The sequence below is a fragment of the Peromyscus leucopus genome, unplaced genomic scaffold (assembly GCF_004664715.2).
Source record: "Peromyscus leucopus breed LL Stock unplaced genomic scaffold, UCI_PerLeu_2.1 scaffold_909, whole genome shotgun sequence".
NCBI classification, from domain to species: Eukaryota; Metazoa; Chordata; class Mammalia; order Rodentia; family Cricetidae; genus Peromyscus; species Peromyscus leucopus.
Window position 1 is genome coordinate 1 of NW_023505848.1, and position 70,701 is coordinate 70,701.

At 50.2% G+C, this 70,701-nt stretch overlaps 1 long non-coding RNA gene and 2 pseudogenes across 1 annotated transcript; all 3 read left to right on the plus strand.

Annotated features, from left to right (window-relative positions):
• Positions 1–1,427: 1,427 nt before the first annotated feature.
• Positions 1,428–18,935, plus strand: LOC114681522 (annotated as a pseudogene).
• A 10,577-nt stretch (positions 18,936–29,512) lies between these two features.
• Positions 29,513–34,099, plus strand: LOC114681523 (annotated as a pseudogene).
• A 2,342-nt stretch (positions 34,100–36,441) lies between these two features.
• LOC114681551 lies at positions 36,442–37,554 on the plus strand. Its single transcript, XR_003732910.1, has 3 exons — positions 36,442–36,458; positions 37,260–37,379; positions 37,475–37,554. It is a non-coding gene; the product is annotated as an uncharacterized LOC114681551 (long non-coding RNA).
• Positions 37,555–70,701: the final 33,147 nt, after the last annotated feature.

Genomic DNA, 70,701 nt, shown 5'->3' on the forward strand with positions numbered 1-70,701 from the left:
GGGCACATGGGGACAGTCTCTGTCCGATATGGGCATCTCACCAAACCCCAGCTTCCCTGAGACTGTCCCTCGCTGCAGAGGGAGAAACTGAGCCCAGAGGTTAAGTGACTTGCTCTTATGCATGGCCAGCCTGATGGAATAGAATCGTTGTTCACGTCTTTAGGACACTCAGACATGCCTAGAGTGTGTCTTTCCCCTGCCCGCTCCCTGTCGCCTCACAGCTCTGTAAACCTAGTGTGCAGGGTGTGTGTAATGAGGAAGGGCACAGATGTGGTAACCAGGGGTGCACCTCCCAGGCCTGGTTGGAGCCAAAGCCCTCGGGTGATCTTCAGATGAGGAATGGAGCCTGACTTTGCTTCACTGTCCAGATGAAGACTTGCAAACAGGACCCCAGCCACAGGGGACGGGGGTGCACAGCACAAGCCTTTGCACATGTTATATGTAGCAGGTGCCCTAGATGACACACTGGAGACAAGACACCCTGTCCCCCTAGACAGACAGGAAGCAGAAACACAGGCGAATCTCTGCCCAGGGCACAGAGGGGTAAAGGGTAGGCTGTGCCTCCAGGCTCAGCCCCTGCAATATCAGTCACCATGTCACCCAGGCCGGTGAGGTCATTACCCCTCTGAGACCTACAGTGTTTTCCTGGTGGCTGCTGTGACCAAATGCCACAAGCTTGCTGACTTAAAATCACATGCTGGTGAGATGACTGGGCAGGTAGAGGCACTTGCCGGCAAGCTTGACGACCTAACTTGAGTCTCGGAGACACACGTGGTGAGAGGAGACAGCCAGCTCCCACAATCTGTTCTCTGATGTACATGTGTGCGCTCCCTCCCACAAATAAATACTGAAATAAAATGTAACTTACAAACTTTTCTAACGTAACATAGGTTTATAGTCTCACAGTTCTGGGTGTGGAATCTAAAGTCAAGATGGCAACAAGGCCAGGCCCCCTCCAGAGGCTCAGGGGAGGAGCCTTCTTGCCTCTTCAGCTTTTGGTGGCTCCATGATGTCCCTAGGCTTACAATGTCAACACTCCATCCCGACTACTGAGTCTTCCCATGCCACCCTCTCTGTGGCCTCTGTTCTACTCCACTGCCTCCCAGGACACTTGTCATTGGATTTAGTGTTCACTCTGATCCTTAGTGTTCTCGTGTCAAGACTGTAACTTTTTTTTTTTAGATTGTAACTTTTAATTACATCAACAAAGGCCTTTTCCCAAATATGGTCACATTTCAAGGTCCTGGCTAGAATAAAGCACTGTTATACACATTTTACAAATATGGAAACTGAGGGTCAGAAAGATGGGGTTACTCCAGATTTCAGTGTCAGACAGGGACATCTAGGGACAGACTAGATCCAGGGATATTTAGTGACAGACTGTCTCAAAGCATGCCCTCTGAAGCTTGCCATTCCCCGCCTTCCAGGTGAACGGCGTGAACATGAAGATGCCTGTGGTGCTGGATGGGGGCAGTGTTCAGGCCCTCCAGCATGGAGTAGATGTGGTAATCAAAACCAGATTTGGCCTGCAAGTATCCTATGATCTCAACAACAATGTGCATGTCACCGTCCCCCGTAACTACTATAAATACCTGTGTGGCCTGTGTGGGACTACAATGATGACCCAAGAACGACTTGCAGAAGTCCGATGGCTCACAGGCAGTCAGTCCCAGTGAGCTGGGGAACTCCTGGGCAAAGGCTGTGCCAGGTTCTTCCTGCATGCCCAGCCTGCCTGCAAACCGGGACAGGACTGCCAAGCAAAGTGCAGCCCGGCTATGGAGAAGGAGTACCATGGGGAACAGTTCTGCGGGCTGCTCACCAGTCCCACGGGGCCACTGGCTGCCTGCCACAAGCTGCTGGACCCCCAGAATCTCTTCAAAGACTGTGTCTTTGATCTCTGCCTGAATGGCGGGAACCTGAGCATTCTCTGCAACCACATCCACAACTACGTGAGCATCTGCCAGGCAGCTGGGGGGCACGTCAAGCCATGGAGGAACAAAACTTTCTGTCGTGAGTGATGGAACACTGAGGGCTAGGGAAAGGGGAAGCTTGGGGAGCAGGAGGCGTAGAACCCCAACCTCTGCCCTGGAGTCCTAACCAGCACCCCTTTCTCACAGCGATGGAGTGCCCCCTCACAGCCACTACGCGGTCCTGGCAGACACCTGCTCCCTGGGCTGCTCGACCATCACCACACCTATTCAGTGCCCGGAAATATGCAGTGAGGGCTGCGAATGTGATTCTGACTTCCTGCAGAGCCTTACAACCTGTGTGCCCATGGAGAAATGCGGCTGCCACCACAATGGGGTCTACTATGAGGTAGAACCCAGCCGTCCTGACAGAACTGGGACTTCCTCCTGAGCCAACCCACACTGCTCATCAGCACTATAGCCTTCACACCATGCAGCCTCCTGACTAGCTCTCTGCCCCACATCACCCTGACTGGGTCACCTGGTCCTTATCCAGTCCTGAGTTTCCCTCCTTCTGGTCTACCCTCCTCATGGCAGTGGAAAAGATCTTTCTAAATGTCACCATGGGTAGTGATGTTTTAAACTCTCCCCTGGCTCCCAAAGTCAAGATTTAACCCTTTTGTACCATGTGTGGGCCAAGATGACTCGCCTATTGTCAGTCAGCTGGGTGGAGTCCTGCTCTGCTGAGATAAAAATCATGTAAGAAAGGAAAAGCTTTTCACGTGACGATCCTGGCACTTGGCATCCACAGGTGTTTGAGAGCGCAGGCAAGAGCAGGTGGTGGCCTCTAGTGTCACAGCTCTGCTTTAGACTTGGGTAACAAGACCCTTAGCTTTGAAAGTGTCACAGTGGAGGCCTAGGAGGTGGAAGGTTCCTTACCCCTGGGCAGCAGCCAGTGTTACATCCTAGGCCTGGGGCACGCAATGCTCTCTGGAACTCTTCCGGCAACCGGAGTCTGCTGTTTCTCTCCTGGCTCTATAGCCTGCCCTCTCTCCACCATGCCTTCATCCTTCCTAATTCTGCCACCCCCACCATCCTCAGCACAGCTGTTTTCTCCCATGCTCCAGCTGTTAAGCAGCTGGCTGCTCTGCCGCTTCCGTGGCTCAGCCCTCTGCTAGGTCAGCGGGCCTCTTCTTCGGCTGTTCAGCTTTGTGACTTTTATACCTGGGCTTGGTGACCACTCGGCTGCCACGGCCGCTCCCCTGTCTCTGTTGCCACTGCCCTCTGCCGTCTGTCCTGCTGCTTTCTTTGTGTGCCGGCTCAGCCCTCAACACTGAAAAGCAAGAAGAAAAAAGAAAAAGAAAAACCCACTCCAAAGAGGCCTTTTATCTACCACAGGGGACTGGACTGTCTCCCGGCTGACTCACTAGGCGAGCAGAACGGCATGCCTTCATTGCCTGCCCAGGGGGTTTTGCACCAATCACAACTGCCTCTTGAGCATCAGTCAATGACAGTCACTACCAGGCCACCGGGGGAAGCACTTCACCTCCAGCCTAGAAATGAGTATAGGATCATTGAGAGCTCACAGAGATCTGTGCTAGGAAAAAGTCTTGGCTAGACTGCACCTTCAGGGGCCAGGACAACGAGCTATGACCTTCTCCACAAATCCATGGAGTGCTCAAAACTACAGAGGCTGGCATGAGCTCAGTCTGGCTGGCTCGTCTGAGTGACAGTCCTTTTGCTCAAGGAGGCCACTGCAGCAGGAGAGTCCTCCAGCTGCCAAGCGGGGAACCAGATTACCTGATCCTCCAATACCTTTGCTCAGTTGCAAAACAATGAACACTAGAAAGAGCACTTACAACAAGAAAGCAAATAATTTATCCTAACAAAATGACTATGATAGTTTTTAAAATGTATGTTTATTTTATGCCTGAGTGTTCTGTTTGCTTGTATATGTGTGCACCATGTATGTTCCTGGTGGGTGTCAACAAAGATGCTAGAGGAGGGCATCGGATCCTTTGGGACAGGAGTTCCAGACAATTTGAGCCACCATGTAGGTGCTGGGAATCAAACCTAGATCCTCTGGAAGAGCAACCAGTGTTCTTAACCACTCTGCCATCTCTCTAGCCCCAGTTTATAACAACTGGCCAGTGCCCAATGAGAGATGTGTCCTCTCCTCTGTTCTGTGACCACAAAAAGGAAATTTTGTGTTATAGCAGCTGCTCAGTCTCTTGGCTTCGTCCTCCTCCCCACCACCACAGAGCTCTGCCTTAACGTGTGTGTGTGTGTGTGTGTGTGTGTGTGTGTGTGTGTGTGTGCTGAAACTCTGCCTTGTTTATAGAACTGAGAAGACTCTGAGGGCAGTACCTTCCCTGTGCTTTCTCATCTCGTGAACAATAGTAATGGACGCAAATGTGTGGGGCACTGACCACGGACCTGTCTGATGCGCACACATGAATTATACAGATAGAGATATTTCATTATGAAATCGAATGTGCGATGTCAAGAGAATAGAGCAATAGATCAGCGTGCTCACATATCACATATATGGTGAAATACATCACTGAATACCTGCATCACTCAGCTTTAACAACAACCGTCTTTACTCCAGTCTCGCCTCACTTTCGCCCTTTACGGAGAGGCCTGGGTTATTGAAAAGTGCTCTTGGCTTCCACCTGTACTTTACACATTATATTAACTCCATTGTATTGTCTTAGCTCTGCCCTCTAATTAATTACCTACAGTCTGCAAATGAAGAAAATGAGACATCAAGACATCGAGTCATGCTGTCTAGAATTTGGAAAGAGCGATCCGCACCACAGCTTTTGCTCTGGTTGCTTTGTTTTGTTTGTGGTTTGTTTGTTTATTTTTTTGATGGCCTTGGTGTGTGGCCCTAAGTGACTCACTATGTAGTCCAGACTGGCCTCAAACTTTCCGCAATCCTCTTGTCTCACCTCCCTAGTGGTAAGATAATGGCACACACCGCTGTGCCTGGCTTTCTTTCTTTCCATGGACTATTTAACTCTGCTTCCAAACGGTGCATATTTTTAGAATGCGTGAGTGAATAAATGAATGAGCTGGGCCTCAAAGCCATGCTGTGCCTCATTGACAATGAACCACGCTGCAAAGAGTTGCACTTTGTGCCCCAACCCTCTCTGTGCCTGGAACGCTGAGGACGCCAGAGTCAGCACCCCCTGGTTACTGATGGCATGCTCTCTGTCCCCACAGCCGGAGGAGTCAGTTCTCATTGAAAACTGCCAGCAGCAGTGTGTGTGCCACCCAGGAGAAGGCATGGTGTGCCAGGATCACAGCTGCAAGCCAGGACAGGTGTGCGAGCCCTCAGGAGCATCCTGACCTGCGTCACCAAAGGTGCTGGGCAAGGGGGCTGGGCTGGTGTGGGGGACACAGGTCAGGGGCTAGGAGCTAAAGGTGCCATAATTTCATGGTGAGAGGTGCTGAGGCCTGTGGACTGAGGTATCAGACTTGGACTGGGATTCCAGGAAGCCAAGGGAAGAGGTCATCCAGTCTGGGTGTCAGGGAACCTTCAGGCATTTGAGGCTGTGGGAACCTCAGGGCAAGATTTTGATGGTGGATGTCAAAGGCCCTGGGAGGACTGCAGGGCTGGTGAACTTTTTCTCTCAAATGCACAGTGATAATTATTTAAGTTTGCAAGCCACGTGGCCTGGAATACAAACTGCTCACTGCAACACAGCTTTATTTACAACCTCAAGCACCAGGAGGTCCTATGCCTGGTTGGCCACTGGTTCACTGGATTAGGCACGGGGCTTCCAACGCCAGCATCAAGAGTCAGGGGCACTGAGAAACAGGCACTGAGTTTCTAAGGCAGGTGCTCTCAGGGCAGAGGCAAAGAAAAATCAAGGAAGAACCTTGACTACAGGATCCCCTTCGAGCAGAAGATCATGATTTTTAGAAATACAGGTCTTGCCCTGGTGGTGGTGGTGGTGGTGGTGGTGGTGGTGGTGGTGGTGGTGGTTGTGGCGGCGGCGGCGGCGGCGGCGGCGGCGGCGGCGGCGGCGGCGCCACACACCTTTAATCCCAGTACTTGGGAGGCAGAGGCAGGTGGATCTCTGTGAGTTCGAGGCCAGCTGGTCTATAAAATGAGTTCCAGGACAGCCATGAATGTTACACAGAGAAACCCTGTCTCAAAAAACAAAAGAACAAAAGAAAAAAGAAAGAAAGAAAAAGAAAAGAAAAGAAAAAAGAAAGAGAAACACAGATCTCAGAAGAGACCCCCCCCCATTCAAAATTGAGGACACAATTTTAACCTCACACCACCCTCCTGGAAGGCAGCCCTCTCCCGCAATGAGTAAAAAGTGGTAACTCCAGAACTGAGGGTGGGGCTGAGACACTCAGAACTGATGAGCAGGATTTCAGAGTCACCGAGGAATGGGCTGCATTGATCAGGGTCACATCGCAAGGAAGCTTAATAGGCATATGATTTCCGTGTTTAGGGATGTGGCTCGGCGCTTGCCTAGCATGTGCAGCAAGTGAGCATAGCACTAGAGCCGGAGAAAGGTGCTACCAGCACTGGCTGCTATTGGGTAAGGAGACAGAAGGGACACAAGCAACAGGAGCTACATGGAGTGACCTTTCAGGGTTTCCTTCACCACATAGGAAGGCAGGCGTTGGGAAGTGCCACACCCTAAGCCTCACTGTCTCAGACCTCACTGAAGAAGACATCCCTGCAGCCACTGAGTGGCAGAGGATCCTGCAAGGCTGGGCTTGCAGACGTGAACGCCCATCCCCCACCCAAGTGCTGGCGAAACTCAGCTGGAAGCAGCCACCTAGTGTGTCCTGAGATCTGGTTGACTAGCTAGAGATCCTGTGTGTCTGGTGACTAGCTAGAGATCCTGTGTGTCTGGTGACTAGCTAGGATCCTGTGTGTCTGGTGACTAGCTAGAGATCCTGGTGTGTCTGGTGACTAGCTAGAGGTCCTGGTGTGTCTGGTGACTAGCTAGAGATCCTGGTGTGTCTGGTGACTAGCTAGAGATCCTGGTGTGTCTGTGACTAGCTAGAGATCCTGGTGTGTCTGGTGACTAGCTAGAGATCCTGGGTGTGTCTGGTGACTAGCTAGAGATCCTGGTGTGTCTGGTGACTAGCTAGAGATCCTGGTGTGTCTGGTGACTAGCTAGAGATCCTGGTGTGTCTGGTGACTAGCTAGAGATCCTGGTGTGTCTGGTGACTAGCTAGAGATCCTGGTGTGTCTGGTGACTAGCTAGAGATCCTGGTGTGTCTGGTGACTAGCTAGAGATCCCGTGTCCACCTGCCACAGGCCCCACAGCTCAGCAGCAGCAGCAGCAGCCCTGGAAGAGCAGAGCAGGTTGTCAGGACAGGGGCCTCTCCCAAGACTCCTAGCGCCCTCTGCTGACAAAGCTTCCAGGGCTGGATGCCTAGGCGCAGAGTGTGTATGTGTTCCACACTAGAGACAGTATATAGTGACACTAATATGGAGCTTGGGAATGGACGCCCTCCAAGGTAAGCCTCGGTGATGAGACTCCTAAGCAGAACACACCACCACCCACAAATGGAGCTAGCACCTCAGGCCATGAGATTTAGACCAAGGACTGAGGCAAAGTGTGAAATGTTGGGGCCCCAGACACAGAAATCTCACCAGCAAGTCCTGGGACTGAGGTCTTGAGCCTAAGAGCAGAGAGCCAGAGTCCAGAAGAAGGTGTTCGATCCCCTGGAACTGAAGCTACAGATGGCTGTGAACTTCCATGTGGATGCTATGAACCAAACCCCATGGCAACATTCAGAGCAATATCCCTGGTGCATTCTGAGTTAGATTCAGGCATGCTTGTGGTGCGCAGCCCTCAAGAACCTGTCTTCTGTTTCCGCAGACCCATGCGAAGGTGTGACCTGTCGGTCACAGGAAACATGCAGAGAGAAAGGTGGCAGGGGTGTGTGCATACCCAATTATAATTCCAAGTGCCGGGTGTGGGGAGACCCTCACTATCAGTCCTTCGATGGCTTGAATGCCAACTTCCACGGGACTGCAGCTACCTGCTGGCAGGAAGTGTCTGTCCTGGGGTCAGTGCTGAGGGGCTGACCCCGTTCACTGTCATCACCAAGCACGAGAGCCAGGGCAACCCTGCTGTGTCCAGTGTGAAGAAGGTCACTGTGACCGCCTACAACACCAGCATCGCCGTCCACAAGAAAGGGAACGGCAGAGTCCAGGTACGTTCAGTAGGGCGGTCGCTCAAGTACCCAAAAGAGGCCGGAGTTGGAATCCCAACCAACTCCAAAGTAGATTTAAACAGACTCGGCTGCCCAGTCTTGTTCCCAAGAGCTGGTGTTGACCATAATATCAGTCAGGAGGAAGCCCTTGGCAGGCGGAATGAGGAAACCAGGACAGGAAAGGCTCCAGTTCAACATAGGCTGCTCCCTGAACCCACTGAACTCCCTCTTCTCCCCAGGTGAATGGCGTTCTGCAGGCCTTGCTGTCTACCTGGCTGGTGGGCAGATTTCAGTGCTTCACGGAGGCTCCAAGGCTGTGCTGGTGACTGACTTCGGGCTTCAGGTCACCTACGACTGGAACTGGAGGGTGGAGGTCACGCTGCCCAGCAGCTACCATGGTGCAGTGTGTGGGCTCTGTGGAAACATGGACAAAAACCCCCAAAATGACCTAGTGTTCCCTAACGGCACAGTGGCACCCTCAATGCCACCTGGGGCGGCAGCTGGCAGATTCCAGGGTGGGACCCTCTCTGCTGGAATGAATGTCAGGGTTCCTGTCCAATGTGCCCAGAGGACCGAGTGGAGATGTATGAGGGTCCTGGCTACTGTGGACCTCTGGCTCCTGGCACAGTGGGCCCTTCGCCAGCTGCCATGCCCATGTGCTCCTGAAAGTTTCTTCAAGGGCTGTGTGCTGGATGTCTGTCTGGGTGGTGGCATCAAAGACATACTTTGCCAGGCACTGGCTGCATATGCTGCTGCCTGCCAGGCTGCTGGCATCAAAATCAAGGACTTGGAGGACTCAGGCAGCTGTGGTGAGTGGTGGGGACCAGGGTGGGCTGGCTCCACTCCCACCGTTTGGGGTCTTTCTGCTGGCTTCTGCTTGTCTCTGTCTGTGGGCTGTCTCTGTCTGTGACCCCAGCTCATCTCTCTCTCCATCTCACTCCATCTGCTCTACTTTGTCCCAGCTTCCCTCCCTGACGGTCCCCTTCTGTCTCTGTTGATGTCTTTCCCACTGCGTCCCCAGAGACCACTCCAACACCATTCTTCATTTCTCTCTCTCCCTTCATCTGCCCACAGAGATCGCCTGTCCTGACAACAGCCACTATGAGCTCTGTGGCCCACCCTGCCCAGCCAGCTGCCCACCCCCTACACGCCACAACAACCCCAGCTGCGTGTGACGGGCCCTGTGTGGAGGGGTGCCAGTGTGACCAGGGCTTTGTGTTGAGTGCAAAGCAGTGTGTTCCCCTGGACGGTGGCTGTGGCTGCTGGGCAACGGCACATACCATGAACCAGGCACTGAGTTTTGGACTGATGCCACCTGCTCTAAGAGGTGTCACTGTGGACACTGGAGGTGAATCCCTGATCTGCACATCTGCCAGCTGTGGGGCTGGGCGAGGAGTGTGCCTTGTTGCCTCTGGCCAGCTCGGCTGCCAACCTACAAGCACAGCTGAGTGCCAAGCCTGGGGTGATCCCCATTACATCACTCTAGATGGGCACCGGTTTGACTTCCAAGCACCTGCGAGTACCTGCTGAGTGCACCCCTGCCAAGCGCCACCCACTGGGACTGAATACTTCAGTGTCACCGTGATTAATGAGCACAGGGGCAGCCAGGCTGTCAGCTACACCCGCACTGTTACTCTGAACATCTATGGCCTCAGCCTGACCCTTAGCGCCCGCTGGCCCAGGCAGCTGCAGGTGAGTGGGCTGTGGTCCAGGAGCCTCTGCTGTACAGGAGAGAATGAGGGATGGGCCGTTCCCCAAGGCACCTTTCCAGCCTGTGGGAGCAGGGAGGCTGAAGCAGTGTCTTCCCCAGGCTCCGCCTTCCATTATCCCTCTGTAGGGTGGACTGTCAAAAGTACCTACTTGACGGCAGCATAGAGTTGCAAGTGTCACTAGTCTCTTTGCTATTGTTATAACCAGTGGTCACGTGCTTAAGATCCCTGATACTGAATGGTGCGGACGGGATTGGAACCTGTGTAGACCGGTCTCAACTCACTTCTCCGCCCACATCCACAGGTGAATGAAGAGATGATGATGCTGCCTTTCCAGCTGGATTCACGACTGTTCGCTTATCTGAGTGGCATAGGCTTTGGTGGTGAACACCACCGCTGGGGCTCTCCCTGGCTTTTGATGGCGACAACTTCGTGCGCTTGCGCGTGCCTGCAGCCTATGCAGGCGCCCTCTGTGGCCTGTGCGGGAAACTACAACAAAAATCCCAAGGATGACCTGACAGCAGTTGGGAAACCTGAGGGCTGGAAGGTGGGAGGAACCCTAAACTGTGACCAGTGCGTGGCTGGGCCTTGCCCACAGCCCTGCACACCTGAGCAACAGGAACCCTTCCGTGGCCCCGACGCCTGTGGCATAATCTCGTCCCCCGAAGGCCCGCTGGCACCCTGCCACAGCCTCGTGCCGCCCACACAGTACTTCGAGGCTTGCTTGCTGGATGCCTGCCAGGTTCAGGGCCATCCAGGAGGCCTCTGTCCTGCCATCGCCACCTATGTGGCGGCTTGTCAGGATTCTAGGGCCCAACTTGGAGAGTGGAGGAAGCCAGACTTCTGTCGTGAGTACTGACCCGTGCAGCTCCCCACAAACAGGGTCTCCCCCAACCCTTCCCAGGGGCTCTAAGACAAGGGTCCTGGTGCTTCAGTGGAGCTCAAGGCCCATCCCCACCACCTGCTGTCAGAGATGCACCCTGGCCCTGATACTGAAAAAACGCCAGTGGGCAGGGAAGGACCTAGCTACACACCCAGAGTGGCAAAGGCTGGGCGCAGACCCCTCTGGGAGCTTCATTTTGCTAGTGGACTTGGATAGGACCCAGTGAGAGTTACTCAGTAAGAAACCCTGTCAGAGGCCAGGTGAGTCACACCCCTGGACCATCTCCCACAGTTAGACACACAGAAGTGGTCAGCAGTAGGAGATGCTCCACTGCCTGGCACACGCTGGTCAGACATCAGACACCCTCAGCTGGAATCAGGACCTGTCCTTGGCAGATCCAAGCAGACTGAATCAGGAGGTGTGGGGCAGCTCCTTCAGGCACATCTGCTGGGTCAGGTCCACCCTGTGAGTGTCAGCCACTCACGCTCACACTGGCAGAGTTGCACCCTGAAACGGAAGATGTCCGAGGGACCAACGGGTCCTGTCCGCACGTCTTCACTCTCTTCAGTCAGGCTGACTGGTCTCCCACACACCGGGGCCCCTAGTCAGGCGCTCACCGACATTGCCTAGTGGGTTCTAGTGTGCTCTGGTCAGACGCATGCCGTCTATCCCCCAGACAGTCACTTGTAGTACTTGTCAGGATGACTCGCCCTTCTCAGGGAGACCTGGTCACGCCCCCACCTGAGTCCCAAGTCAGTGTCCCTGCCATGTGTTCTATATTGGTGAAATTATTAAGGCTACTCCACGTAGTTAAAAGGGAAGCTTGTTTAGTGGGTAACTTACAAATGAAGGATAGGTAGGTTGCAGGGTCTGGGAAAGACCTGTAGCGCAGTCCGGCAGTGTTCTCTAGAGAACTCTGCTCGGTCGACCTCCAGCGTCCAGGGTCCAGGAACCAAGAGAAGCGGTGCATCCGGATCTCGGGTCTTCAGGGTCCTCTCTTGGCCCCGCCTTGTAGGCGTGATCATTATCGAAGCCTTAATGGTGGTTGGGACTTCCAGATCAAGGCTGGAATGGCTACCCACTACAGCTCTACATCAAGTCCCATGCCAAGCCACCGGCTGTCTCAGCTCTTCTTACACACAAGCCCTTCCGGTCCCACCATTGCCTCTGCCTGACTCTCCTTCTTCTATCCCACAGCTCTCCAGTGTCCCGCCAACAGCCACTACCAGCTCTGTGGTGACTCCTGCCCTGTGAGTTGCCCGAGCCTCTCGCCCCCAGAGGGCTGTGAAACCACCTGCCGTGAGGGCTGTGTCTGTGATTCTGGCTTTGTGCTCAGTGGTGACGCCTGTGTGCCCGTGGGCCAGTGTGGCTTGCTCCACAATGGACGCTTACTACCTGCTAGGTGCCACATTCTACCAGTCCCTGAGTGTGAGCGGCTCTGTGGGTTGTGGGCCAGGTGGCCAGGTCAGCTGCCAGATAGAGTCCTGTGGCATCCATGAGGAGTGCCGGATATAGTGGACGCATCCATTGCCTGCCATCCCAAAAGTTTTAAATCAGTGCTGGTCCTTAATGGCATTCATTATGTCACCCTTGATGGACGGGTGTATGACCTTTATGGCTCTTGTTCCTACGTCTTGCACAAGTCTGTCACCCGAAAACCTGGACTGAAGGAGTTTTCCATTGTGCTTGAGAAGAACTTGGCAGGTGATCCCCAACGGTGGTTGGTGGTTACAGGTGGACCGGGCCAGGATGTGGTCCTGGCTAAAGGGCCACAGGTGAGTGGGACACAAAGCCTGCCCAGTGTTCTGATAGGGACACAGGCCCATATATGGGTCATCTAGAGTCATGCCCCTACTTTGCGAGGACCTTGGGGACACTGACCAACTTGAGCGTCTTGAGAGCACCACAGAACCTGGTATTGGGAAATGAAGTCCCAGCCTGAAACCCACTGGAAATATGGCTCTATCCCTTCCTGGGAGCCTAAATACACTCCAGCTAAAAGTACCTAGCTCTACCATGACGGATTAAGAGAGACGACTTTCCTACAGCAGGACAGGAAGGCTGTCTTTAAAGTGACATGCTCTCTCCCTCCAGGTGACTGTGGAGAGAGAAGCCGGTGACCCTGCCCGTGGTCAGAGGCTCCATGTATATAACTGTTGAAGGCCGAAACATGTTTCTTCAGACAAATGGGGACTGAAGCTTTCTCTTTGATGGTGATGCCCACATCCTCATGTCCATCCCTAGTCCCTTCCATGGACGGATCTGTGGCCTCTGTGGGAACTTCAATGGGAACCAAAGCGATGACTTTGTGTTGCCCAGTGGCACATTGGCCCTAACGTGGAGGCCTTTGGGAGCTGCATGGCGAGTTCCCGGCTCTCTCTGGGCTGTGGTGAAGGCTGTGGGCCCAAGGCTGCCCTGTGTGCTCTGGCAGAGAAGAGAGAAGCATATGAGAAAAACGAAGCTGTGGACAGATCAGTAATCCCCAAGGCCCCTTCAAAGACTGCCACCAGCTTCTGAGTCCCTTGGAATACTTCCGCCAATGTGTATTTAATATGTGTGCCCATAAGAGAAAACAAGTATACCTCTGTCGTAGCCTGGCAGCCTACACTGCAGCCTGCCAGGCAGTTAGTGCAACCGTGAAGCCCTGGAGGACAGACAGCTTCTGCCGTGAGTGTCTGTGGGCCCTCGTGGACCTCCTGGGCCTGGAGAAATCTCTGCCCATGACTGGGCCTCCTCTAACCCTGCTCCAGCATCCTCTGTGCCTTCCCCATTTACTTGCGGCTCTGGGTCTCAAGACTCCAGTCAAGAGTCCACCCTCCCAGACCCCATCCACCTCTTCCCAGAGCTGTTCCCAGCTCTTTCTGCAGTGACCTGGAAGGGGGCTGATGGATTGAGTGTCCTGAGTCTGTGGCTTACTGACCCCTCCTCAGATGGAGCAGCCTCACTTGTGTTCAGTGCAAGTCCATGGACAATAGATCCCTAATCCAAGATAATACACCTCTTTCCAAATTACAGGTAGGGACAGGTCCCCTCAGACACCCAGTGCCAAAACAATGGTCCCTGGTGCTCCACGGAAGAGCCGCTTCTTCAATCTCCTAGGCGGGATGGAGACCTGGTCGTCACCTACCCAACGGCACTGAAAACAGCCCGGGTTCGGCCGTCTCTAGCTCAGTCAGTAGGCTAGGCCCATGCACCCTGTGCTCTCTGGACGTGTACCCTGGTGGTCCTTAACGTCTCTGTAGCTGCTGCGTTTTCCAACTGAAATCAGACTTCCCTCCAAGCCTGATCCTTCTCTCCTGCCCCAGTGGCCCTGTGGTGACAAAAGCCATGCCAGCCCTCAGTGCTTAGTTGGAGCCTGGCGCCCCATCTTTGACAGCTCCGTGTCTTTCACTTATTCTTGTCTTTCTCTTGCCCCATTCTCAAATTTACTCTTGCGCCATCCCAATCCTTTGCTTGCACCTCCCTCTAACTTAGATACTCTGCCTGCTTCCCACCACCCCAGGCTCAACACTATCCGAGTTCCCCATTTCAGTCTGACCTGCCTGAGCCTCCCAATGCCATCGGAGGTTTCTGCCCCACATCCCCAACCCATCCTGACAACCTGCTTGCCCACTCCATCCTACCCTTGCCCTCTTCCTGACCTCCCCATTTCCATCCGTTTCTTACAGCTGATTCCCTGAATCCACTGCCCAGCCTTCCTCCATGCCTTCCCATCCTCCCCCCAGCATTCCGTTCTCCCAGGCCTGCTGTGTCTCACATTTTCTTGTCTTCACAGACCCCTCTGACTGTTCTCCTTGCAATGCAAACCTGCATGTGTAAACCTGGATGTGAGCTTTGTAAGACAGGGCTGGGGACCGCATCGTTCCCATCTTCAGCACCATCCTGGCCAGGGCTAGGAGTTCAGTAAGCCGGGTTAGTCAGTGTCCTGCAGCAGGTGTGACCTACCTTGCCTCCTCTCCCTCCAGCTCTCCAGTGTCCCGACCACAGCCACTACTCTGTGTGCATGAGCTCTCTGCCAGACTCCTGCGCTGCCCTCTCTGGCCTCACCCAGTGCACCCACTCGCTGCTTTGAAGGATGTGAGTGTGACAATCACTACCTGCTCTCCAGGTGTGTGCATTCCTGCCCACGACTGCGGCTGCACCTACAATGGCCAGTATATGCCGGTGAGCAGGGACTCCAAGCAGCAGTGGGCGGAGAGCTGGAGGGACATTCAGAGCTGCTGTGCTCTGGGTTTCTCTTCGGGATTGGGACACCGGGGCCACCACCTGTTCCCAGCTGCGTCTGCAGTGCTAAGTCACCCCAGACTCGGCAGGTGACTCTCGCAAGAGAGCTTAGTTGCCCACAGCTCTGGAGGCCAGGGGTCAAGGACCAGCTCACGGCACTAAAGTCGAAGCACTGGAAAGCTGACACTGTCTAAGAGGTCACAGAGGGAAATCTCTGCCTTGTGTCTCCCACCCTCTGGCGGCCTCGGTCATTCCTTGGCTTGGCCACACCACTCCAATCTCTGCCATCGCTTCTCTGAGTGACCTGACATCTCCCTGTTATAGTTCTTTTCATGAGTGTCCATCTTAGAGAACTTGATCTATAGTCAGCTTCCCAAGTGCCGATCTTCTATTTCTTACTTGAGAGTCAAGGACTGTAATAAGATTACTATCATCATTTCATCCTGAGTACTTTGTCCCTTCCCTTCTCATTCAGCTGTGCCAGGGAGAATGGGTTCTTTCTTTACAAAAACTTAGTTCATGTGGTACTGTCCTTACGGCTTTGTCTCACTGGTTTTGAGCCTGAATCTGCACAGCCCAAACTCCTGCCAAACCACCATAACAAACAAAAGAATTTCTGTTCTTGAGACAGGTCTTACTAAGTAGTCCTGACTGTCCTGGAACTCACTTATATAGACCAGGCTAGCCTCAAATTCACAGAGAATCCGCCTGCCTCTGCCTCCTGAGTGCTGGATAAAGGTGGTGCACCACAACGCCCAGCCCCAGTCATTTTTCCCCTACAATGACTAGTCTTCATGTTATATATTGCATTTGAAAGGAGTGTATCCATTACTAGTAGATCAATCAAAATCTCACCCAGCCCCCTTGTGGCTTGTCTTGCTCGTAAACACACATCACCCCTGCTTTTCTTTTGTTCCAGACACTATCATGTCCTAGATTCCCTTGCAGTTATAATGATCACATGTCATAGGCTAATAAGAGTTTTTCAAGAGCTCTAGGATCATTCACACTTTCCCAACTTAACCAGAGTCCCAACTTCTGAACTCCAGAGTTGGGAATGCAAGTCATCTCCAACCTCATCTCTTAATACCAATTAATCACAAAACTCTGAGGACACAGTCCTGAGACACGAGTTGCACGAAGGAAGAAAACAAAGCTTTATTCAAGCCAATGGCAAGCAGCCTGAAGCTGGGATGCGACTGATACGCGTACCTTCGTGACGTAGACTACATCTGCTCCAATTGGATTAGCCCAGGCTTGTGTTCTCACTACGTAACCAGCGGCGTAGGTCTGGACTAAAGGAGTGGTGTAAGGGCACGGACTGCCAAAGGCTCTTTGAGTTCAAGAACATGTAGCTTGGCTACACTAGTGTTGCTTGCTATGAATCTTAAATTGTGTCTTTTAATTAAGAAAAAAAAGAAAAAAAAACAGAGGCCAATACGGTGCAAAAGATTGACATGATAAGATTCACAGTACAACAGAACAGGCAGCACACTTGAGTTCTACCGTATTGTACGAAATCTTCTAGCAGCTAATACCGAAGTAATTCCTGGTTTTCCTCACGCCACTTATTAATACCCTTTCTCTCCCCTGCCATACTTCCTGGGATTAATGGATGTGACTGATGTTTCCCAAAGCAGAGAGCCATGCAGATCTCAAGTGCCTGGGCATTGACATAAGTGTGTGCCACCAATGGCCTGGCCTCTATGTCTAATCTAAGTGGCTGATACTTCCTCTGATCCTCAGGCAAGTTTATTTAGGGTGCACCTAATATATCACACGGCGACAGCCTGCCTCTGCTTTATGTTCACTGACAAATCAGTCTGAGGGTCATTGACACTAGTTCCACCATTGCGGTAGAGGACACACACACCATTTCTCAATTAGGAGCTGTCAATAGGTTCCCCACGCGAATACACATACATTCCACCCGTTGTCTGTGCACAGGTGAACACCTCCACTGATGACCGTCAGACTGGTGCCAAGCGCTGTTCCTAGCTCCACAAGAACCGGCCTGACATGCCGACGCAGGCTGGTTGCCCCATTGGTCCACGTCTGTGAGATCCGAGCAGGAGTCCGGGATTGTTGGCAGCCCAAAGGTCTCTGCTCCATCTCTGTGGGGGCCAACCTCACCACCTTCGATGGGGACTCGCAAGCCATCAGCTCCCCTGTGTCTACGACCTTTCTTCTCGATGCCCTGGACTCCAGAAGACTGTTGCCGTGACCCACCGAGGGTTGCCTGATGACACAGCCTCGCCATGGCAATGACAAGTCATAGGCAAGGTCCACGTCTTCTTCAAGAATGGAATGGTGACTGTGACCCAAAGCAAGGGTGTGTGGGTAAGCCTGGGCATAGAGGGCAAGGATGTCTTCCTGGGCTCTCCTTCTTCCTTCACAGTGGCCGACATCCTGGCCACCCAGTGCCTTCAGTCTGTTTCCTTCATCCAGGTCTCTGTACTTTAAGGTCAGCCGGTCCCTCTCCTTGCGCCTGAGTTTCTTACATTTGAGTAACAGCATATGCTTTGCCTGTTGGTACTTAATCAAGCCATCCACTGTTACCAGTGACAGGAAACCAAATGTCTCAGGGAAAACAAATGGACTGGCTCCATATCTGGAAACCCTGAGACGGTCCCAACAACCTCCAGCGACACTGTCAGGAGTTTACAACCTTGTCCCTGAAGTCAATGTCTATTTCTAATTTTGTCTTTGTTTTGATTTGATTTTTACCGACAGGGTTTTCTCTGTTAGCCTGTGCACCTTTCCTGGAACTACACTCTGTAGCCCCAGGCTGCCTTCAGACTCACAGAGATCTGCTGCCTTGCCTCCTGAGTGCTGGATTAAAGGCATGCGCCACCACCACCCAGTTCTATTTCTAAATTTTTTTAAGACCAGATACAGTTATCTGTGTATCCCTGGCTGTCCTGAAATTTACTATGTAAATTGAACAGAGATCCACCTGTGTTTACCTCGTGAGTGCTGGGATTAAAGAGGAGTTCCCTATGCCTGGTTTTCAACTTCATTCCTAGACAGTTTTGTTTCCATGAAGGATGTGCCTGCCACCTGCCCTCGCCTGACCACCTCTGCAGAACAGATCCAACACAAGCTCCAGGACTGCATCTCACTGAGCTAGCCTGGACCGCCTGCCTGTCCTAGTCTCGGGGTGGGATGCTATGATTTGCCAAGCTGGTATCACATGAAGTGTCGGGATTCCCCAAGTTAATTTCGAGGCTCCATGGTCCCCTCTAAGAACTCAGCCCCTGGTTGTACTGATAGCCGAGAAAGACGACAATGAGAGGATGTGAACAAACACTGCAACGGGGAAGAGTGGCTTAGTTCATTCTGAAAACTAGAACCTGAAAAGCAACTCCAGATTTGCTCAGTTGCTTACTTATCTATCTGATCCAAGGAGCTCTTCCCCCAGCTTAGAATATTGTGAGGATCCATTGATCCATCATTCTGTCCACTGACAACTTAAATACTAAACAAAGAGATTCTGAAAATATTAGTAAGTTAATTGGGGAGTCACACCTGCAATGGGCATGAGCATGCACAGTGAGCTGTGTGTGGACAACATCTCCATCTCCAGCTGTCTTCCCACCTGTCCATCTCTCCATGTGACCCTCCTCTCCAGGACCCATCCCTTCCAGCACCTGTCCCTGCCGCTTCGCTTTGTTATTGTGCATGAGGACTCAGCTATTGTCACCCAAGTCTCACGGTTCCATTTCCCCTCCCCTACACCAGGTGAATGGTCTCCGCGTGGATCCCCCAGCTAAAGTGTTAACCTCTGTGTCTGTGAGTAAGATGCCCGATGGCTCCCATGCTCGTCCATCAGAAGGCAGGGTCCAGTCCGGCTTGGAACTGATGGGCAGCTGGATGTGATGGTTGGAGATGACCATGCAGCCCTGCTGTGTGGGGCCTGTGGAAACTTTGATGGGGACCAGAAAAATGATGTGCATAAGTATCAGGGAGACACTGATGGACAAGTGGAAAGCACAGGACTTCTCCTCGTGGTGAGGATGGAGAATGGAATCCACACTGGGGAAGAGGTGGTGGGTGAGTGCTCGGTCTGCAGCGTGACAGTACTAAATGTCTGTCTCTTGCAGTTCCAACTGATCAGTCATCACTGGCAAACGGACACTTCAAGACCTGCCTCTTCCAGAAGTTCCAGTGACTGAAGGATGTCCTGTGTGTCCCCTCCCTGTCCCTCCCCTTTTCTGAGCCACTAAGCCAAATCTGGAAGCATTGAGTAAATAATCTAGACCCAAGTTGCATGTCAGTGTGGTTCTGCCTCCTGCTGTCTCCAACTTCCTCCCACCGTGGGAGACATGGATGATGATGAGTCTAGGACGAGGACGGGTAGCTGCAGTGTGGGTGCCCGGGCAGACGAGAAGCAGAATGGCCAGAGTGGGGAAAGCATTGAGAGAGTCACAGAGACAGATGATTAGAGGAGTGGATGGATGAGATGATGGATGACTGGATGGGGGAGACCTGGAAGGTGGAGAGAAAGACAGATCTTGCTTTACCATTGCCAAGTCTGAGAGTTGCCTGGTTCCTCTCTGACTCGGTTCATCACCGTTAAATAGAACAAAGGCTAGTATAAAGTTAAAAGTGAGGATTTACTATAGGAATCCCCCAGCAAGAAAAATTTGAACAGAGATGATACTAGGAAAACGAACCAATTATTTCTGTTGCTGTGTGTCTTAGTTAGGGTTCCTATCGCTGTGAAGAGACACCATGACCATGGCAACTCTTATAAAGGAAACATTTAATTGTGGTGGCTGGCTTACAGTTCAGAGGTTCAGTCCATCATGCGGAGAGCATGGCGGCATGCAGGCAGACATGGTGCTGGAGAAGTGTCCTACATCTCGCTGGCAACAGGAAGTCAACTGACAGCCAAACCATGTGGTATCCTAAGTAGAGACAGCTTCAAAGCCCACCTGCACAGTGACACACTTCCTTCAACAAGACCACCGCTCCTTATAGCGCCACGCCCTTTGGGGGCCATTTTCTTTCAAACCACCACCCTGTGGCAAGACACCATGACCAGAGGTGCCTTACAGGAAAAGATTGTATTTTGGCTTCTGGCTCCAGAGGGGAGTCTATCATGGTGGGAGAAGCACAGCAAGAGGAGGCCAGGGCAGGAAATGGCGAGATCATTTCTCAACTGCAAACACCAACAGAGAGAAAACAGGAAGCTGGGCACAGCTCTGAGTTCTCAAAACCCGCCCCTAGAGAGGGACATCCTCCAGCAAGTCTCCACCTCCAAACCTCTTCAAATAGCGCCACCTACTGGGAACCAGGTGCTCAAAGACCTCGGTTTATGGGAACCATCCCCACTCAAACCACCAGAGAACGAACACAGGAGGGTTCTGAAAGCCAGGCTTAAGGAGCACATTAATTTCCTATTACATCACATTAAGCGTCAGATGAGGATGACGCTCCTGGTTTGAGTCCTTACTGGGTTTCTGGTGGAATGATGGAAGGGAAAATCTGGCTGGGGTGGGTTCAAGAAATAGTGAATCAGTGAATAGAGAAATTTCTTTCACGAGTCAGGCCGAGTCTTCCACATTCAGCCTCTAGGGTGCTGGACAGCATAGATGGAGAGCTGTGGTCAGTGTTATAGTTGGAGGCTGTGAGTGAAGGCGTGTGACTGACAGTGGTGGGAGCTGAGGGCAGTGTGGTCACAGTGGGTAAGGCGTGAAGAGGAGGTCAAGTTCAGTGGTTCAGTGGGACCTCTGCATTGGGGAGCAGAGCAGACAGGTGGGAAATGGGGTACACGGAGTCTGACTGGGCTACAGTTTGGGGGCAAGCTGAAGCCACAAAGAAAGCAGCTGTAACTTGGAAATTGATAGTGCTGGTGTCGAGAATGGGAGCACAGTCCAGCAGCTTCCGAAATGACTGGCGTGGCCAGGAGGCAGAGAGAAGGGTGTAGCAAGAGCACCGAGGAGAGTGACGATCTACTCCTACATTCTGTTCCATTCGGTCCCTGTCAGACAGCATGACCAAAGCAACTAAGGAGGGCACGGACTTACTTCATTTCACAGGTTACAACCAGTTACTGAGGGAAGTCAGCAACTCCAGCAAGAACCTGACGGAGAGGCAGTGGAGGAACACTGCTTGCTGGCTCCTTTTCAGACTCATGCTCAGCTGGTTTTTTATACAGCCGAAGACCACCTGCCTAGGGAACGGCACCACCCACAGTGGCTCTTCTAGAACCCACCATCCCTTATCAGCTTGATACACAAACTTACCACTTTAAGCATAACCATTCAATTCTTGTCCCCCAAATTATTGTGTTAATATCAAGATTCAAAATGGTCCAACACTTAAGCCTTTAAATTTTTCAGCATTCTAAAAGTCCAAGGTCTTTTTAAATCAAAGTCCTGGTGCAGTGCTCAGACCTATATCAACACCTCCACATCAACACTTAGAGTATATCACAGAGGAGGAGGCAGAAAGGAGGTAAGAGCTAGAGGAGAGGGGAGAGGGGCTGTGGAGTACAGTGAGTCCCACACCATCAAGGGCTACAGTGACACTCTGTCAAAAAATTAAAGTAAAACATTCTAGTACAATACAATCACAGAGACAATACCGACTTGGTATTTATATGCTGAGGAATTAGAGCAGGAAAACATTAAAAGTATTGCAATTCCATAGTTACAGTTCTGTAAGAACATGAAAGCTACATGTATTCTTGGGGGTTTTATTGCAGGGATGAAACACCATGACCAAAAGTAACTTGGAGAGGAAAGAGTTTATTTCACTCACAGTTCCACACAACAGTTCATCATCTAAAGCAGTTAAGGCAGGATTCCTGAGGCAGGAGCTGATGCAGGGACCGTGGAGAAGGCCCCTTAATGCCTGGCTCAGCCTGATTTCTTATAGCACCCAGGACTACCAGTCAAGAGGTGGTATCACCCACAATGGGCGAGCCCTCCCCTCATCACTAATTAAGAAAATGCCCTACAGACTTGCCTTATGGAGGCAATTTTTCAACTGAAGTTCACTCCTCTCGGATGACTTTAGCTTGTGTCAAGTTACATAAAACCAGTCAGCACAGATACTAAAAAATACTACACTTTGTAACGCACAAATTGATGGGATTGGAAAATAACCTCCTGGGTGAGGTAGCCTGCACACAGAAAGACAGATGCTACATGCATTCTCTCGTTTGCAGACCTTAGATCTGAATTTTCAGGTTTCTGTGTTCAAACTGGAATGAAAGTCAGCAGAGGTCAGAAAGCAAGAATGGAAGCGTGATAAGGGAGGCCGCTAAGCGGAGTGGGAACACACATGTGATATTAAAGCGGGGGATATGACGTATGCAAAGTGTTGATATGGGGATGCAGCAGAGGATGTGGAAAAGATGGGTCTAACTGAACACTAGCTGAAAATATTATTTATAAAAAAATTAAAACTAAAAATGTTTGCATGGCGGTATTCTACATGAATAGATACCTCTGAATACTCTAGAAGCCAAAGTTACTAAATGAAAATCTCAGGGCTGTGCATAAAATGCCCGAGTCTTTTGTCAGGAGGGTCCAGAGGTCCCCAAACAAACAGGCTATGTCCGTTTCTCTTGGTTGTCCACCAGAACTAGATGGTAAAATCGTATCCCTGAAGGCACCACACACTTTGGTTGCAGGATACAGACACATCAAGCTGGAACTGAACTGGGAGCTTACTCCCTGCTGGCTAGCTAGCTTCATGGTACAGAATGTGCTTTGTAGCCCACTGGGGCAGAAAAGTCATCAACTGTTTTGCCCAACAATACCAACTGATGAGGCAGGCGATACCCACCGGGGCAATAGCAGCATGACTGGGGGCAACTGAGGACTTCTGATGGGATCTAAGGCTTGCCCCATAGGAAGGAGCTCGTGCCTGGTACCATAAACCTTGTTAAAAGCCCAAGGCTGAGAAGACAGCAGACTCTAAAAGAGGCATGCGGGGTGGGGTCTGCCGCGGGTTGGACTAAATGGACTTCTAACACTGCCTCTAAGTGTCTGTGTTTCTACGCGTACAATAGTGCTGCTCCCCGCCATTTGCCGCGGTGACAGTTCCCACAGAGACTCATAACTGGTCAAAGTGCCAGAAATAGTGGCTGATGGGTGTCCAGTCCTAAATATGACTTCTCTGCGGTCCTCACCAAGGCCAGGGAAGGCTGAAGAAGAGGGTTGGAAGGACTGTAAGAGCTGGACGATGGTGAAGAATGCTGTGACATGCTGTCTTCTGGACGCGCTGTGACACTGCAGTCATGAACACGTGGCAGCTGTGTCTACCTGCACAAGATCCGCACCAAAAAAGACAGGGAAGTGGGGTTGAGGGGCGCTAGTTGGGAAAAATAAGGGGTCATCAGGAATGGGAAAGAGATGAGGTTAAAGGGGTGAATATGAGCACAATACATTTTTTTTTTTTTTTTTTTTTTGGTTTTTCGAGACAGGGTTTCTCTGCGTAGTTTTTGCGCCTTTCCTGGAGCTCACTTGGTAGCCCAGGCTGGCCTCGAACTCACAGCGATCCGCCTGGCTCTGCCTCCCGAGTGCTGGGATTAAAGGCGTGCGCCACCACCGCCCGGCACACAATACATTTTATACATGTTGGAATCGCCAAAAGTGTTTAAAAATTCCTATGAATATGCCACACGAAAAGTCACTGAATTGTATAAATGGGCAAATTCATACTATGTGACCTATTTACCAGTAAAGATTTTAAATTAAATAATTAGAAATACTCGGAGCTCGGGAGACATCTCAGCAGGTAAGAGATCTTGCTAGCAAGCATGAGGACTTGGGTTCAAATCCCAGCACCTATGTAAATTAAAAAAGAGTGGTCATCTATCTGCATGCCTGGAACCTCTGGGCTGGGGTGGTGAGACCAAGAGGCTTTTTTCTGCTAACCAGCCTAGCTCCAGATTCAGTGAAGAGACCCTATGTCAAGAGGATAAATTAAGAACGACAGAGCAGGAGATCTAACACCCTCCCTGGTCTATGCATGAGCTTGGGCATCACCCGTGGGCATGGTGCACGAGAGAGAGAGAGAGAGAGAGAGAGAGAGAGAGAGAGAGAGAGAGAGAGAGAGAGAGAGAGCGAGCCCCCACATGTAAGCGTTAAAGCATTGTTAGTGTCTATGATAACCTTTTATAGTAAGAATCCCCTTTAACGCTTATTTTGTCTTTTTTAAAAAAACAGGATATTGGAGGCTAGGGTGATCTGTCACCCTGACAAATTCAGCCTTTCCCTGGCACTTGGATGCTTTGAATGAGTGACTACCATCCAAGCAGCCCCCTCTTGGCAGCCACCTGACCTGCTGTCACGGCAGCCTGGAAGCTCTTGAATGCTCCACAGACTGACCTCCCGGAAGCCGCACTGCTACAGCCACCATTTAATTCTGCAAGACAGCTCCTGCCCGGGCCGCGCTGTTCTAGCTCTGCCTGTTTACATGGACTTTTTTGCCATCAGAAGCCTCCGTAAACCTTAGCAGCCACTTCACCTAGGCCAGGGGGTAAACTCTTTCCCTGATAACCTAACACAAAGTCTGTGATTAGTGCAAAGGGCCTTTCGGTTGCCTGGAAGGCGGTTGGGACTCTTTTCCTGGAGACCAGGTCGCTGCTGTGCTGCCCCCTGGTGGTGCAACATTAAATGACTGATGTTGATTTTTATGGGTAGAGTGGGCAGAATCCATGATGCGAAGAGGAGGGGCAGACAGCAGAACCAGCAGTAGCAAGGCCATCGACAGCGGGGCAGTGGACTCAGAGGCAGCTGCAGCAACATTAGGGTAACCGAAGATTTCCAGAAACAAACAGGCCAGGGCTCGGAGCAGCAGAGTGAGGTGCCTGTTCTTGGGGCAAGTGAGTGAAGGAGGGCTTTTTGAGTGTAAAGGGAAAAAAGAGATAGAAAAGCGAGGTACAACCTGGAGACTGTAAGAGATCCCCAGTTCCGGGCCAGCCTGGGCCTCACTGTGAAACCCTGTCTCAAAATACAAACAACATCAACAACAGCAATCAGCAAACACAAGGCTGTGCTAGAGGGCTAGCAGCCTGCTCTTGCAGAAGACCCACCTTCGGGTCCCACACCCCCGTAGCAGCTCACAACCGCCTGTAGCTCCGGTTCCAAGGGATCCGACTCCCCCTGACGACCTCTGCGGGCACTGCGTGCGCGTGGTGCACAGACACACATGCAGGCAAAACACTTGTAAGGATAAAATAAAAATGAACAAATCTTTGGAAAAATAAAAAATGTGAGTATAATCTCTGATACTTGGAGTGCTTAGCACTAGTGATGGGAGAAGCCGCGGCAGATTTGCGATTGAATTCTACGCCCCAGAGCGAAGCAGCAAGACGGATACCACAGAGGTTCCTGAATTCCCGCCCAAGGCGTGCACTTCCGGGGGAGGAGGGCGCGGGTAAGGGGCGGGGTTACGCGCTTCCGTCACGCGCCGTGCGTCGCCGCGCGCATGCGCTCCTTCCCACGTGCGAAAGCCTGAGACTCGTGGAGCAGCGGACGCCGCAGATTGCCGGAGCCGCGCGACCAGAACGCAGTGATGAAGCCAGGTAGAGGCCCCGGCGTGGGCAGGAGCGGGGCTCCAGGCGCGGCGGGCGGGGACTGCAGCTGCTCGGGACTCGGGGAATGTGACCGGTGGCTCGGCTCCCAGAGGCAGGCCCAAAGGCTCGCCGCTCCGGACCGGCCGGCGCGGCCTCCGGACCCCGACCCAGAGCGGGGGCTCGGATCTCTCCGCGCGCGTGCCTTTGAGGGATCCGGCTGGGGTCGTAGATGGAACGGCTCCGGGACTGAGACCAGGAACCCTTCTCCCCACGCAAGCCTTCCCTGTTACCGCCACCAGCCACTGTCACCCGCCGTCACCGTTACCTTGATCCTCAACCAGCTTTCCCCGGGGTGGGGATGAGAGAGGACCTCCGGGTCGATGATGTGCGGCGCTCGCGTGCGCAGGTTCTCGCTTGTCGCGCTTCCGGGAGGGGCGGGGTCCTAGGCAGGGAGAAGTGGATGATTTGGGGACTAGGGAGTCCCAGCTCTGTGGTGGGAGAAACTTTACAAGCCCGGCCTTAGCAAGGCGGGTGAATAAAAGTGAGTGGGGTTGGTTTGGGTTTGAGTTTTGAGAGAGCGTCTCACCATATGACTCTGGCTGGCCTGGAACTCTCTGGAGACCAGGTGGCCTGGAACTCGGAGATCCACCAGCCTCTCCGCCTCCAGGGTGCTGGGACTAAAGACGTGCGCCGCCACGCCTGACCTGACAAAAATATAGTCATGTTATTTCCCGCCTTTTTCTGATGAGTTTACTGCATGGCGAGGGTTCTGGCTTTGACAGAAGCGTCTCATTTCTTTCTTGGATTCTTAATGCTAAGTGGCTTTTTTGGTAATATGTTACTCTGTGCTGTAGCCGCCCGTGCTTTTCAATCCCAGTACGAGGGAAACTGAGGCAGGGTAGATCACGAGTTTGACACCAGTCTGTGCTACAGTAATGATAACATGAGCTTTTCACCGTTGCCCAAGGATCAGTTTTCACTACTGCAAGTTTTTGTCTGGTGTGGACAGATGAGAGTCACTGCAGGGATAGTGACCCAGGGCTCCCTCCCAATCGTGTTGAATATCTGGGGCTCCCCTGTTCTGGAAATCTGATGAAGTGAAGTAGGGTAGGATTGCTAGTCTGTGCGTTCTGTTGGCATCCTGTGATCTGTGATTTCCCCCAAGGAATGCTTTTCCCTCCAACCTTTCTCTACCAAATGAGTGAGAAGTAGAAATTTCTAGCAGTTGATTCTTTGGTGACAGTTTGAGTCTTGGGGAAGTTGGTTTTTTGTTTGGTTTTGGTTTTTGGTTCTTTGAGACAGGGTTTCCCTGAGTAACCCTGGCTGTCCTGGAACTGGCTTTGTAGACCTGGCTGCCTCGAACTCAGAGATCTGCCTGCCCCGCTCTCCAAAGTGCTGGGATTAATTAAAGGCCTGTGCCACCACGACCAGCTAGGGGAGATTTTTAAGCAGAGGTGTGCTGTAGACTGGTGGGCATTTTTAAGTAAGATCCTCTGTTCTGTGTTTGTGTTTTGAAATGGGATCTTGTATAGCCTAAGGCTGGCCTCAGACTCACCCTCCCAAATGGTGGGATTGCGGACATGTGACACCTCACCCTGCTGGGGTCGGTAGTTTTGAGGTGGGAAGGCTTGGAGGGAAGCATATTTTATGTGGACATGGAGTCTTTCTGGGTAATGAGCCTTTTTGTTCATTTTCCTGAAATAGACTGAGATCCATGTTGAGATTCTGGGACTGAGAGTTGGCACTGCGGCCCACTGCTCCCCGTGAAGATACCCACAGCTTGCCAGGCCTCTGTTCTGTCAGGCCCTGGCCAGCAGCTTCTCCTAAGTACTCTTGTGTGTACAAAGTCACTGGATTTTACAACTCACTCCCATGTACCTTCCCTACCTTAGGGTCCTGAATGACAATGGCATGACCATCTTCCTGTATGAGCTACAAGAGGAGAACCAGGACTCCCCATCACCATCCTCTTCTGGATGAAAAGGATGGTTTTCTAGTGGTTTCTCTGAGGGAGGGACCTGGGGCCTTGAGTCAGCAGGGCTGCGAATATGGCCAGACACTTGCTGATGTTTTATTGAACTTCCTGTTGGTGATGGGATGTTGCACTGACCAGAACAATTACAAGTCAGTGTGCACTTGGAACTGGTGGGGGGCCAGGGAGAGCGCCAGTACTAAATGTATATGATGAGAGTCGGGAGTCTGCACCACCCACTCAGAAGCCCAAGTGCAGTGGGCCACAGGAGACCATGCCCCTTACGTTCTTGTGGGAAATTTAAAAACGGAAAGAAAGTCCTCAGAGGTTTGGGTTTTTGTTGTTGTTTCAAGACGGGTTTCTCTGTGTAGCCCTGGCTGTCCTGGATCTCACTCTGTAGACCAGGCTGGCCTGAACTCACAGAGATCCGCCTGCCTCTGCCTCTGCCTCTGCTCTGGAGTGCTGGGATTAAAGGCGTGCGCCACCACGCCTGGCTTGGCAATTCTTTGTAAAGAAAAGTATTCTGATTTTATTGTGGATTGTGAAGAAGGAGGTTGAAAGCAGCAGGATGGGATCTCTTATAAGGCTTGGGAATGTTTTCGAGTTTTGGAGATGAAACTGTTCAATACCATTAAAAATACTTTTAGGGTGGTATACTCCTTTAATCCCAGCACTTGAGAGACAGGGGCAGGTGGATCTCTTGAGTTTGAAGCCAGCCTGGTGTACATAGCTCCAGGTTAGTCAGGGATACATAGTGATGAAACCTCGTCTCAAAAACAAAAGAATTGATTGAAGCTGTCGATAGCATGTAGTCTCAAGGTACCTTGACAAAAAATTAAGCAGATTTATATCTGACAGTTTACATCAAGTGAGATCATTTTAAGCGAACACTAATCTTCAAACTATGTTTTCAGATCAACTCTTGTGCGCCCCCGGCCCCCCTCCCCCCCCACCCGCCATAGTACTCAAAACATTTTTTAAACCATCATAAAAAGCTAAATATCCGACCCAGCAAACAGCACCAGACGTCTGTTAGTGCTGCAAATTGTTGGCTGCTGAGTGACAGTGTTGCTTCACCCTGGGGTCTCTGTCTCCACCTCCTGGGATGCTGGAATCACAGGCCTGTGCTACTGTGCCTGCTTTACAGTGAGCTCTGACCCGCCATCTAGATCATTGCCCATCCTTAAATTTGGGGATTTTTTTTTTTACTTTTCCCCCCTGTGCTGCTGGGAGGGATGTTACAATCTTGAAAGAAGGGAGATGAGGGGATCTTGAAGATGCTGGAAGGGCAGCAGAGAAACCTCTTGCTCTAATCCCATGGATGTACAGGGCTCACTGATAGTAAGGATAAAATGAGTTCCGTGAATCTGCTGTCCCACCAAGAAAACCAGGATGTCTGTATTCCATCTCATCCCCACCCAGCTAGAGAGTCTGTGGCATGCTTTGCTTTTAGTGGTCCCTTGCCACATGCTTCATAAGAAGGCTATGGTGCCAGACCTAGAGGTGCAGACCTGTAACCCAGCACTTGGGAGGTGGCATCAGGGGCATCAGGAGCTACATAGTAGATTCAGGGTATTTCAAAAAAGCAGCGTGTGTCATTGGTGTAGTTTCCTAGGAGTACGTTTCTTCACTTTGGGGAGGCTCTGGTTTATTCATCCAAACTACACAACTGAAGGCCATTTTCATTGTTGATTGGTGTTACTCCTTCTGTGTGTCCCTTCTGCTGATGGGACATTGGGTGGCCTTGGTGAGCATTATTGACTGCGGTGGACATTTCTCCTTGGAGCACACAGCCGACTTCTCACTTTTGTGAAAATGCCAGGTAAGGTTAGTTTAAACTTAAGCTTCATTGCCCTGGTCCCTGCTTTTGTTTCGACTACAGGTTTCAGCCCCCGTGGGGCGGCTTTGGTGGCAGAGGAGGCTTCGGTGACAGAGGCGTAGAGGAGGAGGACGAGGCGGACGAGGAGGCTTTGGCGGGGGACGAGGAGGCTTTGGTGGAGGTCGAGGTCGAGGTGGAGGCGGAGGCTTCAGGGACGGAGGAGGGGTGGAGGAGGAGGAGTGGACGAGGTGAGTGAGGTTGACATGGGGAGGTGGAGCAGGCTCTCAGAGGGTACAGGGAGGGGAGAGGCGGGGACCTCCCTCTCCACCTGCAGCTTTCTCTTGCAGGTGGAGGCTTCCAGTCTGGGGGCGGCCGGGTCGAGGTGGTGGCCGGGGAGGCAAAAGAGGCAACCAGTCAGGGAAGAATGTCATGGTGGAACCACATCGGCATGAAGGTGAGTGTGGTGGGTGGGGGTGCAGGTGAATCTAGAAGTGGACCAGAGCCCCACTCTGAGTCCTCAGCCCCGCCCCGCTCTGCTCTGCTCTCCTCACCAGGCGTCTTTATCTGCCGCGGAAAGGAGATGCCCTTGTCACAAAGAATCTGGTCCCTGGAGAATCCGTATATGGGGAGAAGAGAGTCTCTATTTCAGTGAGTCATGGAGCCCTGTCCAAAGTACCAGCCCAGCTGATAGTGTCACCTGCACTTCAGTGTTGCTGCTGCGTCCTACACGTGACAGCCGGGGTGTTGATGCATAAGTCAGGCCGTGCACACTGTTCATGTGCCTTGGGACTCTCTGCCCGCTCTTAGAGTAGCCTTAGAGATGCTGCCAGTCTCAGCTCCGCCTCCCATTCCCTGGCCTTGCCCCATTGTTTCCCAGCTCCATAGCGCACCAGTTTCTTATCCTCTGTCACATCACCCTACTTCTCTAAAGCAGTCCTCACAGCCCCAGCTCTCCCGTGTCCTCTTCTCTGTGGTCAGCCATAGCCCTTCCTGGTCCGTTTTCTCCTTTTCACAGCTTCCTTGCTCTGTTCTGGTTTCACATCCTCTCTTCGCTTGGTCTGTATAGCCTGTCACCATCTCCTGAAACAGTTTGTGTGTTAGTTCAGTTTGTACTTAGCACTCCGGGCAGGATCCATGCCCTGGTCACTGTTGTCTCTCGCACCTGAGACAGGAGCTAGGACAGCAGGGGATGCCTAGTACCCGGGTTCACCTCTGTCTACTGTCTGTCCTCTCTCTTCCCAAGTCTTTGACAGCCTCCATGGGATGGCAGGGTGCCTTCTGTCCTGGCCCCTGCTACACCTGTATTCGTTTCTTACACAGTGATTGGAACACTGTTTCTTTTGAGGTTCCTAGCATGATGGGGAGTGGAATCCTGCACAAGAACCCAGCACTGACTTCTGTTCTCATCTCTTCTGTCAGGAGGGAGATGACAAAATTGAGTACCGAGCCTGGAACCCTTCCGTTCCAAGCTGGCAGCAGCAATCCTGGGGGCGTAGACCAGATCCACATCAAGCCAGGGGCCAAGGTGCTCTACCTGGGGGCAGCCTCAGGCACCACCGTCTCTCACGTCTCTGATATTGTCGGCCCGGTGAGTAGACGGGTGTGGAGATGGAGGGAACTGGCCTGGCCGTTTACCTGCACCATGTGTTGTATAGCCAGGTTCATCCTCCATTCCGTGAGAGGACAGCTTGAAGCAGAGCTCCTTAAAACTGCTCCGGATTCTGGATTTTAAGAGTTGGGGATGGGGGTGTGGCCAGTGTTAAAATGACCTGGAGCTGGGAGCACAGAGACTAAATGAACTGTTTTAGTTGCCCTCTTGAAACATATATGTCCCAGGGCTGGAAGGTGGCTTAGTCACTCAAGTGCTTGTCACACACAAGCATGATGACCTGATTTTGATCCTCGGAATTGACTTAAAAAGCCAGGTGTGGTGATGTGCCCTTGTAGTAACAGCACTAGGGGCAGCAACAAGCTGATCTCTAGGGCATGCAGATCCATTAGGGGGTGTTAATGGATAAGCTCCACACCAGTAAGAGACCTTTCTCAGAAGTAGGATGTGTGGGGTTCCTGAAGAAGAATACCTACCATTGTCCTCTGGCTCCACACACATACACACAGAAGATTCATGTCCCCCAAATACAGTTTTCTGTGCCCCTCCCCATATTGGCGGTTGAACTGAGGGCCTCTTGAATGCTAGGCACATAGGCTGCCACTGAGCTACATCCGCAGCCCTTGGATTCTACTGGGGGACTTGTTTCTGTGTGCAGTACTGGTTCCTGGTGCAGAGAGCACCTGCTTCTTGGGTGTCCCACTTCATAACCTCTTGCTGGTGGCTGAATTATAGACTGTTTAATTTGGTGGGTGAAAATCCTGTGCGTGGCCAGGTATGAAAGCACACATATTTGTAGTCCCAGCCTAAGCTATGTAGTTAGACCTCGTTTAAATACAAACAGCAACAAAACTCAAGACTTCTGTAGGTAGTCTTTAATAGTATGTGGTATCAGTGAGACACCTGAGCTTAACATTATGGAGAATAAGATTGTTTGGAAAATTAAATGTTTCCTAAGTGCTGGCCCATTGCAAATGCTGTTGGCTCTGTCCTTCTGGGCTCTTGGTCAGATAAATTAGGATCTTGTAGCTTTGTTGGTGGTGAATAACCATGGCGTGTGACTTCTCATATCCGGGCCCATTTATTCATCTGGACTGTGGACATAATGACAGTTACTCAGTTCGGTTGGATTGAGGGTCTGAGGGCCTGCTACAAGAGGCACACGAGCCCAGTTTTGGCAACCATGATGGAAAGCAAGTGTGTGCTCATCACTATCGGGTTTATTTTAGGATGGTCTGGTCTATGCAGTTGAGTTCTCCCACCGTTCTGGCCGTGACCTCATCAACTTGGCCAAGAAGAGGACCAACATTATTCCTGTGATTGAAGATGCTCATCACACAAATACCGCATGCTTATCGGTGAGGGCCTGGGGGCAGCCCAGGAAGGTAGGCTAAGCACTGCATGTTTCCCAGGAGAGGCCAAGGGAGCCTCATAGCAGATTGCGTTAGAGTGAGGAGCTGCGGGTGGAGATTGTGTCTGCTCATCTGACTCTCTTCCCTGAGGCCCATGCACTTGGGCTCCTCTCTACACGCTGCCCTTTTACACCGCCCTGGTTTGTGTTCTTTATGTTATCTGATGAGATTCCAGCCCTGAACACAGCAAGTATGACCCATGGGCTTTGTTTTTGTTTTTTTTTTTAAACTCCTCAAAGGTCTAGTATAAAAGTAGAAAGCCTCATGAACTCCCCCAGAGGTACTTGATACTTGGCATCTGCTTTTCCAAATTCTTAAAGGATATTTTCATTCCATCATTTTTGTTTATGTATTAATATTTTTAAATCATACTGCATAAAAACATCACTTTTCATTGTACTTTGTTGTTGTTGGTTTTTGGGTTTTTGTTTTTTTGAGGGGGTTATTGTTTTCTTTTTTCTTTGCATTTTCTCGGTTTACTTGGTGCCTCTCTGGTCCTTTCCTCATTTGACAGCCCTGCCCACGTCTTGCCTTTAACTGCTCGCCTTTACTTGTCTTTTTGATGACATGTCTGTCCCCCCAGACCGGGCATCTCGAGGCAGGGTCTGACTCGTCTCTGTGTCCCCCACGCCCAGCCCAGGGCTGGCCACAGAGTAGGTGGCAACCATGTTTACAAGAGGAGTGGATGAGTGATGTGACTGGGTTCTGGCCCCACCTCTGGGCGCTTTGGAGGGAGGGATGTGGTGGGAGTGAGACTGGAGGCAGGAGACTCCCAGGAACCTGGTGGTGATGGAGCACAGGCCCCCATTGGGAGGCTCTGGGAAGTTCTCTGGGGCTTCTGCTTGCTGCTGACTGCCCTGTCCCTTTTTCCCTAGCAATGGTGGATGTGATCTTTGCTGAGTGTGCGCAGCCAGACCAAACCCGGATTGTGGCCCTGAACGCCCACACCTTCCTGCGGAATGGAGGACACTTTGTGATTTCCATTAAGGTATGAGGCTTGGAATGTAAGGTGGGGTGACAACTGAGTGTGGTGGGGTTGCTGGATCTCGTGCCTGAACATGTGACTTAGTCTAGTTGACTCAGTTTCTTCATTTTCTTCATTCTTCTTTTAAGGGTTGAAGTAAAAATGGATACATGTAAAGTGTTTAGGACAGATTCTTACATAGAGTAAATATTAAATAAGTGCAAGGTGCAGTTTTCAAAACATTTTAATTTGAAATACAAAAAACTCCCAGGCATTTTCACCATGTTAAAAATTAGCTAGTCTGTTTGCTGCGTTTGTTCTATTGTTACCAGGACATGAAAGAAAATTCCTGAGGTAAAACACTGCCTTAGATAATTAGAACATCCTTTTTTTCAAGCCAAATTAAAACTTCTGTAATGGAGTTTTATAATTGCGAGACCTGGGACTCCAAACATCTGACGTACTTTTAGCTTACAACAACGCACAGACCTCCAGTCATTTCTCCTCTGTAGGCCAACTGCATTGATTCCACGGCTTCGGCAGAAGCTGTGTTTGCATCCGAAGTGAAGAAGATGCAGCAAGAGAACATGAAGCCCCAGGAGCAGCTGACGCTGGAGCCCTACGAACGGGACCACGCTGTGGTTGTGGGTGTGTACAGGTAAGTACCAGGAGAGACCTCTCCCTTGCTTGCAGCCTGAGCTCCCTAGACCTGGGGAGCAAAAATGTGACAACTCCACTCCCTCTGATTTTCTCACAGGCCACCTCCCAAGGCGAAGAACTGAAACTCAGAGCTGTCTGGATCGGAAGAAGTGTGTGTTGCTACTGTTGCACGTGTAGTTTTTTTCTATTAAAAGACTCAACTGTCGCTCCTGTCTGGTGCTGTTTGCTCAGTGGCCGAGAGACGCATGCGCCCTTGACCAACTTTATGTGCGCTTGGGGGGGTGCCTTGGAAAGTTTCATCCGGTCACATGGTGCATGCTCCATTGATGGCTGCTACGCATGTGCGCGGCTCCGCGCCCTTAAGGCGCAGGCGCACAGTACTACTCCCTGAAGTCACGTGAGCGGTGTGGGGGCGGAGCCGGGACAGGGGGGCCGGTTTGTTGTGGTCGCCATTTTGCTGGTTGCATTACTGGGTAATCGGGGCCCTGGCTCGCGCGGTCCACCGGACACCCTCAGCCAGTGGGCAGGTCTGAGCTCGGACTCCCCGAGCAGTTTGCGTCCCCTTACCCACGCCCTCAGGTAACGGTATGGCGACGGGCGGGCGGCACGCTTGGGTGGAGGGCGAGCCGGGATCCGCCCTGGCCGTCCCCGCGAGACTTAGCAAGGCAAAGGAGGGGGCTTCGGGCCAGTGCGGCGGAGCCCGGCTATTTACAGCTGGGTTTCTGGAAGGGGCTGAGCCCGGGGAGCCTTCTTGAGAGGGAGTCTGGGAGGGGGGCAGCCCGGCCCCACTCCCGCCTTTGTTTGGGCTCGGCTGCGCTGGCCGCTTCACTGTCGCCTAGCAACAGCTGCCCTGAGTGCTGGTTGGTTAAGCTCTCGGCAGCAACAACAAATGGCGCGGTTGTTGCCATGGGAGGTGCGGCCTGCCGGGCTCATCGGGCCCCGCCGCGCGGGACTCCACCGGCCGGGCGGGCCTGCCGGGTGGGGGGCGGGACGCCAGGGTCCCTGGGGCGGGTGGCCGCGCGGGGCGGGGCCGGCCCGCAGGGCGAGGTTAGCCCGCCCGCCCCTCCCCCGTCCACCTGCTGTCCCCTTCCCCCGCGTGCCCCGGTCTGACCCTCGTCCCCTCTCTCCCCGCCCCCTGGCGGCGGCGGTGGCGGCGGCTGCTGTTGTCACCCACCGGGCCGCCTGTCCCGCTTGCCCTCACCGCCGCGGGGCTGGCCAGGCCGGCCAGGCCGGGGACAGGCGGCCACCTTCTCACCCGCCGCCGCCGCCACCGCCACCACCATGCTGGCCGTTCGCCCACCGCACTGGGGCCCCATCGCTCCCCAGCCCCCCGTGGGCCCAGCGCCAGCCCTGACCCGGGTAGGGGTGGGAGCTGGAGAGCCGGTCCTAGTGTGGGAGGGAAGGGCCGGGGAAGACTTGTTTGTCAGTGAAGCCCCAGTAAAGGGGACCTGGAGTCGCGAGGCATAGGACAGGAGGGATCTGACATGGGGGAGGCTCTTAGGGGAAGATTTTATTCTAGAGAACACTTTGAGAGAGCAAAGTCTCGTGTTATTTAGGGATTTGGCTGTTGGGCCCTTCTAGGAATAGGCTCAACTGTGGAATGACCCGGTTTAGGTAGAGGGGACAGCAAGGATCCCAGTGTAAGGGAGAAAAAGACTGTGGCTCTTAAACTGTTGAGACATGACACATCCTCTTCTTTTTCCTTAGGAGCAGGGGTCTTAGAGTAATGGGAAATCTAGTGGGATAAATATAGAGTACTTAGAAAAAGGGCTGGGAGCAGTCTTGGTAGGGTGGCGAGTCAGTCCTCGGGAAAGTGTGCCTTGGTGGTTGAGACACCATAGCACTCACACAGAAAGGGCTTCTCAGATAACCTTGATTCTGGGAGGTCTACAAGGACTGCTAGGTGTGAGGGACCCTGGGGTTCTCTAGAGTGGAAAGAACTAGAGGGTGGACCAGATTTGAAATGGGGCCCTCAGAGACTGATGTTGAGGGAAGACCATGTGAGGGCGGGGCTTATCTGAAGGACTCGGGATGGGCACCAGCAGAAATTCAAAGAAAAGATGAATTCTACTGCCCAGACTCTACATGGTTTCTGTCTTCTCTTTTGCTCTCCCGATTGCTGGCCTTTTTCTGTCTTCCTGTCCTTGTCTTGTCCCCACTCCCCCACGCTTGTCTGGCTCTAACCATTCCCCTTTACGTTTTCTCATGTTGTCTCCTTTATTTGGCCGATCATTTGTTGAGGAACACTGCTATGCCAACCTACCTGCCACTTGTCTCTGCCCCCTCTGCATCGCTACCTGGTGCCCCCCTGCCCTGCCCTCTTCTTCATGCCCGCCTCTTTGTTTGGCCCTGACTGCATACCCTCTTGTTCCATGTTGTCTCCCTACTTCCTACCTGTTCTCAGGTCTCAGCGGCGGTGGCAGCCGAGTGCAGGATGCGAGAAGGCGCCCCCGGCCGGGCTCCCGCTCCAGGCCTCACACCCCTGCGGCCTCTGAGCCCACCATGGCCGTCCCACCAGGCCATGGTCCCTTCTCTGGCTTTCCAGGGCCCAGGAACACACACAGGTAGGCATTCAGCTGGTTTCTCATCGGCCTGGGGATAGAAAGAGACTGAGGATAAAAGGGTCTCCAGACAACAGCAGGATTGTTGGAAGATCTCTGAGGATGTTGGAGGCCTCGTGTGATACTGGAAGAGTTTCAGGTGGAGTTTGGGGGGTCCACACTTACTCCTGCTATTGAGGACTGAATTACTGAGCTTCTCCAAGGCCCTCCATCTCTCACAGAGTGCTATCAAGGGTTAAGCAAATTAGGTGTAATGTTTGTTAGGCTCAGAAACTGTCACTGGCACACAAAAGACCAAAAGTCTTAGTGTCCACAGCAAGCAGAGGTCTGGAGTGAAAAGCCTGGAAGGAAAGTGAGCTGAGGGTGGTGGGAAACCCAAGAAATCTAGCCCCAATCCAAGAGCTTTAGGAACTGGGCACACTCATTTGAGGGTGAGGACATGGAGATACAGGGAATTCATCAGTGGCCTGGTTCCCAAAAATGGTGGTCTCGTCGGGTGCAAAGACCCAGGTTTCTCATTCGTGTGTTCACTGGGGTTCAGAGGGGAAAAAAGAGAGCAAACGAGCTAACCAGACGCTTGGTGGAAGGTCAGAGGTAAACCATTCTCTTCATCTCGCGATGAACAGATATCTGGGGAACCCAAATGTGTGACAGGCCCTATAGGGTAGAATCTCTCCTTGGGGAGCATCTACTTTTGTGGAGAGCTAGGCAGATGTGGGCATTGTCAAATGGCCATCAGCTTTACCGTTCTCCCTGGAGGTGGAGATGAAAGGCCTGTGCCGCGTCTGCCCCTCTGCACCGCAGGTATTGCCTGATGTGCGGCTACTGCCTCGGAGACTGCCCCTGGCCTTCCGGGACGCGACCTCGGCCCCCCTGCGCAAGCTCTCAGTGGACCTCATCAAGACCTACAAGCACATCAATGAGGTGGGTGGGGATGGGATTCCCTGGCTGGGTGCTGAAAAGGCCCTGGCTGCTCGCCTGGGTCACTCAAGGGTCCGGTTTCCTGGCTGCCTGAGCAGGTATACTATGCGAAGAAGAAACGGCGGGCCCAACAGGCACCACCCCAGGACTCGAGCACCAAAAAGGAGAAGAAGGTCCTCTGAACCACGGTTATGACGACGACAACCACGACTACATTGTGCGCAGTGGCGAGCGCTGGCTAGAGCGCTATGAGATTGACTCTCTTATTGGCAAAGGCTCCTTTGGCCAGGTGTGGACTCCCCCACTCATCCAGTGCCTGGGTGCAGACAACCACTGACCTTACCACATTCCCTCCACCCAGTGGTTCACTTGCTGCAAGTCCTGTCCTGGGCCAGTCACTCAAGCCACTTAGTTCCCCTGTCTCAGTTTCTCTAAAAGTATAAATAACAAGACTTCCACACAGGGGACTGTTGGTACTTTGTATCCAGTAACAAGGGATGTGAGTGCTGGGGCTGTGAGTTGTTAGTTGGAAAGGTGTGGCTGGTGGGTCCCCACACCCCGGGGGGTAACACTCCATGTCTTGACAGGTGGTAAAAGCCTATGATCACCAACCCAGGAGCCTGGTGGCCATCAAGATCATCAAGAAAAAGAAGGCCTTCCTGAACCAGGCCCAAACTGCTGAGCTGCCTGAGCTGAGGCAACCAGCAGCAACGACACCGAGTGATGAAGTACTACATAGGGTGAGGCTGGGCCTGAGTGAGTGCAGGGTGCCATGGCAGAGCCAGAGCTAGTAAGGGTCTTCAGGCTGCTCAGCCCCGTGATCTCTTGCTGAGTCAAGGATTTTCCTTCTCTGCTCACTTGATTAAGTAGTGGTCGGCAGTTCATCCCAGAGCTCACTAAGGGCCAGGGTTGGGCAGACGACTCACACATACAATTGCCTCACCCCAGCCCCGTGAGGAATAGGACAGTTTGTGTAGCACATGCTGGAGATAGGAAAGTGAGGCACTCAGTGCTGTCATGTACATAAGGTAGCAGTTTGCACACACCAGGATTAGTAATTGGAGAAGCACTGCCCTGGAACTCTGACTCTGATGTGTCCCAGTCTTCAGTTCCTCTGGAAAGGAGACTGACAGGTTCTAAACCACTGGTGTCCTTGCACAAGATAGACACAGCTAAAAGGAGAGCAGGTTCGTTTGAACGGTTCGGTGTCGGGGCTGGCTGTTAGAACTTACTTGGGGTGTTGTTTTGGCCAGGCTGGGAGTCAAACCCAGTGCTTTCATATATGAGGCAAGCACTTCACCCCAGGACTGCATCCCGACCTCTATTAGTTATTTGTGAGATGGAGTTTCACTAAAGTCATCCAGATGAGCCTTGAGCTTAGAACTCTCCTGTATCTGCTCTGAAGACCTTGGTCTCCTTGCCTGCCCCTCCTGCCCCCAAGCCTAGCTCAGTGTTATAAAGTGAGATGAGGGGCCATGGAACTTCTGAAGCTCAGGAGGAAGTGACGGTGCAATTTATTTCTCTTTGCAGTCCTGGGCGCTTGAGAACTAGCGCCCTTGTACTTGCCAGAGACGAACACTGAAGCTACCCATTATGTCACGTGATCCTATTGGACGAATGCTTAACTGGCCTCAAAGTGGAGCACCCGCTAAGGTACACCACACAACCTATTGTGGTTCTATGTTCCCCTGATTCAGAGCTCTACCTACTGCTACACAAGCGGCCCTCAACTTCCGATCAATCGTGCTTCTGCTATGATGGCTTCCAATCTGACTGAGGGATGTCACGAGCAGCACGAACTGTACTATGCGTCAGTGCTGCAGGAGACTATCGCTTTTGGTAAGCAGTGGATAGGGGTATGGTGACGCCTCGGCGAAGTTGCATGCTTGTGGGAGCAGCACAGAGTCCCACGTGCAGGAGAACAGGCTGGCAGGACTGCTAGACTACGCAAGACGTGGTTACGAGTGCTGAGCATCCAGCTGTCTGCACTAAGACTCTTGTTCGTGATCTGCATGCCTGCGTCCCCACCAGCAGAGTGACTGAGAAAAGCGCAGCTCACTAGGATGCTCTATCGCGCACAATCTGCTGCCTAGCGTGTATGACGCTACTGTGCAGCTAAACCGGCAGATAACCTGTAAGGACTCTGCATCTGCGCGACACACAAACAACTTCACGACACGGATCATCTACTGCAACCACGACTCGGAATAGCTGGCGCCATAGGACATGCTCTCCGACAAACAGCAGCTGAGCTCTTAGATTCTGGCCACCTCACGAGGCGTACAGAAGACATCAATCTCACGCGCGACCTCATATGGCCTGTCACACATTTTGGGTTCCTCTAAGCCATAAACTATCTCTGTTCTCTGGCAATAGCTAAGCGCAGCGATCAAAGTGAGAGGACTATTGAAATCTGTGGCATGTCTGGTCCACGGCGCGCTGCGCCTCTGCACCACTGAGCAGGAGAACGTGTCTCTTGGAGTTGGGACCGGGTTAGAGCTCTGCTCGTTTTTTGGCCCTGTGCTCACTGATGCTTTGAGCACTACCATCTCGGACATACGGCACAGCGAGAGTGAACCCACGAATGAGAACATAACCCCTGGTCCTTCGCCACCCGACCGCAGGACTGGCGCTCACCTAGGAGGGAGTGTGGTGCAGAGATGAAGAGGCGCAGAGGAGATCGCTCAGAATAGCAGGCAATAAGTAAAGGGTGACCTCTCCAGGTCGCTACGAGCCGCTCTACTCAGAGTGGATGTACTCGCCACAGTTTGAGGCTCTAGAGCTGCATCTCTGGATTTGGGCGTCAGGAGTACTTTGCTGTGGATGTAGCGGCACACGTCACACGCTGACATCTACGAAGTCCTTGCAGCCTCTTCGTGAGCAGTGCCTTGAGCTCGGTAGAGCTGTGTGCCACTCCGGGAGATCTACACTGGTGCTGGGCTTCAGCTGAGGGGTGGTAACTGCCAGCCCCTGACTGCTTAATACGAGAATGGGTATCCTTGATAGTGCCTAGTGGAGACAGTAGCTAGCAGCTCTAAACAAGACCATAGAAAACTCGCCGCAAGCTTGAATGTAGTGGCCACTGATCAACGTGCACCTTTGGTTGTGCAGAAAACCTTTGCCTGAGAACCTAGGAGCTCCGTACCATGTTTTTAAAAGCACGGGGCTTGTCCTCAGCTGCGTGGCTCCAGTGAACCCAGCAGGTGGGAGACTGAAGAATGACCGACATGAGCTAAGCTGGCTTCTCCCGGCACGACACCCGAGCATTCTAAAGCAGTATATTTCCCAGCAGATGCCTCACTGCTCAGGTAGTCAGACTGCACGGTCTGCGAGGGAGCTAACATAGGCACACACCCATATGAACATGAGCCATTAGACATAGCTGGCCCCCAATGGAAGCCTGCCAAATCTCTGAGAAAAACGGCTATAACGTAGGATCATCACTGCAGCGCGCTCCTACTGCAAGTGATCGACTCCTCGAAGAATGCGTGGTGTGCTGGCAGAAGAGGACGGAGGAGGTGGAGCCTGCCTTGGCTTCTCGTCTGAGACCACCTCCTTGATCACGGCCGCATTGCCTCGCTAGTGTTCGAATCCTCATATGAGGCGAACCTGACTGTGAAGTGTTGAAGCGACATCTCACTGGCGCCTGCGCGCCCATATGCCGCCTAGCGAAGCAGGTCTACCGAAGGGCTCCTAAAGTATCTGTGGGAGCGCGCCTGCTCGCGTGGGGGCTGGAAACCGACACAGGAAAAAGGGAGACCAGGAAACATCGGGCCGCCTGCCTGGTTGCCGACTGCTCGCACTGGGCGTGGCCCCATCAACGTGGGGCTCTCCTCTCGCCTGCTGTCTCTTTCCAAAGCATGTCTGTGGCTCTCCGCCCACTTGTCTGTCCGTTGTCAGGCTCCTCGCTCCGCCGACGCCTCCACCCCGGGAGATGGCCACGCTATCTCGCTTCGTGAGCCATCCACCTCTGTTAGCTCCTCGCTCTCGCTCACTCCTCTTTGTGCCTGCGTGTGTCCCGGTGTTTTTCCGCCCTACGCTGTACCCACTTGAGACGGCAACACCAGCTGGCTTGCCCCCATACACGGACGAGACCCCACCAGGCGACAAGAGATTAGAAACGCAGGCACGCGGACAGTCAGGGCGGCAAAGACGAGAGTGCTAGAGGGCGCGTGCAGACATGGACGGCACGAGGGGGACCGGCGGGGGGCAAGCCCGAGGTGAGCCGAGCGAGAACCAACGAGCCGGGGCAGAGAGCACCCAGCCGACTATCTGTCCGCAGTCATTGCCAGGCACCATAGTGGCGCCGCAGGCTGGAGTTACTTCGAAGCGCCAACCTGGCCGATCAGCAGCCCGCCTCGGAAAACGTTAATCAAGACACGACACGGCTTCTATCTGTTGCCCAAAAACGTGAAGGCGGACGGAATCCGGTAGAGCCAGCAAGCAAGCGGTCGCAGGCGAGAATGTCACGGGTGCGACTCAGACAAGCGACACAGGGCCGAACGCAGAAGATGCCAAAGGCTCCAAGCCAAATCCGGAAGAGCAAGAGAACAGCATCATGGCCCGTCAGAGGGTCCCGCGTCGAGGAACCACTTGCTTCCTCTCCTCTTAACGTTTCTACCAGCTCATTGCCATTGCTGCCGAGCTTCTCGTGATGCCATGCTCGCGTGCAGATGTAGTGCTGCTCCATGGTCCCAGCCAATGGGAGGAATTCACATCACCAGTGGCGCCTCTGTCTCCCAGAGGCCCTTCTAAGCTCATCAGAGTTCTTGAGCCTCCCAAGACTGAGTGCAGGGTTGTCGCTGAGCAGCTATCTCCAGTGACTCAACGGAGCGTTTTCTCCAATCCAGCCGCTTGAGGATTCGTCACGCGTAATTAACTGACTCTTAGCTCCTCCACCCAACTGCGCTACCCTAAGAGTTTCAGCAACTCTGGATGCTGTAGCACAGTCTCAATCACAAACAGCTCGCTGGCTAAGCTCCTTATGTAGATCCCGTCCTCGAAGAAATCAAAGCAGCTCTCCGCCCTTCAATATAACGAGCCTCCGCCTCTTTTTTTTCGTCTCCATGTGCTTCCACAGTGGCCTCATAGTGCTCTCCATTGACCACAGGCTAAACCGAAACAGCAAACGACTATTTCTCCGCGAACTGATCGCCACCGCGGGGAGGCCACGGCCCCATAACACAAGCAGACTTGCGAGAATGTCACAACAGTCCCCTCAGTATTGTACACTTAGCATGAGGTGAGCTGCAGTCCTCGGGACTATTAAGAGTCTCAACACTATCAATTCTCTATCGATTTTATTGTTCTCGATTTTTTTATTACGGTTAATACTAACACTAACACCATGCCTCTAGACCGGCTAAGGAAAGCAGAAGGGAGTGATGTCCATGCTCTAAAAGACACACATAAGCACTACGCCGCCAATCTGCCTCGACATGCAGGCGTCTAGGGCCCACTCTGAGGGACCTCGCACCAACTCTCCTGATCGTTCGGACCGTCGTACCCCTAATACAGCGCGATCACACATTTCTCCACCAGCCCCGCACGCCGTAGTTCTTGGATTGAGAGGCCTCAGACGAGTGGCCGAACAGCCACTTCCTCAAATCATACCAATACGACGCCAAACCTTGCACTCTTGGCATCCTCCAGAGCTCGCCTTTCATCTCACCCGGCTGCATCGAGAATACACCGGACATCGAGGAATGACGTAGGTCGACACCCTCCACCCCCTGATGACCCTGCCACTCTGGCGGCCCCCGCCATGGGACCCTCCACCCGGGTTCAAAGCCTCCAGAAGCACAGCAGCCAGATCATGACCCTGCTCTCCCCTGGGCCCCTCCTGAATGCCATACCCCCCCTTTCGGGGCCTGCCTGGAATCTCCACACTCTCCCCATAAAACTCTCCCTCTGTGAACTGGACTTGCTTGCACCACGGTAGCTGCGCGTGTGGTGAGGCGTGCACTGATCTGGGCCTCAGGTCAGGGAATCAGAGGAGGAAGATCGGGGTGCGCCACCACGGCCTCCCCACTCAAGTACCTGAGCGACACCTTGCAACAGCGCAACCGGCTTCCAGCTCCCACCCTCCCCGGGTAAGGGCTCAGAGCCGCACTCGAGCGCCACGCGACCCCGCGAGCCCGGGGGTAACGATGGGGCCCCATTGACGGTGGGCGACTCGGCCCCACGCCATGGATGGTGGCTGCTCCGTGCTTGTTGCTCTGCTAGTTTGAGTTTGCGTGAGTGACAGAGAGACCAGTCGTGTCCTGGGTAGAGCCGACCAGTGTTCCCTGCACCCAGTGGGCGCCATAGCCGGGCGGGGCGGAGGTACGGGGTAGAATGCGTCCTATAGGCTCCGTCTTGCACATGTCCACGGTCGCGCGTAATAGAGCCTTTACAACAAATGGCCTCCAGAGCGCTTGGCAGGTCTGAGGCGCCATCTTCGACTCCAGAAACACATGGCGGCAGCGAGAGGTGTCGTCGTGAAAGGGAGACTTGTGGGGGGTATGAGGAGAAGGTCACTCACTGGAGCATCATAATTCTGTGGTGCAGGCAGGGGCGAGCGGAGGTTGCGGCTGTAGAACCATAGATAAATCCTGGTGCAAAATTCCTGGGCGCCACATTTAGCGCCTTTCCGGTAAGAGAAACGGCTGTCTTGCTGCGGGAAAATTGGTTAATGCATCGCCCTCGTCTGGAAGCTCGAGAGCCATGAGAGGCCGAGCCTCAGAAACGAGGCTCTGTTCGTATGCAGGCAGGGCACGCAGTCCAGTGCCCCCGGTCGCCTCGAGCCCCCACGGGCGCAAGCACGTTCCTTCGGTACTATCTCCAGACATCAACTCGGACAGGATTCTCGACCCGGCCGCAGCTCGGTGTACCAGGCCCTATCTGGAGTCATTGGCGACGGACGATAGGCAGACTGTCTACGGTCAGAGAACAGCGGAACGCTCCCTCGCACACTCTCCCATAGGTAAGGTCATTATTTTGTTCGCATGCCAATTTGATATCAGTCTGGCCCATACCAGCCAGTTAGCTGCAAAAGAACCACCGGTCAAACACTAGTTAACGATCAAGGAGCAGCTGCTAAACGCGAGCGCGCGAGCTAGGATTGCCGTGGGATCGACCAGCGCAGCCGAGCCCAGCCTAGTAGCGCGACAGAGGGCGGGCTGTGAGGCTGAGCCTCCCTTCCCAGTCATCTGGCGCATAACATAATACGAAATGACGCCAGAGATTCCCGCCGGGCGCCACCCTTTACTGCACGACTGGGGAATTGATTCACCTGAGTTTTCTGCACCCAGGGGCCCATGGTTAGGCGGACAATAAGGTAAGCGCTCGTGAATTGGATTATGTGGAGAGGGCGAGGGGGGAGCGGGGAGTGGTCAGCCGCTGCAGGCTCTTGGCGGGCAGTAGAGAGGGCACTTGGCAAGGCCCGCTGGCTGAGCAAGTTCCTCGCAGGGGATTACTGCGTGAGGATCAAATTCTGAGGATGTCTAAGTTGTAAATTATCGGATCCATTCGGCAAGATATGTAGCGCGAGGTGACTTTTCTGGTGGGACTCCAATAGGAGCTAACACCAGTTTTTGAGAGCGGTTAGGCCGAGAGGTGGTCTGCAAAAACACATACGTGTCGCGAGGTTTCTGTGGAGGCATCCGTACGGATATAGACACGCGCAAATGGGCGGACGCTGAGGAAGTCAGATGGAACCACGCAAGCGCACTTTTCGCAGCAAACGAGAGGCAGTTGAAGCGAGAGCTGATGGCAGATGGAGGAAAGGCTCACAAATGGCGACCACACAAACGCCGCCCTGCCGGCTCCGCCCCCAGAAGAGCCCACGCATGATGAGGCTACCTGCCATGCACATTAGACGACGCTGATCCTGTTTTGGTCTGGCTTGTTTGCTGTTGCTTTTAATAATGGATGTGCTTCTGTGTGTGCGATTCTGTGGGACGCTGGAAAGCAGACGCACACAATCCAAGATTCAGTAGACAACTGATTCAACACACCAGCACGTCAGGTAAAGACTTGTGAGGAGCAGAACAGGCCGTTGAAGAACATCTGCAGTGACTCATCCAGTTGTGGGCGACTAGTGAGGCGACAGCATCGTAAGTACAGAGACACTGCTAGGTTCAACGTACTAGGAGAGTTAGCACACTAAATTGGTCGCGAGCGCACATGCGTGTGGTGTGTGCTCGTGTGCGCTCCTAGTGATGCTCTGATGTGTGATGCTCGCTCGCTGTAGCACCGTCATCTGAGGTTCTAAGCAAGCATGTGAATTTGTATTCCTGGAAGTAATCAGAAAATCCACGGAGAACGAGCTCAGGATCCAATGCTAGGACCACCTATGAAGGAAATCGTTAGATTTCTGAGACATGGGATCCTCCTCACTTGTGTCTTCTGGTGTTTGTGACAAGAGCTCATTCTGGCACGGCTGAGGGCTGAATAGCGGTGGAGTACACTTTTAAGTGGAAGTAAATCCTCGCAGGTAAGCTCTACTATAGTTGTCACCGGAACATGCACGTCTTGTTGTCAGGCTCTCTGCGCTCATCTCTATCCGCCATGCACACGATGTGCGGCCAAGCACAATGGTAGCATAAAGAAACTTCTGAGCACACTGCTTGTCCCTCCCCTGCTGAAATCATCCTGGACTGCCATCCACTCGAGGGTAAAGCCCAAGTCTTTTTCCAGGACCTGCAGGGCCCTTCACCATCTGTCTCTGCTCCGGCTGCACTAGCCTCAGGGCCTTGGTGCTTGGTGTCTCTTTGTTTGGACCATTTTTCTCTAGACGCACACTGCCTGACACACTTCTGAATGACACTGCTAACATCCCTGTCCATTTTTCCTTGTGTTGGTCATACCACTGGCACATGCTGGAATTTATCTTGTCAACCATCTCCCCTTCCAGGAGCCCTTGAACTTCTTGGAAGCAAGCATTTGGGTCACTCTATGCTTTTTTTTCCTACACAGAAGAATGTGTGGCGCCCAGCAGGGCTCACTATCAGATGAGCACTTGTAGAGCATAGATCTACATTCCAGCCTCCCGGGGAGTCCACTCATCCCCTCTGTACAGCTAACCAATTCTGAGCGCTCAAGACAGTCAACAGGTATTTTGTTTCTGCAGTCTACCATGTGGAAATACAACAGAGAGGAAAGCATAGCTTCCCTGCCTTGAAAGAACTCAGTCGGAGAGCACAGCAATGGGAAGGGACAGGACCAAGAGCATTGAAGGAACACTTGATAGGGATTTCTAATTTGGCTCCAAGGAAGAGATTCCAGGCCATGGGTTGGTATCAGCTCTATTCAGAGAAGTGTGTGTGTGTGAATTGATTGCACCCAGAGGCTGAGGTGGATGGAACAAGGGCCTATACTTTGTCCATCCCAGGAGAACCTTGAGTCCCCAGTGCCTATGTACAGAGAGTTGCAAGAGAATTTTAAACAGGGACAGAGAGTAAGGTTAGCTGGGTTGGGATTCTGTTTGGTTTTGCTGTAGATTTGTTTTATTTTATGTGTATGAGTATTTTGCCGGTGTGTATGTCTGCACCACAAGCAGGCCTGGTGCCCTCAGAGGTCAGGAGAGGGCATTGGATCCCCCTGAAACTGGAGTTTGGGATAGTTTGTGGACCACTGTGTGGGTGCTAGGAACTGAACCCAGGTCCTATGGAAGAGCAGCAAGTGATCTTACCGTTGAGCCACCCCTCCAGGCCCAGCTGTGTGTTTTTAAAGGTTCCACTGATGGGTGTTACAATAGCTACACTTCAAGACAGTCCCCATTCTGCTGTTTCCACTCAAGATGGGGACTCTCCTCCCTGTTGAGTACTGCCTGGACCAGTAATCTGATCAACACAAGAAGAGGCACTGAGCCAGCCCAGTGCCTTCGCAGGTCTGGTGGCCTCTCCATTCACCCCTGGTGGCCTGACTTCTTTATAGAGAGAGGTCCAGCGTCCGCCCCAAGTATTTCAGATGTGCCAGGTATGTGCATGGCATCGTGGATCTTCCAACCCAGCCGACACTACCCTGGGGCAGATTCGAGTCCTCCTCAGGCCATTCCCCGTGAGCCTTGTCCATATTCCAGAATCATGAAATAAACAATTGCGGTTTTATGATACTGTTTTAGGATGATTTGCTACTCAGCACTAGCTAACTGAAGTAAGGCAATATTTTCAAAATCATACAGTGGTGAGATTGTATAATTATGTGATAGCTCATTGAATTCTCTCAGCTGAATAGTGTTGTCATACCCATCCTACAGACGAAGAATCAAGACCCAGATGTCACTGAGCAGCATTGCAAGCTATCTTACCCGTAGTCTGTCCTGTGGACTCAATCATTAGCATCAACACTGAGTTTGTCAGAATTAAGGTCTTCAGAAATGTTGGAGGTGGTGGGCAAGTGGGTGGTAGCATTATTAACCAACTTCTAGGAGTGTAGTTCTAGGCCATTTCCTTGGGGAGAGCAGTCAGTCCTTGGTATTAGTGGAGGGCCGTGGAGTCAGCTGCTTCTGGCCTGCTCATAGGGAACCCAGCAGGTTGTTGTAGATTGAGCCTCCTGTTACTAGGAAGCCATGACACCCGAGTTGAGCCCTGGGTCCTGGCCACTGCTTGCTGATTCATCCAGTCGCAGGCACTGGCCACTTTGTGAGCGCTGTTGGGTGTCAGGGCTACAGCAGCAAACAAGTGCCCTGTCACTTCAAAGCCTGCGTCCCAGGAGCGAGGTGAATGTTGATGAGATGCTGGGGGAAAGAGCCGTGGACACTGAGTGGAGCACAGAGACAGTGAACTTTATAAGGATGTCCCTGAGGAAAACAGAAGACTAGGCCAGAATGGGGGAGCCGTGTATTCTTAAAGAAAGGACATCCCTGTCTGAAAATAAAGCCAGTTCAAAGGCCCAGGCATGCGTGGTGTGTTAGAACTGGACAGGAGTGACGGGGACAAGGGCAAGTTCATGAGCAGCTGTGGTGAGGACTTGACATTGGTGCCGAGTGGCATGGAAAGCATCAGTCCCCTTGAGCTAGACCTGTTGGCGGGGAGGGGTGCATGGGATGAACCATTGATGGTGCCTCAGGTGTGTGGATCTGAGAAGCGGGCAGGAAACACTTCCCTGGAGGGTATCCCCACCGAAAGAGTCTAGCAGGCTGTGGGCGCAGAGGGCTCAAGATTAGGTCAGGGTCATTCTAGGCCCAATTTCTTCTTTCCCACATGCATTCCTGTGAGCCAGACATAGTGAAAGTCTGCCAAGGTGGTGTTGGCCATGGCCCTGGCCTCGGAGGTCTGCAGGTTTCCCAGCCTCTGCCTTCACAAAACAAACACATCAGCCAGTGGGAAGACAGCCCACCTGCAGACAGTGGTCAGGGCTGAGTGGGGGAAGACAGCCCTCCTGCAGACAGTGGTCAGGGCTGAGCAGGGGAAGCAGGCTTGGGCGAGGCATGTGGCAGGATGGAGAGGTGCAGGGACTGGGAACCCAGAGGCCACACCTGGGCCAGTCTGATGGGCCAGAGAAAGAGGATGGGGTAAGATCTACAGGAGTCAGATGGAGATCAGGACCACTGGAGCAAGTCAGTGGGCGCGGACACACACACACACACACACACTTCCTTGTTTGTAATTTCAGCTTTGTAGAAAGGAGTCGAGGGTCAGGCAGAGGCTGTTCCCAATGCACCTGGCTCCCCTGGTGTCAGTGTCTTCCATGATAAGACACACCCACCAAAGCTAAGCCACTCACACTGCCTGGCATTCATTTAACTCCAGTTTCCTAGCCACACCTCTCCCAATTGCCTTTGAATGTCCTTTCTCTGTTCAGGATCTGGCCCAGGAGGCCATATTGCATTTCACCTCACATTCCCATTCTGGGACAGTTTCTCCAGGACAGTTTTGAGAAATGGTGGTCAGGAACTCACAGAATGGTGCTCTGTCTGTGTTTGTTAGCTATTCTTCTCATGATTAGGTTGGGATTTTAAATTCTGGAAAAGCTGCCAAAGTGGTGTTGGCCATGGCCCTGCCCTCAGAGATCTGCAGGTCTCCCAACTGTGGGATTATATTTCCCACTTCATCTTCTTTGTGTGAGAAGTGGTCACTGACTTCAATCCATGCTCCAAGTGAGGAGTACTAAATTCCAATTCCTGAAGAGGAAACTATCACAAAGATTCAGATCCATGTGTGAAAACTACTACAGCATAACAGTCTGCTTTCTGTTGCTATAGCAAAATACATGAGGCTGGGTAATGTATAAAGAAAAGAGCTTAGTTTTGGCAACTGAAAATCCAAGACCAAGTGGCCCCATTTGTTCACGACTTGAGGTAGATGTCAACATGGCAAGGAGCATGTGGGGAAGGGGTCAGCAGTGAGACAGGAAGCCAGACAGTGAGGAGGTACCAGGCTTGCTTTCCTAATAATATTCATGGGGACTAAGTGGGGTCTCACAAGAAAGAACTTAGTTCTATTGGAGGGCACACCTGCAATAACCTCATCACAGTGAAGGCCAAGCTGCCGACACTTGCAGCTCTGAGCAACGTTCACACCTTCCAGGGCAAGACACAGTGATTCGCATGCTCCAAAGGATGCTGGGGGGCTGGAACAGTGTCCCCCTTGCTACTGAGTTGGACAGATGTTGTTGGTACTCCCCCGTGGCTCTGGCCTGTAGCGACCACTGTGGCGTTCTAATGAGAATTCATGTATTTTCCTTTCTTTTATTTCTACAACAGTTTGTGTCAGCATGAACTCAGGTATCCATTTACCGTCCGGTACAGCACAGTGTTGTGATCCAGTGTTTGGTTCACTGATGTTGCCTTCTGAGCAGCTCCTGCTTCTCTCTGCATCCTCTTCTTGAGCTTCCTCCCTCTCTGCCCCTGCATCACGTTGCAGACTCTCGGGCTTTCCTCCGGGCAGCTCTGAACCCTTCTACTGGAGAAGTGTTGGACTCAGGTCTAGACCTGGGCTATGCCGCTGCCTTCTGTCCTGGATGACAGCTCTGGTCCCACGGGCAAGACTCTGACTCAGGTCAGCACCCAGGATCCACAGACTCCTGTTTCCTTGGTAGCTTCTTTATGGCAAGAAGGCTGCCTCTCTGCAGGCCTGTGTTCCTGTCTTACTGGTCATCTTGGCAGAACCCAGCAAAGTGGCCAGGCCTGCATTTTGAGAGTTCTCCCTACACTCAGACTGCCACTTTGCTGGCCCCAGAGACAGCATCCAGCAGGTCCCCGTGTCTCCTGATTTCTCCCATGCAGGGCTCTCCCCACCTCTGGGCCGTCTCGTGCTCACAGTCTCATTTCCATGCTGGTACTGTCTTCTGGCCCTGGGGCCTGACACACACCCCCTGCTCCTGATGGTCCTTGGGCCCTAATTTCTACATGCTGCTTCACCCTGCCCTCCCTCAGAGTGGCCCTGGAATGGTCAGCAGAGAGAGCCTGGGCCTCCTCCTGCACTCCTCTCCTTGGCCACCCCAGCATGGCCGTCTGCCCACACAGCCTGTCCACTGCCATCCTTTCTCATCCCTTCTTCCCACCCCCTTCTCAGCCCAGTTACACTTGGTGTGAGGAAAAGTTAAAGAAGTTGCATGGGGTTTAGCTACAGGCACAGTGCCCAGCCACTGCTTCGTTACTGCAAGGCCTAGAGTGAGGGGAAGGAGCCTTGCTGCTCTGTCTGTCACGGCCGGGCCTGCACGTCCTCTTGAAGCACATTACACGACAGCTCCGTCACTTACACGCATCCCAGCTGTCCCCAGGCTTCTTCAGATGTCTCTGACTCGCGCAGGCCTCTGCCGTGTGTCACAGCATCTGGAGTAGCTGACAGGTTCTCTGGGTGTTGGCCGCCCTAGAGTGCCACTGTGGAGTCTGGCTGTGAGGACAGTGGGTTAGCGTCCATGAGCTGTCAGTATGGCCGCTTGAGCCGTCTTGGAGTGATCAGTGTGGTGAACACATGCTCTAACGGTAACTGCCAGCCAGATGTGCTGAATCAGGCCTGTCCCAGCACTTGAGAGGCAGAGGCAGGAAGTTCACAAGTTTGAGGCCAGCTGGTCTCAAGAGCCCAAACTGCAGTAATAACTGCTGCCTACTACCGTAAGTAGGGTTCTCCAAGCCAGGCAGTCCGGAGCCCTTTGTAGGCTTGCAGTTAATGCTTAGTTTCCCCAGAAGATGCACTGGACTAGAACCTGGGCCTGAGACTCAGCCACACCACAGCCAAGATTCAGTCACCTTGGAACAGGTTCTCAGTGAGGCATTTAGAGTTTAAGCTTATCACCTGTTTCGTTTGCTTAAGACAGGAGTCTTGGGGCTGGAGAGACAGCTCAGCAGTTAAGAGCACTTGCTGCTCTTATAGAGGACCCAGGAGGAGGCTCACAGTCATCCAGAACTTCCGGTTCAAGGAATACAGCACCCTCTGCTGGCCTCTGCAGACACATATGGTGCATATACATCCATGCAAGCAAAACTTCGTACACAGAAAATATTTTTCAAAAGCCGGGTATGGTGGGTCACCCTTTAATCCTAGCAATAGGGAGGCAGAGGCAGGCAGAGCTCTGAGTTCAAGTGCTGCCTGGTCTACATAGAGAGATCCAGGCCAGCTGTGAGCTGCCAGTGAGACCTGTCTCAAAAAAAAAGAAGACAAGGTCTCTGTAGCCCAGCCTGGCCTCAAGCTCTTTGTGTGGGCTGACCTTGTCTGCTGATCTGCTTCCGCCTCCCAGCAGGCTGGGCTCCAGGCCTGTGCCACGGCTCCAGGCTCAAGCTTTCAGGGTTCGGATCTGAAGGAGGCTCTCTGGGCCGCTCTCCTCCTTGAAGCCTCTGAGAGGAGGGGTCAGAGCTCTGGTTTATGGCTTCTCTCTTTAGGAGGAGCTTCAATGCCTTCCTTTACCAATGGCAAAAACTTCCCAGAGTCCCAGCTGTCCTGAAGAAAACAGAATTCTTACTTCATTTTAGGGGAACTTTCAAATACACAGTAGCAGAAAGCCCTAACACTTGTGTGTCCCCAAAGCCCCCTTCATCTCTTCCTACTGGTTTCACCCCTGCTCAGCTGTCATAGCAAACTCATGTGTGTTTAATAGAAGAACCTGGGTTTTTTTTTGTTTGTTTTTTGGTTTTTTGTTGTTGTTGTTTTTGACACGGTCCTACATGGTATAAGTCCTGACTGATCTGAAACTCACTCTTTAGACCAGAGATCAGCCCACCTCTGCCTCCCAAGTGCTGGGATTAAAAGTGTGCACCACCATGCCTGGCTAATGGAAGGACTTTTTTAAAAAAGGCTCACCAGGATTCTTGACCCACATTACTGCTCTGCTGGCCAGCTGAGGACCTTCCTAGTCCTCTGTCCCCTTTATCCCACTTTTCTGTCCTGTCACCCTGGAGACCTTCCTGTAATTTTATGCTCAGGGCCTGTCTCCTTGCCTCTGTTACGGCCTGAAAGTGATCCTTCTTAAGGACAGCCAGGTTGCCTGGCAGTCCTGTCCCCTGCAGATAGGACATTTTGATCTGCTCGTGGCTGCTTGCCACAGTTGGGCCTCTTCCCTTATTGCTTAGTTTCCAGATCCCTGTCCACCCTGGCCAGGTCAGGCCTCCGGGGATGCTTCCCGTTCACTGTAAACTGTGTGACGCACATGGCATCCACACTGGTCAAAAGGGAACATGGATGATCACTGTCGCCTGCTGAGCTTCAGAAGGGAAAGTCAGGCCTGTCTGCCTCCTGTGTCCCCAGCAACACCCAGACCACCCACCATGGGGCCTGCACTCGGTGCTCTGGGCCATGTTGGAATGAGTGACATTTGGATGGTGCAGAGTGGGATGGATGATGGATGGTGGATGGATGATGGATGGGTGGATGGATGCCAAGCTCATAGCTAGGCGCTTACCACGAGACAATAGGCAGCCACAGAAGTGTTTTTCAGCAGAACTGGCCCATTTCCTCATCTTTAATGTGCATTCGACTTCTCTGGATCTGGAAGGGACCAAGATACCACACTTCTAAGGGCCCAGGATGTGACAGCCTGCACAGACAGCTAGGAGCCTTGTTGTACTGTTCAATCAGTGGCCACCAGGATCAGTGGTTGGAGCACTTGAGAATATGGTTGTGTGAATTGAGATATATTTAAGTGTAAAATACCCACTTGATTTGAAAGATGTGGTACAAAAAAAATTTATATGCTCACATGTGATATGTAATATTTTGGATATTTTGGGTTAATAAAATATATTATTAAAAATACCTTACTTATATTGTTTTTATTATGTGGCTACTAGAAAATTTAAAATTAGGCCAGCAAAATGGCTTAGCAGATGAAAATGTTTGCTGCAGCCTGATGACCTGGATTCAAGTCCCAGCACCCACATGTTGGAAAGAAAGAACCAGCCCCCTCAAAGTTGTCCTCTGACTTCCAGCAGTGCTGTGGCATGTGCCACAAAAAATTAAATTTTTAATGCAACAAATTGTTAACAACAAAATTCTAATTACACTGCTGTTTGTGTTTTGGACGGACTCCTGCCGAGCCATACTGGTCCAGGGCACTCTGGACTGTCATCACAGCTTTTGGGTGCATCTTCTCGCTTCTTTCTCCTAGCATCTAGTTCCAGGTGTCTGAATTTACTATTAGTCTGTCTCTTTCTGGGTAGGTGTGCACATGCCTGTAACTCCCAGCCACCCGGGCTATATGAGATCATGTCTCAAAACAAAAGGTCTCATCCAGAGATTCCCCATGGGCCTCCCAGGGAAGTTTCAAGAGCCTCTACTGGCTCCCAGAGCTCCTTGAGTTCCCTCCCCAACCCTAGCGCTGTCAGCATCTATATATGCATCTCGCGGCGCGGAGGTGTCCATGCATTTTACATGCATGAGTTGGCATCTAGGATCTCTCACTTGAACCAGAGCTGATGATTCAGCTGCTATGGCTAGCCAGCTTGCTCCAGGGATCCCTGTCCCAGCCTCCCAGTCCCTGTGCATTACAAACAGCTACAACAGCACACCGCTTTAAAGTCACACGAGAAAATAACTTGTCAGTTAGGGCTGGTTAAATACCCAGTGTTTAAGAACACTTAATGTTCTTGCAGAAGACACAGGTTTGCTCCAGTACCCATGTGACTTAACAACTGTAAATCCAGTTCAAGGGATCTGATACCCTCTTCTGACCACGAGGCCATATGTAGTACACAAACACACATGTTGCAAAGCACTTAAATGCATAAAATCCATCTTTTTCCTTTGATATTCTTCTGTTAGTCGATGTATGTTCAGTTACATTCACTGCGTGCATGCGGGCAGATGGGTGTGTGTGTGTGTGTGTGTGTGTGTGTATGTGTAGTGTGTGTGTGTTAGAAGACAATCTCAGGTATTCCTCAAGAGCTGGCTACCTTATTTTTATGGATTTATTTTTTATGTGTCTGTGTGCATGTGACTGTGGAGCCAGAAGAGGGCGTTAGGTCAGTGGAGCTAGAGTTAGGCAGTTTTGAGCCACCTGATGTTGGCACTAGGGAACCAAACCTGGCAAGAGCTAAACCAGCAGCCCGCCCTTGAGTGTCTTCACTCTGGTGGTCCCACTGCTGTCCTGCAGTGTATTTTGACGGGGTGCTGTCACCACATTTGAATAGCTTCCTTGCTACTTTGCAGTCTGTGTAGGCTTTTATTTTAATTCTTTTTTTTATGGGAAGATGATATGCATGAGAGTACACAGTGCAGAGCCATGGAGGCCAGAGGGGTCAGCTCCCCGTGCTGCTCAAGTTCCAGGAGGTTACGAGCTGCCTGGTGGGTGCTGGGAATCGATTGCAGGTCCTCTGGGAGAGCATGTGGTGCTCTTAACCACGCGTCATCTCTCCAGCCTTATTTCAGTCTTGAAAAAGCCTAAGAACTGGAAACAGCCAACCCAGACCCAACCACTGACAGCAGGACAGTTTTAGCTACCTCAAATGAAATCAGAGTTTGCAGAGTGGGAGATTTCACTGTGCTCATTCTGAAAGGATGCTCTCAAATCACAGCCCTGGCTTCCAGAGGCACTACCTCTGGAGTACACGTGGAGACTGGCTGACCTGGGCAGGGCCACAGATTTGCATTTCCCAGGAGGACTGAGTGATGCTGAGTGACTGGTCCTCTTCACCACCACAGAGCACTGTGCCATTGAGAGAAATGGAAATGCATGTATGCACACTACATAGCATTCCTTTTGTCAATTCTTCAGGGTCTACTCTGTACCCAGGCTGTTCTGGAACTGACTGTGTAACACAGCCCCACCTTCAATTTGCAATCCTCTCCTGCTCACTTCCCAGGTTTTAAAACGCCTGCACCTACAAGCCCCCCCCAATAAGTTAGCTGTGACACACTGACCCATGGCACCAGTCAAGACCTGTTTGGCTGTAGATAGAGAACCTGACTCCAAAAGGCTGGAAACAAAGGAAATACATTTTTCCTCACTCAGCTGATTAGGCATAGGCACATGATATACTTACAGACAAGCAGACAGACAGACAGACAGACAACACACACACAACACACATACATGCACACACGCTAACTAAATGGGCTGGAGAGATTGCTCAGCCAGTAAGAGCACTTCTTCTGCTCTCACAGAGGACCTGTTCAGTGACCCAGCACCAACACAGTCGTCTCACAACTACCTGTAACTCCAGTTCGGGTTCCTCTGCCTCTTTCTGACCTTAGAGGACACCAGGCACATGCATGTCCATTATGTATACACATTGCAGCAAAACAATTATACACAAAAATCTAAAGTTGTTTAAAATTCTAAAAGCTACTCAAGGCCCTACACACAGCGCTGGGATCTCTTTTAATAAGGTCTAAAGGAAGGAGATGTAAGTTACTAAGTGTGTGGATTTGGTGGATTGTGGATTTTTTTTTTTTTTTTTTTTTTTGAGCCATAATCTTGGCTGTCCCGGAATTCTTGTATGACTAGTGCTGCTTCGAACTCAGAGATCTTTCCTGCCTCTGCCTCCCAAGTGCTAGGATTAAAGGCATGCCGCTTAGGTGGTCTCTATTTTGATTAATAGATTAAGGTTATATGATAATTTCTCTGCTGCATATGTCCCATGATGCATCTGATATTAATCATATGCATGCTCAGTTTTGCAAAATCGTAAGTAACTAAAGATGTCCCTATTAGTATTGACTTGTAGACACTTCTTTTTTCTTTTCTTTTCCTTTTTTTTGTTTTTGTTTTTTTTTTTTTTTTTTTTTTTTTTTTTGTTTTTTTTTTTAATTGCACTTATACCCAGAACAAGTTCATGGCTGCGATATGCCTTTCTGGTCTCACGTACAAAGAAGAAGACAAACTGAATAGAACCTAATTATGATGGTGATGAAGAGAAGGAAAATTTTACCTCCTTGTTCAGAAAAGGGTGTGCATGCAGACTGGATGCAGGTGTGGCTCCTGTGTTGCTAGCCTCAGGCTGACAAGCACATTATTGTTAGAAAAGGGGTATGGAGACAGGCCAAACCAAACGGAGTCCCGGTGTGCTAAACTATCCCTGTGCTTCCCTGCTCAGCAGGGGACTCCTCTTCTACAGCGCTTTCTGTAATCCGAGTCACAGAGGTAAAGGTTCAATGCCTCGTCAAGCTCAAAGGAGATCAGACTTACCGGACAATGAATTCGAACCAGAGAACTTGTTAAAACATTAGCTGCAGCTGGCACAGTGTTGCATGCCTTCGATCCCAGCGTCTAGTTGCTAGAGGCAGAAGGATTGTGAGTTTGAGGATCCTGTGGTCAAAAAGAAAAAGGCAGAGATGGAGGAAAATAAGAAAGATGGGAAGAGTAACTAAGAATGCATAATTACATATATATGAAACTCAAATATTTATTAATAAAATAAAAATATAAATTATTAAATAACAAAGGAAAAAACTCCAGTTCTGGTAGCACAGTCCTGTAATCCCAGGTACTTGGGAATCTGAGAGTGATGCAGGTAGATGGCAAGTTCAAAGTCTGAATGGCTGTAGGTAGAGTGAATTCAAAAAGCAAAGCCAGCCTGGGCAATTTAGGAGACTCTGGTTTGTTTGTTTATTTGTTTGGATTTTTGGGTGGTTTTGTTTGTTTGTTTGGTTGGTTTGTTTTTGTTTTCAAGACAGGGTTCTCTGTGTCCTGGATCTTGCTCTGTAGACCAGTATGGCCTCGAACTCACAGAGATCCGCCTGGCTCTGCCTCCGAGTGCTGGGATTAAAGGTGTGCACCACCGCCTCCCAGCTTTGTTTGTTTTTAATTTTAAAAAATTTCCAGGTGTGTGACACATGCTTTAATAATCCCAGCAACTTGGGAGAGGGAGACCAGTGGATCTCTGAGTTCAAGCCAGTCTGATCTATACTATGGATCCAGGCCAGCCAGGTTGCACAGTAAGACCGCTGTCTCAAAAAAAAAAAAAAAAAGAAAAGAAAAAGAAAGAAAGCCGGGCGGTGCGCACGCCTTTCATCCCAGCACTCGGGAGCAGAACCAGTGGATCTCTGTGAGTTCCAGGCCAGCCTCGTCTCCAAAGTGAGTTCCAGAAAGGCACAAAGCTACACAGAGAAACCCTGTCTCAAAAAAAAACAAAAAAAAAAAATTAAAATTTTAAAAACTAAAAAAATTTTTTTAAGGCTGGAAATGTAGCTCAGCCAGCAAAACCTACTAGAATCTCCCAGTGAGTGGCTGGGCATAGGCATTTAGAGCCCCTGCCTAGAATCCCCCAGTGAGCTGGGTGTGCTCAGTGTAGAGCCCCTCCTAGAGTCCCCCAGGAGGCTGGGTGTGGCTCAGTGGTAGAGCACCTGCCTAGAATCCCCAGTGAGGGCTGGTGTGGCTCAGTGGTAGAGCCTCTGCCTAGAGTCCCCAGTGAGGGCTGGGTGTGGCTCAGTGGTAGAGCACTGCTAGAATCCCCAGTGAGGGCTGGGTGTGACTCAGTGTAGAGCCCCTGCCTAGAGTCCCCAGTGAGGGGCTGGGGTGTGGCTCAGTGGTAGAGCTTTCACCAATATCAGGATGCTCTGATTTAGTCCCCATTTGCGGGAGAAAAAAAATCAGTAAGCAGAAGATGATGAAGAAAAGAGTGGTGCCCTTCTTTTCCCTCCATGACACTCCGTAGGGGAAGCCTGGGAACATGTTTCTAGCAAGAGCTCTGTCAAGATGCTGCTGACCCAGGGAGTCCCTCTGTGCAACCACAAGATGGGGTGCTCCGAGTTACTGCCTTCAGCTCCGGCCCAAGTGGTTCTTCAGTCACCTCAGGTGCTCCGCGGTTGATGTTTCCCCTGACTCAGGCCTCTGTCCCCTCTTCTCCCTCCCGTATGGCATCAGCTGTCATGGTTGGTCCCACAGCTGGTAACTGGAGCTCTGAACCCGGCTTTCCGCTAAGAGTTGTCCCCAGCCTCCACCTGTTCGGGCGCCTGATTGATGTTCCCCAACCGCTGCTTGCTCCTTATTTGGCGGCCTTCGGAACTGTCCTCCAGCTTTCTTATATAAGTAGATGTCTTTCTTCCCAACTCCTGGGAAGCTGCGTTACCACATCGTTCCTGGAACACCAACCGTCATACCCCCAGTCCTTATTCCAGCCCAGGAACTGCTAATACGAACTGTCTTAAATAAAGAGCCAATTAAACCTCCTCCAAGAAGTAACTCGGCCTCCCGGGCTGGGACCCAAAGGTCAGGAAGGCTGGGGCTCAGAGCATGAGCAAGGAAAACTGGGGTCGGGTTGCAAGTGAATGAAGTGTGCAGGTTCTGTGGGTCTGTGAGGAGAACCTGAGACTGAACCTAACAGTGCTCTTTGTTGTTCTTTTCTTTTTTGTGTTCCCTGTTTTTTTGCCTAGAGGTATGTCTGTAAATTAGTGCAATCAGTTCCCAGAGAGGCCAGAAGAGGGCGATGGATCCCTAGGACTGGAGATAACAAGTGTTTGTGAGCCACCTTGTAGGCTCATAGGAACTGAGCACCAGAACTCTCAGCTACTGGACCGCTCACAATGCCTGCAAGACCGTCGGACTCTCAGCTACTTCTCCAGTACGTATCTGCCTGCATGCTGCCGCCATGCTCCTTGCTATGATGATAATGGACTGGACCTCTGAAACTGCAAGCTAGCTGAACGGACCAGGGCCAGTTGTTTTTTCCAGGGGCCAGTTTGCTAAGACCTTGAGAGGACCAAGCAGACACCATAACAGGCTGCTCAGTCTTCTCTCAGAATCAGGCCTCAAGTTCAGTTTCCTGAGACTGAGCAAGCAGCTTCTGAGAGGGCCATGAACAAAAGACAATCACTGATGCCCTGTCAGCAGGGACAGGGAGATAGGAACGAACCAAGCCTGGGCTACTAAGGCAGCCCCCATAGTCAGTATGTGCTAGGCCTACCAGCCTCCACAGCAGTTCAAGGACAAAGCCTGGGACTTGTCCAGCCTGTCCAAAAAAAGATAACTGTAACCCCCAACTAACCCTAGCCAATTAAAAATTACTAATATGATTGCTACTCACATAAACCAATCCTGAGTCTGTTCCTATGTGGTCTGTACCCAAGACCCCTTGCTTTACCCCTATAAAAACCCTGCTCCATTGCACTTGGGGGGGTCTCTCCTGCTCTGCTGCTGCAGCAGACAGACAGACAGAGAGTCACCAGTTAACTCACAATAAAAAAGACTCTTTGCTTTTGCATCAGATTTGGTGTCTTGGTGGTCTTGGGGGTCCGGACTCTGGGCACAACAACCTCTGCCCCATATTACCTCACCTCCGATGTTGACTCAGGTCTGGCTTCAATGAGACCTCAGGAAGTATGTCCAGTCTGGTAGCCAATCAGGTCCTACCCGGCCACAAGCAGGAACTGTTCTTGCTATTTTAGTCAGACAGACTCCTGACACAGCAGACAGACCGCTCACCTTGCAACCACAGTTGCTGACCAGATGTCATGAGCCCATCATAAAATTATTGCTGTATCAATAAGGGTTTATACTAAATCACTTCAAAGTACACTTACCCACATCTGGAATTCCCCTAAGCAGGCTTAAAAGAGGCTGCTTTACCCTCTCCTGGGTCAAAGCCGTTTTTTTTTTTTTTGGGGGGGGGGGCCCCGAGCATGCTGGTTTTTCTGAGAATAAATCTGCTTTCTGCAATTGCATATTGGGTGCTTCTGGTCATTTGGAGTGATCTAAGGACCTACACTAGCCCCAATCAAATGTTTTCTTATATAAGAGTTGCTGTGGTCATCGTGTATCTTCACAGCAATAAAACCTTAATGAAGACAAGAATTCTACATCTTGATCCAAAGGCAACAGAAAGTGAACTGAGACACTGGGGTGTGGCTTGAGCACATATGAGTCCTCAAAGCCCGCCTCCACAGTGACACACTTCCTCCAACAAGGCCACACCCACTCCAGTAAAGCCACACCTCCTAATAGTGCTACTCTCTGTTTTGCCATTTTCTTCAAACCACCACACCATCAAAGCCCAGTTTACTAAACCAAGGAGTTTTATTGGGACTACTTACAGGAACAAAAATGACTTAAAGACAGCTGCAGCATCACCAAAGCCCACCCCAGCACCAATGACAGCTCACAAGCTGGGCACCTGGAGCACACTGCACAGCCTGCAGGCAGCTCAACAGGTTGGAGAGTGTTCTTTCCAAGTGACTTAGTTGGGCAGCTCAGCTGGATTCTGCTTCTTCTAGGCAGCTGGTCTTGTCTAAGAGTCTTTGCAGCTTGGCTTGACTGAGAATGTCTCTTAACAGCTTAGCTTGTTTCCTTTGGGAGGGAGGGACCTAGTGAATCTGGTCGGTTTCAGGGACTTCCTGAAACCATTTTGAGTTGTTTACCTTCCTGCTTAAGGAGCTTCCCTACAGACTGGGATGTTCCTCCCAGCCTCTCTAACACTCCTTGACACCAGTCACTCCCTTCTTTCCTGGGCATTCTGCAGGGTCCTTAGACCCATGTAGAGCTACTCTGACCACTCCAGAAACCCCCTCCCCACTTCCTCCACCACTGGTTCCAGCTGTGCCTCTCCAGTAGCCCCTCCCTCATTCCTTACTCCAAAAAGCCCCCTCCTTTCAGCCCCACTTCCTGGAGCCAAATTCTCCACTGTTTAAACCAAGTAAACTACAGCACAATTTAGGGCCTAGTGATAACACCTCCTCCACCAACTGCCTTCAGTTAAACCTAATCATACAAGAAACTGCAATATTCTGTAATGACAAAAACTTACTACATTTGTGGTCTATGGTTTATTTTCATGCTAAAAGATCACCAATTAAATCTTCAACTTACACTTCAAGACTCAAACTTAACAGAGATAAAGCTACCAGTCCTAATCTTATAAAAGCTGTATTAACTTATTATAAATTGTTAAAGATAATTAAAATACAAAAGTTAGTTATCAGTTACCTTGTAAATAATTATATACTCTAATATATCATAACTATACTTATAGTCGTGATAATTATAGGAAAGAGCTTTATTTGACCATATATATATATATATATTCAAAATTAAGCCTTTTAAAACAAGCAACTAAAAACAAGCAAAATTTGTCTACTTTAGATTATACTTAATCGATAATGGTTCTCAAAATCCTCAGAGATCTGATAAATATGGCATTTAAAATATTCAATAAAAACCACAGCTGGAGCCGGCGGTGGTGGCGCACTCCTTTAATCCAGCACTCAGGAGGCAGAGCCAGGCGGATCTCTGTGAGTTCGAGGCCAGCCTGGGCTACCAAGTGAGTTCCAGGAAAGGCGCAAAGTTACACAGAGTAACCCTGTCTCGAAAAAACAAAACAAAAACAAAAACAAAAACAAAAAAAACCCACAGCTTGGTGGTGATGCATGCCTTTAATGCCAGCACTTGGGAGACACAGAGATAGATGTCTAGTTTGAGGCCATCCTGGTCTACAAAACAAGTTTCAGGGCAGCCGGGCTACACACAGAGAAACCTTGTCTCAAAAACCAAACCAAACCAAAGCAAAACAATAACAAAAACTTCCACAATAAGCGAGAGCCCCCTCCTAATAAGGAACTTTAAGATCTCCAAAGAAGACAGATGGAACCAGTTCAGACAACTCCCCCTGGACTGTGGTAACGCTAACCACTGGAAAAACTGCCCCATTCCTTACCTGCCGCCAGGAACCTGACAAACTGTGGACATTTTAGATTAACTGCTGTACATTACCTCCTCAAAGTAAGGTCAATTTTCCCAAATTCTTCTCTAAGGAAAAATTCAGACCTGAGGCTAACCAGCCTAAGGCGTGCAGCTCTTGGGAAAACTAAAGACTGACTACTGCTTCTGCAAAGAACAACGTAAGCCTCAAATGACTGTCTCAGTAAATTGATGTCATTTTTAATTGATATAACAATTAAATTATACTTCCTACTCAAATTATCCTTCTCAGATCTCCGAGGCAATTGATGACTAACTGTAGCTTTAAAAGCAAACACCCAGCTGCCTGGTCAGACTGATTCATACGTACAGTTTGCCTTGCTGACAGGCTTCACACTAACCAAAGATTGGAGTTTCCGAAGGTTATGACAGACAAGTACATTATATAGGTCAAGAAGAGTAAATGGTACACGTTATGACAGTTCAAAAAAAATGGGTTAAGGTCTAAAGATATAAAAGTTTAAGTAAGTTATGAAGGTTTGAGAAAGTCATTTATGGGTCTGAGAAAGTAATTTAAGGTATATAATTTTTTCAGATTTCTTTCTTCTCTCTATGCTACTGTTGGGTCCCACTCACCCTCACCCATAGTCAGAAAACATTAACAGCCCTCCAGAGCCTTCCAGACTCCTCCTTTGCTCCCTTGTTCTTTCAGACTTCTCCCTTTCCCTTACTAGGAAAGGATGCCAAGAGTTGACATGATTTCCAGAGGCTTGAAGAAAAATAAAAACATCAGGTGTTTTAATTGTGGCAAACAAGGTCACCTAAAAGGGTACTGTAAGGGTCTGGGGATTTACCTCAGTGGTAGTTCCCAAGAGGTGAGGTGGTGGCTCTTAGTCATTCAGTGGATCATGGATATTTGTCATCATTTAGTGTGGCTGATTACAAGTTGTTATTGGTAATGGTCAGGAAAAAAAGATGAACAAAGGAATTAGATTCAGGGATCTTGTTCTAAAAAAGACAAAGGGGGATATAGACAAAGCAAGCATAAGGCCTGGGTTTGATCCTCAGCTCAAAAAAAGGGGGATTGTAACAGGGCATTCCTAGAAAAAATGTTCTTTCCTAGGAATAATCCAAACAAAAGGCCGCTCCTTCTGGAGTAGCAAAAGGTGTGGCAAAGGCAGACATTGGAACCAATGAATGCAGATCAACAAGGGACAAAATGGTAAACCTTTATGTTAAGGAAATGCCTTGGGGGTTCTCTCACAGGCCCCCATGTCAAACGTGGTTCAATCATTCCTATCACCATGGGGAAATTCTCCCCAGAGTAACTAAAAGATTAGATTTGAACAAGAGAGACCTCTTGATTAGAAAGAGGTGGTAGTCTATCAGCCAGCATGACCATTCAATCAACTAATTGTAAGACTAACAAATCTTTTCACTTGATCAGATATAAGTGCCAAAAAGGAAACTCCCGAAAGTTAGGGTTGGGCAGGGTTTTGTTTTTGTCTTTCCCAGGAAAATAAAAACAACCATCTGGAGGAATTTAAAGACCTTTGGACAAATAAGCATCCAAAGAAGGGAGAACTATCCAGAAAAAACTTACCAACAAAAGGAATAATTTGACCTAATAAGATCTCTGAAGTCTCCAAAAAGATGATGGGATCCCACAATCATGATTCCACCTGGACTATGGTAACACCACTAAGCTGACAAACACCACCTAAGGATCGGCTTTGGACTACAAACTGCTCAGGACAATTTCAAGGCGGCTGGTAGAGATGATCCAGCCTCACAAACTACTCCAACCAGGACTTGAGACAAGCCTTACACTTTCTCATTACACAGAGACTGGACAACAATGATACAGCTAGCTCTCCAGGACTTGACAATTAACCCATTTTTCAGGGTCCCCTAAAGATGCCCTTGCCCCCAGACAGCAGGGAGTAATTTTAAGAACATGACACCCACATTCCCAAGAGGTGAGGTGGGTGGCTTTTGGTCATTCAGTGGATTATGGATATTTGTCATCATTTAGTGTGGTTGATTACAAGTTGTTATTGGTAATGGTCAGGAAAAAGGTGAACAAAGGAGATTAGATTCAGGGATCTTTTCTAAAAAGACAAAGGGGGATATAGACATAGGATAAAAAGGCAGATTACTGAATCTACTTTTAAAAAGCAACTATTAGTTTAAAATATTTTACATTGACTTGGATTTTTGTATATTGGTACAAACTTGAGATTATTTTGTTATACTGCATATATGTTATAGAAATGATAGGATAAAAGGGTAGTTTAGAGACAGGTCCGGCACCGGTGACCAACAGGGACATACAGGCCCAGCGGCTGCCTGCAGAGGTAGACGAGCCCGGCAGCAGTGACAAGCAGAGGCAGGTAGGCCCGCAGCAGCAGCCTGCAGAGACATACAGGCCCTGCTGTGGCCCACAGAGGTAGACGGGGCCCGGCAGCTGCGGCCGACAGGTTCATACAGGCCTGACAGCAGCCGGGAGAGACATACAGGCCCGGCGGTGGCCCCCAGAGGTAGACAGCCTGGCAGCAGCGACAAGCAGAGGCAGGGACGCCTCTAACCAACACCCGGGGAAGAAGCTATCTCAGTGGGACAGAACCAGAACGAATCTGAACACTCCGTCTGAGGATAATCCAGGGCCTGTGCTGATCCTGCAAAAACCCAACAACTTGAGGTGCTGGTGAGACTACCCGCTCAGCTGAAATCCATCCGGAGAGGATTCAGATCCCTACAGTTTGAAGTCTGAAGAAACAAAATCAGCTGAGGAGTTGACGAATGAACAAAATGTGACCTAGGAACACAGAAGAGGCACTGCCCAGCCACCAAACAGATCACCAGAATCATAAGTATATACTTCACCAACTGAAATCAGCTGCCCCTGAAGAAACAGCCCAGAGCACCAATTTTAACCAAGAACTCCTACTGAACCTAGACTAAAATTAGAACAAGGGAGGCACTCTCAGACACAGACACCACCTGCACTGAGCAGAGGAAGAGATGAGAGATGCCAGTGCAAAAATACAGGCAAGAACATAAAGACCTATATGGCAACATCAGAACCTAGTGATTCTACACCTGCAAGACCTGAACATACCATACAGAAAAACAAAGAATCAACCCTAAAAACGACTTTAAGAAGATGATAGAAGCCGGCGGTGGTGGCGCACGCTTTAATCCCAGCACTCGGGAGGCAGAGCCAGGCGGATCTCTGTGAGTTCGAGGCCAGCCTGGGCTACCAAGTGAGTTCCAGGAAAGGCGCAAAGCTACACAGAGAAACCCTGTCTCGAAAAACCAAAAAAAAAAAAAAAAAAAAAAAAAAAAAAAAAAAAAAAAAAAAAAAAAGAAGATGATAGAGGCCCTTAAAGAAGAAATAAAACATTCCCTTAAAGAGGTAATAAAAAAAAACTCCCTTAAAGAGGTAATAAAAACTCCTTAAAGAAATGGAAGAAAAAACGAACAAAAAAATGGGAAGAAATCAAAGAAAGCCAAGAAAAAGCAATTAAACAGATGAAGAAAACATTCCAAGATCTGAAAAATGAATTTGAGACAATAAAGAAAAACATGCTGAGGGAATGCTGGAAATAGAAACCTGACTAAACGAACAGGAACTACAGAAACAAGCATAACCAATCGATTGCAAGAGATGGAACAGAGAATCTCTGACGCTGAAGACACGATAGAGAAAATAGATTCGTCAGTCAAAGAAAACACTAAAGACAAAAAAGTCATAGCACAAACATCCAGGAAATTTGGTACCATGAAAAGACCAAACCTAGAATAATAGGGATAGAAGAAGGAGAAGAATACCAACTCAAAGGCACAGAAAATATATTCAACAAAATCATAGAAGAAAACTTTCCTAACCTAAAGAAAGAAATACCTATGAAGATACAAGAAGCTTACAGAACACCGAATAGGCTGGATCCAAAAAAAAAAAAAAAATCCCCTCGCCACATAATAATCAAAACACTAAACACACAGAACAAAGAAAAAATATTAGGAGCCCCAAAGGAAAAAGACCAAGTAACATATAAAGGCAAACCATCAGAATAACACCAGACTTCTCAATAGAGACTATGAAAGCTAGAAGATCATGGACAAATCTGATGCAGACACTAAGAGACCATGGATGCCAACCCACATTATTATACCCAGCAAAACTCTCAGTCACCATAGGCGGATTAAACAAAATATTCCAGGATAAAACCAGATTTAATCAATACCTGTCACAAACCCAGCCCTACAGAAAGCACTAGAAGGGAAAATCCAACCCAAAGAAGCTAAACACATCCCATGAAAAATCAAGCAATAGATAATCCCACACCAACATACACCAAAGAAGGACAACACAACACAACCACAAAAAATAACAGGAATTAACAATCACTGGTCATTGATATCCATCAATATCAATGGTCTCAACTTACTATAAAAAGACACAGGCTAACAGAATGGATAAGAAAACAGGACCCATCCATCTGCTGCATACAAAAACACACCTTAACTTCAAAAGACAGACACTACCTCCGAGTAAAGGGCTGGGAAAAGGTTTTCCAAGCAATGGAACCTAAGAAACAAGCTGGTGTAGCTATCCTAATATCTAATAAAATAGACTTCAAAACTAAAATCAATCAAAAGAGACCAGGATGGACATTACATATTCATCACGGGAAAAATCCACCAAGATAAAGTCTCGATTCTAAACATTTATGCTCCAAATACAAAAGCATCCACATTCATAAAAGAAACACTTCTAAAGTTTAAAACGCACATCAAACCCACACATTAGTAGTGGGAGATTTTAACACACCACTCTCAACCAAAAGATAGATCTACCAGACTGAAACTTAACAAAGAAATAAAGGACCTAACAGATGTTATGACTAAATGGACTTAATAGATATCTACAGAACATTCATCCTAACACAAAAGAATATACTTCTTCTCAGCACCCCATGGAACCTTCTCAAAAATTGACCACATGCTTGGACACAAAACAAATCTCAACAGATACAAAAAAATTGGAATACCTCCTGTATCTTATCAGACCACCATGCCTTAAAGTTAGACTCAACAACAACAAAAATTATAGAAAACCCCAAACTCATGGAAACTGAATAATGCCCACCTGAAACATCAATGGGTCAAGGAAGAAATAAAGAAAGAATTAAAGATTTCCTAGAATTCAATGAAAATAAAAGTACAAACATACCCCAAACTTATGGACACTATGAAGCAGAGTAAGAGGAAAATTCATAGCTCTAAATGCACACATAAAGAAGATGGAGCAATCCATACCAATGAATTAACAGCACAACTGAAAGCTCAAGAACAAAAGAAACAAACTCATCAGGAGAAATAGACGCCAGGAAATAATCAAATTGAGGGCTGAAATCAACGAAATAGAAAACAAGAGAACAATACAAAAATCAATGAAACAAAGAGTTGGTTCTTTGAAAAAATCAACAGATAGACAACCCCCCTAACAAATTAACCAAAAGGCAAAGAGAGAGCAAAAAATTCACAAAATCAGAAATGAAAATGGAGACAATGAGGAACTCCAGAGAATCATCAGATCATAACTTCAAAAACCTGTACTCCACAAAAAATGGAAAACCAGGAAGAAATGGACAATTTTCTGGATAAATACCACATACCAAAATTAAATCAAGACCAGATAAACCATTTAAATAGACCAATAACCCCTAAAGAAATAGAAACAGTCATCAAAAAATTCTCCAACCAAAAAAAAGTCCAGGGCCAGATGTTTCAGTGCAGAATTTCCAGACTTTCAAAGAAGAACTAATACAATACTCTTCAATGTTCCACACAATAGAAACAGAAGGAAACTAACAAACTCTTTTTATGAGTCTACAATTACCCTTGATACCCAAACCACACAAAGATGCAACAAAGAAAGAGAACTACAGACCAATCTCCCTCATGAACATTGATGCAAAAATACTCAACAAAATATTGGCAAACCGAATCCAAGGATATATCAAAACAATCATCCATCACGACAAGTTGGATTCATCCCAGGGATGTAAGGATGGTTCAACATAACGAAAATCAGTCAATGTAACACACCATATATAAACAAACTGAAAGAAAAAAAACCACATGATGATCTCCTTAGACGCTGAAAAAGCCTTTGACAAAATCCAACACCACTTCATGATAAAGGTCTTAGAAAGATCAGGAATACAAGGAACATTTCTAAACATAATAAAAGCAATTTATAGCAAGCCAACAGCAAACATCAAATTAAATGGAGAGAAACTCAAAGCGATACCACTAAATTCAAGAACAACAAGGCTGTCCACTCTCCCCATATTTATTAAATAGAGTACTAGAAGTTCTAGCTAGAGCAACAAGACAACAAAGGAAATCAAAGGATAACAATTGGAAAGGAAGAAGTCAAACTTTCACTATTTTGCAGATGATATGATATATATACACAGTGACCCCCAAAAACTCTACCAGGGAACTCCTACAGCTGATAAACTCCTTCAGTAAAGTAGCAGGATACAAGATCAACTCAAAAAAATCAGTAGCCCTCCTATACACAAAATGATAAAAGGGCTGAGAAAGAAGTCAGAGAAACATCACCCTTTACAATAGCCACAAATAATATAAAATACCTTGGGATAACACTAACTAAACAAGTGAAGGACCTTTTTGATAAGAACTTTAAATCTCTAAAGAAAGAAATTGAAGAAGATATCAGAAAATGGAAGGATCTCCCATGCTCATGGATAGGTAGGATTAACATAGTAAAAATGGCAATCTTACCAAAAGCAATCTACAGATTCAATACAATCCCCATCAAAATCCCAACACAATTCTTCACAGACTTGGAAAGAAAAATACTCAACTTCATATGGAAAAACAAAAGACCCAGGATAGCTAAAAGAATCCTATACAATAAAGCAACCTTTGGAGGCATCACCATGCCTGACCCTCAAACTCTACTATAGAGCTATAGTAATATAAACAGCTTGGTACTGGTATAAAAACTGACATACCGGACCAATGGAATCGAATTGAAGACCCTGACATTGATCCATGCACATATGAACACCTGGTTTTTGACAAAGGAGCCAAAACTATACAATGGAAAAAAGAAAGTATCTTCAACAAATGGTGCTGGCATAACTGGATGTCAATATGTAAAAGATTACAAATAGATCCATATCTGTCACCATGCACAAAACTCAAGTCCAAGTGGATCAAAGACCTGAACATAAATCCAGTTACACTAAACTTAATAGAAAGAAAGTAGGAAGCACTCTTGAACGCATTGGCACCTGGAGACCATTTCCTAAATAAAACACAACAGCACAGACCTGAGCACAACAATTAATAAATGGGACTCTCAAATTGAAGAAGCTTTTGCAGGGCAAAAGATACAGTTAAATAAGACAAAAAGACAGTAGCCACAGAATGGGAAAAGATTTTCTACTCAACGGCCAACATCTGACCGAGAGGAATGATCTCCACAGTATTTAAGACGACAGTGCAATGGGGTGGAGCCGCATTGTCCTGCTATAAAATACACGAGTCGCTGTAGCATCTTCGTGGGGTGGCGGAAGGTCATGTCGGATGAGGAAAAAATCCGGATCAGTAGTCGAGATCGAGAACTAAGGCCTTAGATGTGAGAGAAGTGTCCTATCTCCAGGCACCGGCGGAACACAATTCACCGCAAGAGACGGTAAGGTCATCACACGCAAAGACACGAGTATAGGGGGCGAACTGTGGTAAGGAAGCGAAGCAGAATAGCCAGCGCTTGATAAATGCCGGTGGAGGCACGTGGGGTGGAGGCAAGGCAGCAGTGAGTAGGGCAGTGGAGTCTTCATGTGTTACAGAGAGACAGACAGAGCTGATCTACGAGAGCGAGAAGAGTTTATACAGGAACAGTACAGCAGCAGGACTACGACAGGAGAAACAGTACAACACATGTAAAAATCCTGCGAAATTACTACACCCGAGATAACGAAAGACATACGAAACGCATTTCTAGGACAACACACGAAAGAGAGCTGGGGGGGACGAGGGAGAGACGGCACGCACTTGTCTGCTCTTGGCGGAGCGACTCAGGTTCAGGTCCCCAGCACTCCCACTCGCCCTGTAACCCTGCGCCTCCCCACCTGGGGAATACGGCAGCTTCTTCCTTTGAGTGGCCCTACTCGAGGCACGGCAGGTAATACACTCGTGCAAAGACAGTCTACCGTTAGAGTCGGAGAGTCTGCGGAAGCCGAGCTAGCACACTTATAAGCACAGCATTAGATGACACACACGGCATACGAGA